At 37.6% G+C, this 72,089-nt stretch overlaps 1 protein-coding gene across 1 annotated transcript; it reads left to right on the plus strand.

The window, feature by feature from the left end:
• Positions 1 to 16,203: 16,203 nt before the first annotated feature.
• LOC131536139 (NXPE family member 3-like) lies at positions 16,204 to 35,993 on the plus strand. Its single transcript, XM_058768863.1, has 8 exons — positions 16,204 to 16,519; positions 16,605 to 16,666; positions 19,588 to 19,944; positions 21,907 to 22,322; positions 22,406 to 22,476; positions 32,460 to 32,663; positions 33,020 to 33,360; positions 33,915 to 35,993. Exons 1-8 carry the CDS (start codon positions 16,483 to 16,485, stop codon positions 34,110 to 34,112), a joined length of 1,686 nt encoding a protein of 561 aa, XP_058624846.1. The 5' UTR covers positions 16,204 to 16,482; the 3' UTR covers positions 34,113 to 35,993.
• The last annotated feature ends 36,096 nt before the right edge of the window (positions 35,994 to 72,089 follow it).

Here is a 72,089-nt window from a genome sequence, read left to right on the forward strand (position 1 = left end):
AAGTCTCGCAGCTGTTGAATGGACATAGTCCGTGGGCAAGCCAGAACCCCCAAATGGTGACTCATTGTTGGGTGCAGGTTCCGGAGGAACAGAGTCTTGAAATTGAATTCCTCTTCCATTCCTGGCTCATTCCGTGCTCCGAAGTATGCTTGTCTGAGCCTGTTGTAGAACGCCTGCGTGGTTTCCTGTCTGCCCTGTTTAAGGTCCATGGCTGTAATCAGTCCTTGCTCTGATTCTGGGTCAGAGAATTCTTTAATCAAAGCCTGCTGCAGTTGCTGGAAATCTACTTTGACCGTTTCTGGCTGACGGTCTAGAAAGCTCCGGACTTCACGGCTGGCGGTGATTCTGAGCAGGTAGAGTCTGTCTCGTGTGGTAACATTGGCAACAGTTTGCAAGTGAAAATCAATGTCTTTTAAATAATCGTGCACATCGTGGCCTCCAGCAGGGTTTGGAGTGAAAGTGGGAATGTTTCTAGCCAGCTTATCCAATTCTTTAGGTGACACGCCGTGACTGGAAGACTGGAAAGGCTCCCACCCCTTTCTGCTGCTGGGGTTCTGGGATGCTGGCAGGTGATGTCTTGAGCAGTGGGCTCTCACCTCCCTTTCGAACTGGGAGTTCTTGACTAGGAGGTATCAGTCTACTGGTTAGGGGAAATTCTGTGGTGTGCATTTCCCTTTCAGAGTCACTTTGCAGTCTATATGAATGTTTAAGCTCTCGGTGAACTGTGTCAAGTTCTTCTTTCAAATAGTCTCTTTGTTGGGCCAGGGCACTGACTTCAGCCCGGGCACTTTGCAGGTGGCCCTCACAGGCCTTGGCCCTGGCTTCTCTTTCTTTAAGTTCAGTCTCTGCTCTCATCAGGAGAGCCTCAGCTTGCTGGAGTTTTTTACTCAGCTCCTCTCTGGTGTCCTTTTCCTGCTGCTCTCGGCGTGCTGTATCTACACGGAGATCTTTCAAGGCATTCTGGAGTCTCTCTACTTCCTCCTGCAGCTCTGGGTCCTTTTCGTCCGATGTCCTGTGCTGGTGCTGAGTCTCCGACGTTAGCTGGTCCAGTTGACTTTGGGCGTTCACCAAGTTTCTCTGAGCTTCCTCAGCCTGGAGCTTCAGCGCTGCTGCTTCTTGTTCCCGGCGGGAGATGCTTGCTTCACTCAGCTTTGCCTGGCTGAGGAGGTTATGGGCCAGTAACCCGACGATCTTGGCCAGCTCTTTGTGGCTGTAGTCCTGTGTTGGATCGTGGGCCATCAAGGCGCTCAGGTTGTCGTCGAGCTGTTCCCGGCTCATGTTCTGCAGGTCCCCGGCAGCTTCAGGAAGAAGGGTGCTAGTCAGGACACTCAGCCAGGTCTCTAGTCGATCCCAGTGGGCATCAGGGCTGGATGATCGAGACATGTTGGCTCACTGGTGAGAGAGACGGAGAGAGAGAGAGGGAGAGAGAGGGAGAGAGAGAGGGACAGCACACAGGCCAATGCAAGTCCTTATAGCGTTAGCAGGCTGTAATTATAGTAATTTTTATGTTCTATGCTCGGTCTGTTTGATGGGTACAAACATTTAACGGAGGGTAGACTTGGCACCTGTTATCTCAGCCGTGAATGGCAAGGTGAGTCTAATTGTTGTGGGGCACCGGAAAGGATCTAACAAAAGATTGTTGACGGCGTGATCATCTAAAGATTTTAGCAGCTTGGGTCGTCAATCTATTACTCGGCTTTCTCTGATGATTCTCAAAGGTTCGGTTTCTAGGCAAGCAAAACAAAACAAGATGAAAAACAAGCAAACAAATAAATCAGAACACAGAGAGGATAGGGTAAAGAGTAGGTTTAAGCCTTTCACTGCTGTTAGAGGTTATGACATGGTCTACAGAGTAGAGGGCGCTGCTGGGTCAGAACATCTAGTGTGTTAGCTTTGCTGGGATAGCAGGAGCAGGCCAATTACCTTAAAGGTTGAGGAGAAACCTGATTTTGGGGTTTCGCTAGTTGGAAGGGTCAGTACTCTATGGGCTAGGCTTAGTGATGGATCGAGGTGATCCAGTCGGGATCCCGTGGCAGCTCACTGTGATCCGTCGTGGAGGCAACCGTCGTTTCACCAACTAAGCGCTAGAGGGGGTGCTACCTATAGGTGCACACAAATGGCTAGAACACAGAGATTAATTTTAAATTTAAATTCAAACACTGTTTGAACTAAATTTAAAAGTGAGTGGCTAAGGCAAGAGAGAAAGAGGCCCGAATAATAACAAAAAAATAAAAAATAAATAATAAAAAAAAAAATAATATAAATAAAATAAGAAAATAAAAGGAGAAGAATAAAAGTTATGATAATAAAATAAAATAAAAAAAAATAAAATAAAACAAACCAAGGAAGAATTGGAATAAGTTTTTCGAATGCAATGACAGGGTTAACCAAGGAAAACCAACCTACTGAGAATGGCCACAAGGTGGCGTGGGTGAGCCACCCAAGGTTCAGAAGAGAAAAGGGTAGAGGTGAAATTTGAGAAGTGCTAGACACTTAATTAAACTGCCCTCTAGTGTTAATCAAAGGTACTGTGATTAAATCTGAGCACGTCTATTGTGATTGCTCTCGCTCTAGCGGCTGATTTACTGCAACGATCACAAGTACAATGCAATTTGATCCGAACCGAATTTTAGTTTGTGCAATTTTACTGCACAAAGGTGTGTGTCAGGTTTTCTTCGCTGCCTGTTACACAATAACAATTATAAACAACAGGGTTTTTTTTTCGCTGTTGCTACACAAATTATGAATTATAAACAACAGGATTTCTTCGCTGATGCTACACAAATTATAAATTATAAACAACAGGCTTTCTTCGCTGTTGTTGCACAAATTATAAATTATAAACAACAGGCTTTCTTCGCTGTTGTTACACAAATCATGAATTATAAACAACAGGCTTTCTTCGCTGTTGTTGCACAAATTATCACTTGATCAAGGTTTTTTAAAACTCTCATTTACATATCAATTAGATATAATTCGATTTGAATTAGGCACCCATTCGTACGTTAATGGTTAACCCAAGAGAGTAACGATCATCTAGTCGAATGAAATTTGCAACACAAATAGCTTCAATCTAGCGATACAATCACTTAAGGCCTTTAAAAGATGATAAGAGGAACATCGCTCAAATCCATCTTTATCGCAATGAAGGAAGTTTTCTTCGTTCCAACAGGCGATTTTGATAATATTAAAATGTACTGTAAAGAGGTTTCTTCGTCTTTACAGAACGGTTTTAATATTATGAACTGCAGTTTACTTTTACAATTACACTTAGCAGTGACTAAATGTTAAGACAAATAGAGGTTGTTAAAAAGTACAGTACTGGAGGTGGCTTTAACCATCCAATCAAAAGAGTGAGTCCGCGTTGCGGCTTGTCTCACTCTGAGCGCGCATAATACAAAAACACAAAGGAATTGATACTGAGTTCTCTCACAAACAAAGTTTGAACGTGCCCGCGGTATTCTCCACCAATAAATATGTAGCGAATTAGCTCAAAAAGGGAATTATTTATAATTAATTATAACTGGTTATAATTAATAATAAATATTTAGAATAGATCTTAGAATTAACTGTAGCAGAATCAATATTACAATTACTTGATCTGTCCGTCCACCGAGCAGACAATATAATTATTTATCAATTCTAGGAAGATTACTTTTCTGGCCAAGAAACAATAGCCTTCCTACTTACAGTGCTAGCAGTAGTTTAGCATGTAGCAAAGAGCAATCGTTCATTGACTTTGAAATGTGAGCGGGACACAGAGACAATCAATTGTGAATATAAGGGATTTAATAAACGAAACTATAACTAACATACAAACAAACTAAGCAAAACATATATTTATAGAATGAAGGAAAGTAAGGAAAAGAGAGAGAAGAGCAAAGAATGGCAGTATTTCACATCAATTAACCACAACCCAAAATGAGAATCATCAAAGACACAATCCACCTTAAAAAGGGGTTCAAACTTAAACACGCATCTAATCAGTTGTAAATGGTTACTTGCATTGGTTCGTTGCTGAATAAGAGTCGTGATGCGGTAGACGAGGTTCTCGATGATTTCTTTAGGAGGGAGTTGAAGAAGTCCTCAGCAAATCCACAAAGTTGAAGGTAAACACTGCCGGAAGGTTAAACTCAAGAAGAGAGTTTTGGAGTGTGTTTGTCTCAAGAAGAAGAGTTTTTGAGCGAAGATTAGTCTGGGTTCGGCACTTTTAATGGTTCATGGCCGCGCCTATTTGGTGGGTGGAGTGGCCAATCAGAGGCATGCATTTTGAGCGGGAGAGATACCCTTTGTCTCCGTTTTATGGCCCATTCGCATTTTATTGCTGATCTGGAACGCTAGTGCAGTTTTTAATTCAAAACATAGTAAGAATTGTTCGATGCATTTCACGATCACATAGTGTACATCATTGTGTGAGAAATAAAGAGAAGATCATTTTGATACCAAGAAGGTAATCTCCAAATGATATTAAAGAAGAGATACACTCATACACTGGAATATAGGCATTTAACGTCTAACTAATACAAGAAAAGGGTTTTACCCAAGTTAATATAACAGGGGAATATACATACAACACATGCATATAGCAGATACATTTATAACTGTTTAATTATGGCCTAAATAGAGAAAATGTCTTTAGGTGTGTGTGTGTGACGTGTATTGGGAATTGTGAAGACAGACGAAAGGGTCTGCTCCCTGGCATTCTGTGGAATGTGTTTGAAGCTTGGTACAGACGATCTGTTTAGCATCCTTTTGATAGTGATAAGGACCATCTGCAATTTAGTACCCGTATAAATGTAAACGCTGAGGCCAGGTCAGTAATTTACATGCAAATGTCAAAAGGCTAAAAGGGTTTTTTTTTTTAAACAAAGTGTAATCAGCCATCACTGATCCTAGACAGACGTTACATCACCTAGATTCCATATGCAGTCTTGGGAAGTTGTGGCCTAATGGTTAGAGAGTCAGGCTCATAATCCAAAGGTTGTGGGTTTGAGTCTTGGACAGGTTGTAAGCGGGGAGAGAGAATGTACAGCACTCTCAATAACATGACTGAGGTGCCCTTGAGCAACCCCCAACTGCTCCCCGGGCACTGCGACATAAATGGCTGCCCGCTGCTCTGGGTGTGTGCACTTTGGATGGGTTAATTGCAGAGCACAAATTCTGAGTCACGTCACTTTCATAATCATTTATGGAGAATTATAAAAGCATAAGACACAAACATTATTAACTACTCTGATTCTTGATGTTTCTCTTTGTGTTTAAATGACAGTGTATGAATCTCAATAATGGTGACAATCAAAAGCTTCATGCTGCAATGCATGCTGGGTACCTAGTCTCTGTGCAGTGAGTGCACTTTGACCTCACATTAGTATGAGCACACAGTGAGGGCGCTGTGAGGTTACACTTTTAGCTCACTGTTACCTCACATCACGAGTATCCTGTGAGATCATGGTGACATCGCTGTGAGATCAAATTGTTGACTGGGTGGGCTACAACAATATGTGAGTGTTGACTCATATAAACACTGAGCTGTGTTAATTTAACACTCTGGGGATTTTACTGTGACACACAAATACAATTACAGCTGTGCTTCTGAATGCCTGAAGAAAATATATGCTGTCAGTTTAATGCACTTTTGAAAACCCAGCCAGTAAAATCACAGTGAATGCAATGCATCTAAACTACAACATTTAACATTTACACACTGGGCACTTTAAACAATGTGACTATTTGCATATTTTGAACACTTAGGTCAGGCATCACTACCCAAACCTCACAGCTTTTGAACTGCCACAGCGTTTAACCTGGTTATTCACATGAAGTCGAGCATTGCTCAACCTTTTTGACCAGTGGAAGTGTTTCACAAAACACAGAGGGTATTGCATAATCTCCATTCTGTGGTCATACAACAGCCAAAATGTACAAAAATCCACTATACTAAAAATTGCTCAAAAGTCCTCAGACATGCAGAGACTTACAGATAACGCATCACAAAAGCAAAAAAGTCAGGAAAAAATACTTTTCAAAGCTGAAATTTCTGCCAAAGTCCAACTAAAATTAGATAGTTTATCAAAGCTGATTATATCAACACACTTCACAAAACTATCCGCCATACTGTGACAGGAAGTCCAAACCCACTGCCAGCTGTCATGACAAACATTTTATTTAATTATTTTTTTAATGGTTTGATAGCTCATAGAGTTGAGACTATGAACCTAAAATATAGACTAAAATATTAGACTGCACATGCATTATTAACTAAAAACAATTTTAAACAAAATTAAGTTGCCATTTGTATACAGTGGCACTCATCAGAAACCTCCCACTACTACCATGAATTGTCCTTATTACCTTATTAGGAACCTACCGATGTTCAGATTCGTTCTTCTAACACCATATGGATTATCATTTACGAGCATCGTCATAAACTGTCATAAGTAAATGCCAGCCCTGTTTTTGATGCTCTTGGCAGCTCTTACATGAGCCTGATGCTCATTTTCCATAGGGATGAATTGAAAACGCTCAATCAAGTCCTGATTCCTATTGAAATTTCGCCCACCAAATTTCACTGAGCAATGGTAAGCATTGCTAAACGTTTGTGTTGTTGTGGTATGCAACAAAGTTGTAAAGTTTTATACACAGTAAAACCTCCAGTGTTAAATCAACACTCCCAGTGTATATATAATCCATACTCATAGTGTTAAAAAAGTAACACTGAAGCAGTGTTAAAGTTAATGAGATAATTAGTTTAGTAATTGAGTGATGATTGAGCATTAATGAAGAACACCTGCTGTTAACAAACTGAACCATTGAAAAAAAGAGACGAAACGAGCAGAAAAACAAGATCTACAACTGACTTCAACCACGGCCTTAGATGAAATCAACACAAGATAAAAGAAGACATTAAATCTCTCAAGATCTCAGCAGAGGATGATTAAACAACTCCACAAACAGTATCACCTGCTTCACACGTTACTAACCAGATTGACTTTAGATGTTGATGTTTTAGTTTTGTTTGAATTACCATTATCGAGGTCAGTGTTTGCTTTAGTTGGGCTCTTGACCCTTGACTTAAAACATTACAGTTCCTTTGGCTGCCATAACAGCGTGTTTGTTTAGACATGTTAGTCATGGCAATCAGGTGTCGTTGGTTTGACTTCTATAAAGGAATCACCAGCATTTAGTGATGCACATAACTGGTTTCATGTGGAGCATTGTCACTGAGTGGTTAAAATTTATTTTGTTCACATGAAATATAAAGCTTGATCCATCAGTTTTAAGATTAATCTGAAAGACTTTTGAAAGTAAATCAGCACTGAAAGGTTAAAACTGCATTATCATACAGACATCAAGACTCAGCATATGAATCTCAACAATGGTGACAATCAACATATTCAGATAAACAGATACTCTGTGAACATTACAAAACAAGCTACTAAAAGTCACAACAAAATAGCAAAACAAAAGGAAATGGTAAGAATAAAAGAAAATACTAAGACAACTGCATAATTTATTCATGTCGCATTGCATGCTGGGAGCCATGGATTAGTTTTGATTGGTGCTCCCAGAATGCACTGCAAAATGGAGCTTTATGTTGATTGTCACCATTATTGAGATTCATATGCTGATTCTTGAAGTCTGTGTGATGAAGAAAAGTACATTTTCAGTGCAGAATAAGTTTCAAAAGTCTTTCAGATTAAACTTTCAGGTCGTTATGTACAGAATCTCAATAACAAAGTTAACAAATAAATCTATCAGTGACTATACTCCAAATTAATTCAGTTACTCAAGCCACTATACCCTGATTACATCTTTATAAACGTAACCAACTACTGATCACATTTTCGCTTGGCTTTTTTTCTTTTCACCATAACTAACATGTCTAAACAAACACGCAGTTATGGCAGCCAAAGTAACTGTAATGCTTTAAGTCAAGGGTCAAGAGCCCAACTAAAGCAAACACTGACCTCGATAATGGTAATTCAAACAAAACTAAAACATCAACATCCAAAGTCAGTCTGGTTAGTAACGTGTGAAGCTGGTGATGATGTTTGTGGAGTTGTTTATTAATCATCCTCTGCTGAGATCTTGAGAGATTTAATGTCTTCTTTCTTGTGTTGATTTCATCTAAGGCTGTGACTGAAGTCAGTTGTAGTTCTTGTATTTCTGCTCGTCTTGTCTCTTTTTTTCTCTTTCTTTCAGTGATTCAGTTTGTTAACAGTAGGTGTTCTTCATTAATGCTCAATCATCACTGAATTACTAAACTAATTATCTCATTAACTTTAACACTGCTTCAGTGTTACTTTTTTAACACTCTGAGTGTGGATTATATATACACTGGGAGTGTTGATTTAACACTGGAGGTTTTACTGTGTGCTGCCTCAGTCCTCAGATTTATATGTACAAAAAGATGTGTTATATACAGATGTACAAATTTCACCTTTCTTTATCAGAATTAAACTTTCATACCTAAATAAATAACAAGGAAATAATTGTCTTGGCATGTTATTCATATACAAACAATGCTGCTATTTTTACCATAAGCTTTTAATTGTCAAGTAAATCCAAACATTATTAATTTGTTATCAATATGGTTCATTAGTTAACATGAACTAATAATGAACTGCACTTATACAGCATTTATTAATCTTTGTTAATCTCAACATTTACTAATACATTATTAATCTTGCTAACATTAATTAATGCTCTGTTAACTAACATGAACAAACAATAAACAACTGTATTTTCAATAACTAACGTAAACGAAGATCAGTAAATGCAATAGCAAATGTATTGCTCATGGTTAGTTCATGTTAGTTAATACATTAATGTTTAATGAACCTTATTGTAAAGTGTGACCATTAATTTTAATAACATCTTAAGATATGACACTTTCTGAGAATATTTAACTTTTATTTAAATGTTAATAATACATGTAACAGTAAAGTATACTGAAATTAAAAAAAAAAACGACCATAAATAACTTATAAGTGGTAAATGACCAATGCACATGAATATAAATAACTTAAACGTTGTAAATAAACTATATTCGTTGACATTGCGATTGCAATGTGACAAGTCAAAAGCAGTACTTGGATTCTTGCTTGGAAATGTACATAATGAAACGTTTTCCAAAAATTAACAAATTTACAGTGTATTGTTTAACCTCTTAACTGTCACCGTCCACCCTGTGGGACGCCTACCTTTACTTCACTATTTTACAATTAAATCCTAATCTAATCATGACAAACTATATATCGTTGGAAAGGTCTAAGACTCCTAAATAGGTATTTTACCACTTTTTCTGTTAAAAAATTATGTAGGAAAAGTAATAGATTAATTTATGACCAGAGGTGTCAAATCCAGGGTCAGAAAGTAAAAGTCCTGCCATGTGTTTATTCCACCCATGAACTCAGCAGCTGATTTCACCAGAGGAGGAACCAAGTCATTCCTTTTAAGTCACAAGCAAGTTTCGAGTCAAATCCCAAGACCTCAACAAGTTGAGGTAATTAAGAAATAATTGAGAGACTAATTAAATGTTGATTGTGCATTAGTGATGAACACCTGCTGTTATTGAGAATTACAGAGGATCAGATGTTGATGTTTTATTGGTTAAAATGATGCCACCATCATGGAGATCAGTGTTTGCTTTAGTTGGGCTCTTGACCCTTTTAGTAACTGAGAATGGATTGCTTTTAAGCAATTGCAATATTGCTTCACAACAAACATTTGCACATTGCTGAATTAAAAGCTTGCGAAAGCAGATGAACTTACACTTTTGGCTTTTATGTCACTTGAATGAACATCATGAAGGTGTCTCTCTTTGGTTTATTTACTGACGTCCAGCTGTTACAGAACTGCAGGAATTTTCTATTAAACAAGTGCCATCGTAATATTAAATATTGGAAAAAATTAAGAATTATATTGCTCAAGCTTTTAGACATGAACACTTATCATACGATCCTCAACAGTGGTGACAATAATTATTCATACTGTGGTGTTACCCAGCATGCATTGCAGCATGAAGCATTTTGTTGATTGTCACCATTGTTGAGATGCATACGCTGGTTCTTGATGTCTGTGTGTGTCTGAGTAGGACTGGAGTTTAAATATTTAAATGCATTAGATTTAAAATTCTTTCTCTATAACTACTACAGCAGTAAATTCATTGCGCACTGTGGTTTCACAGAGTTGTTTATTCAAAAGCAGAACATAAATTTAAAAAATGAAAAATGTTGTATGTGTATATATATATATACACACAGTATATTGGATGCAAACAGGTAAGCACCTACCTCATCGTATGAAAACAACTAACAGTTGCTCACTGCACAGCACTGATCTCTCCGCTTTACAACAGCACATGCATTGCTACAGAGAGATCTAACACAGGAATCAAGGGTCAAGAGCCCAACTAAAGCAAACACTGATCTACATGATGGTGATATCATTTTAACCAATAAAACATCAACATCTGATCCTCTGTGATTCACAGTAACAGCAGGTGTTCATCACTAATGCACAATCATCATTTAATTGGTCTCTCAATTATCTCTTAATTACCTCAACTCGTTGAGGTCTTGGGATTTGACTCGAAACTTGCTTGTGACTTGAAAGGAATGAGTTGGTTCCTCCTCTGGTGAAATCATCTGCTGAGTTCATGGGTGGAATAAACACATGGCAGGACTTTTACTTTCTGACCCTGGATTTGACACCTCTGTTTATGACAAGAGTGCACCTGAAAAAAATCTACATCATGACATGAATTCTGACCTTTGTCACAGAAAGTCTTCTTAGTTGCCTTTTTCTCTATCACGAATTAGAAATCATAAGAAATTATTTATCAGTAGAAAACTTAAAATTTCAAAATTCATCTTTTGAAACCCATTTTAAAATCAGACATTGCATTACCATGTAAATGGTACATTAAAATCATGTTACAAAATATTTTCATTCATGAATTTGGATAGTGCACTATAATGTCTCTGTTCAAAACTGTGGGTGACAGTTAAGGGGTTAATACTATATATTTTTACCAGTTATAAGTAATTAACAGGTTCACAGTTTTGTTTTATATAATTAAGTATTAATACCATGTAGGTCTATTGATTTAACCGCATTTCCTATTTACCGCGGCATCGACGTCATCGTGGCGTCGACGTCATTACTTTGCCACTAACCAATGATAAGTTTTGTGGTGCAGCCCCGCCTCGATCTGCAGGCTGCAGCCGGGTGTACTTGTAAATTAACCCTTTTGTGAACCAAGCTTAATGCTTCATGAAGCTTCATTTCACCATCACTAGCTTAACCCCTTAACTGTCACCCACAGTTTTGAACAGAGACATTATAGTGCACTATCCAAACTTAATTTTTTATAATTCATGAATGAAAATATTTTGTAACATGATTTTAATGTACCATTTACATGGTAATGCAATGTCTGATTTTAAAATAGGTTTCAAAGGATGAATTTTGAAATTTTAAGTTTTCTACTGATAAATAATTTCTTATGATTTCTAATTCGTGATAGAGAAAAAGGCAACTAAGAAGACTTTCTGTGACAAAGGTCAGAATTCATGTCATGATGTAGATTTTTTTCAGGTGCACTCTTGTCATAAACAGAGGTGTCAAATCCAGGGTCAGAAAGTAAAGTCCTGCCATGTGTTTATTCCACCCATGAACTCAGCAGCTGATTTCACCAGAGGAGGAACCAACTCATTCCTTTCAAGTCACAAGCAAGTTTCGAGTCATCTCAAGACCTCAACGAGTTGAGGTAATTAAGAGATAATTGAGAGACTAATTAAATGATGATTGTATATTAGTGATGAACACCTGCTGTTACTGTGAATCACAGAGGATCAGATGTTGATGTTTTATTGGTTAAAATGATACCACCATCATGTAGATCAGTGTTTGCTTTAGTTGGGCTCTTGACCCTTGACTCCTGTGTTAGATTTCTCTGTAGCAATGCATGTGCTGTTGTAAAGCGGAGAGATCAGTGCTGTGCAGTGAGCAATTGTTAGTTGTTTTCATATGATGAGGTAATCATCAGGTGCTTATCTGTTTGCATCCAATATACTGTGTGTATATATATACACATACAACATTTTTCATTTTTTTTATTTATGTTCTGCTTTTGAATAAACAACTCTGTGAAACCACAGTACGCAATGAATTTACTGCTGTAGCAGTTATAGAGAAAGAATTTTAAATCTAATGCATTTAAATATTTAATCTCCAGTCCTACTCAGACACACACAGACATCAAGAACCAGCATATGAATCTCAACAATGGTGACAATCAACAAAATGCTTCATGCTGCAATGCATGCTGGGTAACACCACAGTATGAATAATTATTGTCACCACTGATGAGGATCGTATGATAAGTGTTCATGTCTAAAAGCCTGAGCAATATAATTCTTAATTTTTTCCAATATTTAATATTACGATGGCATTTGTTTAATAGTAAATTCCTGCAGTTCTGTAACAGCTGAACGTCAGTAAATAAACCAAAGAGAGACACCTTCATGATGTTCATTCAAGTGACATAAAAGCCAAAAGTGTAAGCTCATCTGCTTTCTCAAGCTTTTAATTCAGCAATGTGCAAATGTTTGTTGTGAAGCAATATTGCAATTGCTTAAAAGCAATCCATTCTCAGTTACTAAAAGGGTCAAGAGCCCAACTAAAGCAAACACTGATCTCCATGATGGTGGCATCATTTTAACCAATAAAACATCAACATCTGATCCTCTGTAATTCTCAATAACAGCAGGTGTTCATCACTAATGCACAATCAACATTTAATTAGTCTCTCAATTATCTCTTAATTACCTCAACTCGTTGAGGTCTTGGGATTTGACTCGAAACTTGCTTGTGACTTGAAAGGAATGACTTGGTTCCTCCTCTGGTGAAATCAGCTGCTGAGTTCATGGGTGGAATAAACACATGGCAGGACTTTTACTTTCTGACCCTGGATTTGACACCTCTGGTCATAAATTAATCTATTACTTTTCCTACATAATTTTTTAACAGAAAAAGTGGTAAAATACCTATTTAGGAGTCTTAGACCTTTCCAACGATATATAGTTTGTCATGATTAGATTAGGATTTAATTGTAAAATAGTGAAGTAAAGGTAGGCGTCCCACAGGGTGGACGGTGACAGTTAAGAGGTTAAAGCTTCAATGAGGCTTCATCTGCCCATGACTAATCAGCGGTGTAAAATCCAGAGGTCAGAAAGTAAAAGTCCTGCCAAATATTTATTCCACCCATGAATTCAGCCAGCTGATTTGACTAGTTAGTTCTACCTCCTTGAGAGGTGGGACCAAGTCGTTTCTTTCAAGTCACAAGTAAGTCTCAATTCAAATCCCAAGTCCTCAAAGAATTGAAGGTAATATGATAAGTAAGTGACTAATTTAATGATGATTTTGCGTTAGTGATGAACAGAGCTCGTATTGAGAATTACAGAGGATCAGATGTTGATGCTTCATTGTTTAAAATGATGCCACCATCATGGAGGTCAGTGTTTGCTTTAGTTGGGCTCTTGACCCTTGACTTTTGTGCTAGATCTCTTTCTGTAGCAGTGCATGTGGTGTTGTATTTGGGGTTACACATTGAGGTGGGGTGAAATGTGTCACTCTGCCCAGCCCTAGTTCCTTTGGTTTATAACGCGGCAAGTCTTATTGGTGTAGACCTGAGCATGCGCATACCTTTGTGTATGATTTTGTAATTGATTTGGCCATATTATTATGTGCTAGCTCTGGAATCATATAGGCCTATATTAATTATTATCTGTTTAGTATCCATGGTAATTTTAGTCAGATGAAGTCATTGTTTACAGATAAACTCTTGATGACGGCACTAAGTTGGGATTTTATATGCAAATGATGATAATTTACTGTATTTTAGAGATGGACAAACAAGAACATAAGTGGTGATTTTACGTTTTAATGCACAACCGTTTTTTGTTGTTGTTTGAAGAGATGAGTTATAGCCTACGTTGCTCAATGCGTCACAAACTTGCAGGTTATAAAGTGCTAATAAAATGTTTTCATGGCAAGCTCAATATTTCCTTGTTTATATCTTAATAAAATATTTGAGCCTATATTGATTCTCTTACAGTTTTTAAAGGTTCCTATCTTATAGTAAATAAGTGTCTGTGACAGCAGATATTAAAAATACAATTTCTGTATCTACACCCTCATTGTATGTGCGTGTTCTAGTCTGTGTACGGGATGAATTTAGATTTGAGCACAAATTTGCATATAGTTGTGTTAATAGTGTCCTGTGTGAACATGTTCTGCATGTATTTTCCCCATGTTTTTTTTTTTTTTTTTCTTCTTGAAAATCATATCTGAATGTGCGGTAACTATGGTTGCCGGTGGGCAAATATGTTGTATGCACCCCTTCAATGTCAAATTTGAATAGGAAGAGATAGATAACGTTTGGCTTCTAACTTAAAATAACTGCTTTCAACAGATCAATCTTTATTCATGAACAAAATTAAAAGTCGAAGAACATTCAATGCAAACCCAAAAAAGCTGCATCTAGCTTATAATCTCTTGAATATGAATATACAACAAACAACACATCCATTTGTCTTAAATTGGTGGAACATAGTGCAGAACAAATTGCAGCCATTAAGTTTCCCCAACAGGGCATTGTGTATCAAAAATTTTAATGAAAATAAATATATAAAAATACATAAATATGTACAGTGGTCTCCAATAATATTGGCACCCTTGGTAAATAAAAGCAAAGGCGGCTATGAAAATAAATCTACATTGTTTATCCTTTTGACTCTACATGCTCTTATCTGAATCATTTCTTCAAAATGACTAACAAACTTTCAAAATATCAAAGCAGGCCCACATTTTCAAGCAGTAAAATTGTAAGAGTACAACAAAGTGAAATTAATAAATTGAACATGTTCAGACATTTCTGTTGAGATTACTGAGATAGGCCTCTATACGATGACAACATCATCAGAATGTAAAACACTTTAGGTTTTAAAACTTGCAGGTTTTGCAGCCAGAGAGAAAAAAATTTGTTAAAAAGTGAAGGGTCAGAAGCCCAAATAAAGCAAACACTTATCTTCACAACGATGACTTCAAACTTGATTAATTTCAATAAAACATCAACATCTAAACATCTGTTCATTCTTAATAAGAAGTTTTGTAAGAAATAAATAAAGTTAGACTGGTTTGTAATAAGTGACGATTCTGAGATATAGAGAGATTTGTTTTTTGTAACTATAGTTGCCGGTGGGCAAATGACTTGTAAGTACATATAACATATATCATGGGGAAATGGGGATATACTGTTGCTAGTATCATGCTACTCATCTTACCTTCTTGTTAAAAACAGCTTTTTACCATCATGCTAGCAACATGCTAATCATGTTAATTTAATGCTAACATTTTATTCATGTTAGTATGTTGCTAGCATCATGCTAATCACATTAACAACTTGTTTAAAACATAACACCATACTAGCAAAATGTTAATCATGCTAATTTTGTTTTAAAATGTACTTGTGTTAACATGTTGAATTTTATTATTTATTTATTTTTTCTCCAATGCATGTTGGCCACAATTATTGGCACCCCTAGAAATCCTTATGAGTAAAATATCTCTGAAGTATATTCCCATTCATATTTAAATTTTTTAGCACACCCGGGTGACTGGGAGCATGAAATTGCACAGCCATGACTTCCTGTTCCACAGGATTATAGATGTCTACTGATAAAAAAATAAATAAAAAATTCTAAACCTGTCTGCCTCTGTTAGAAATCTTATAATGGGTCATGGCTGAGTCTTCCATCAGGACAATAATCCAAAACAAACATCAAAATCAACACAACAATGTGTCACTAAGCACAAAATGAAGCTTTTGCCATGGCTGTCCCAGTACTCTGACCTGAACGCTATAGAAAATGAGCGGGGTGAACTGAAGAGAAGCACCACCAACATGGAGCTATGAATCTGAAGGATCTGGAGAGAATGGTCTCTGATCTCTTCTCAGGTGTTCTCCAAACTCTTCAGGCATTATAGGAGAAAACTCAGAGCTATTATCTTGCACTCTCAGAAATAAAGATACAAAAGCTGTCACTGGGGTGGTACCTTTTCAAAAGGTACACTTTTGTACCTATTAGGTACAAACATGTACCTTTTGAAAAGGTACCGCCCCAGTGACAGCTTTGTCAGTGTTCTTTGTGCTTTGTTTGTCTTGTAATAAAACTACAACTATGTCGATAGTCTTGTTATAATTATGTTGTTGTTTTCCTGCTTTATGACACTTGTTGAATTACATTCAACTAGAAATCAAACAAAGCCAAGCTAAAAAGCTGTTACTGAGAACAGCTGTTTTCTTTCAACCTGTTTCAACATGTCATATGCTTTGTGGGAACAACTTGTTTTCAGAGCTGTACGGCCAGGTTCTTCACTCACAAGCTGACGTAAAATAGAATTACAGACTTAGCCATGGTCAAGCCATCAACAGAGAAATCAAAAACACAAGGTAATCAGGAGTTTATGCACATGATTACAAAATGGTTTCATGTCTTAAAAGATTTGAAAGTTGATTTATTTCCATGTATTATCAGTCTGCAGGTTAAGACACTATGCATTACTACTGGCTTGTTTTCTTTGGACATCATTCTGTTTGGTAAGTTTGTAAGACATTTTAAAGCAGATGTTAAGATAATGGTCAAATAAATAAGCATTTTATTTCTGCCTAATATAACGACCAAATAAATAAGCATTTAATAAATTGAGTTGAATGCCACACAGCCTTGTCTTGTTTGGCTTGAGAATGCATTTCAATGTATTATCAATTCCTAAATCTAAATTTGCATTTGAATGCAAGTACAAATTTTAGTAACTGCTGTAATGAGTGAATTTGTATGTTTGATATTTACGCTTGCACTGTTTGAATCATTTAAGACTTTTTTTTTTCTGTAGCTCTTAATTACATTTCACAGTTGGGTTGTTATTAGTAGGCTAAATATTATAAAACTGCACAGTTATTTCTGTTTAGCAAATAGGCTAGTCCTGACCACTCACAGTCTCCGTAAATGACTTTGCCAAACAGATGGAGCACAAGAGAATAGGAGTGCAATAATTTTGACTAAATACATTTCTGTTTCTTGTTAGACATTATCGTGAGTTTAAAATTACACATGTAAAACATGTAAAGGCTTTTTATGAGAGCAGTAACAGTAGAGACTTATGCCGAGTTCACACTGCACAATTTTAGCCTTGAATTTTACTCGCCAAGAGGTTTTGCGATTCCAACAAATACGTGAAATCGGAGGCAAAACAATGCTTATTCACACAAGTGACAATCACGCAGTGTGAATTATCAAAGTCCATACAGCAAAAAAAAAAAATAATAATAAAAAAAAAAAATTCAAATATATTTTATATTGATATATATAAATATATATCAAAATATATATAAAAATGGCCAAACTATATATTTGTTAAAATATATTTCAACATATATGTTCTGCTAATGCTTGTTGGCCATTTTTTGTATTTACATTTACATTTAGTCATTTTGCAGACGCTTTTATACAAAGCGACTTACAATTGGGGAATACATAAAGCGATTCATCTTGAAGAGGCAATCCAACAAACAAAGTGCTTGTAACACCAAGTCTCAGGTCAGCAATGTTTAAATAAGTACAAGGTTGTATACATTAAAAAAAAAAAAAAGAAAATGGTCAATGGCTGCCAAACAAAAATGCAACATATCCTTATTTGAATAATATGCCAAAAAACAAAAAAAAAAAAAAACAAACAACAACAAAAAAAAAAAAACATAAAATTAAAGTTAACAATCCTAGTTTAAATAAATTGCAAAAAAAGTGAGAATTTGCATTACACACTTTAACAGATAAACAATGGTATTTTACAGGTTTTTTTTTTTTTTCTGAATTGCTTCATTATAAAACGCAACAACACAAATGCATATAATAAACAACTCCACAAACAGCTTATCAACTTAAGGTATCACTAACCAAACTGACTTGATTTCTTTCATACAAGAGGTTTCGATATTGCATTTATAATGAAAATAGTAAAGATTGATGTTTGCACTTGACCCTTGACTTTCTAACATTAACTTTTTCTTTGGCTGTTTTAAATCTGTTTGTCTGAAACACATTTGTTATGGTAAAAAACAAACAAACAGGAGCAACTCTGATTGGATGAAGACAGAGTCTGAGCTAAGTTCTCAGCATTATTAATTTTTTTTTTTTTTTTACACAACAGTACTGTAATGTATTATAAGATTCTAGAAAAAAATACTCCAGCAGGCTCATTAAGGCACACATCAAGAATCAGCGTATGAATCTCAACAGTGGTGACAAAATATTCAGATAAACAGATGAACTCTGAACATCACAAAACAACCTTCTAGATTCAAAAAACAAACAAACAAAAAAAAGATTTTGCTTGATTGTCACTACTGTTGAGATTCATGTGCTGATTCTTGATGTCTCTGTGCGTTTTATATGCACAATTTTCTTTATATTGACTTTTAAAAAATCTGAGCGTCTTATTGGCACAATACTGATGACAAAACAACACAAAACTGCAAATTATTTAAAATTAGTAGTTAACATGTTTGAGAAACACTAAGTTAAAGCAGCCAAAGAAAATATAATACTTAAATGGGTGGTTTACTGCTTTTTTTCTTTGCTTGATTGTGTTTATGGGGTGAAATATAACATGTCTTTGTGTTTCGTTTGTTAAAAAAACGCCTTATTTTTCATATATTTCACCTTTCTTGTAAGCTGCTTTCTCCTCTGTCATTTGAACAACCGGTTGACTTCCTGATTCTATGAAACCACTCCCTCAGAAACAGGCGATGGGCTCAGATTGGTTAGTTGGGCCGGTGTGTTGTGATTGGCTAAACTGCATACTGCACATTGTCCGGAAACTTCATGCCCATTGCCCTTTATTAATATTCCCAAACACTATGACAGTGCAATCTCTGTGTGAGATATGTGATTGTTGTCATATTTTCTATAAAAATCTAAAATACATGTTTGAAATAAAATAAAAATGGAGAATAAATACGCCTTTCGTCTGGAATTAAATAGCAAGCACTTTGAGTGTCTTTTTCATCATATTTATATTCATATAAAAGCAACTTATATCATGTTTATCAGCAGCACAGCATATGAGTGAGAATAACGCGATATCTGCCTTTGATCTCGTTGGTATCTGTTCCACTTCGAGAGCTCAGAACTGTCCATCCTGACTGCGCTTAATTCATGGGTGGAATAAACACATGGCAGGTCTTTTACTTTCTGACCCCTGGACTATCCACCTCTGTCTGTAATATATCTGCTTGTTTTACACTCTTTGGCCACCAGGTGGTATTGTGTACAAATGAAGGCTCCAGAAATTAACCCTTTTGTGAACCAATTGGCTGAAAAGCTTAAAGCTTCATCTGGCCATTACTACCCAGCAGTGCTACTTTTAACACTCTGTCAACACACTTTTATGTTCAAACATGTAAAAGTTAATTTTGCATAATAGGTGCCCTTTGTGAATAATATCTTCGTCCTCTCTCAGGCTCTATGGGCAGTGAATGGTGGGATCCACATTAAACAATTTCAGCCCCCCAGACCAAAACCAGTTCCTCAAAATAACAGTTATTCCATAACATCTGCCTTTGACATGGGAATCGGTGATGAGGAGTGGGAAAGACTACAGAAAGCTATTGACTGGTCTATTCCAGATCAAGAAATCACTCGTCTGGATCAGAGCACAAGTCCAGTCCACTCAACTTTCTCTATTGTGGGACTCAAAGAGAGTTACAAAGTGGGAGAAAAGATCTCTGTTACTATCACAGCCAGAGACCACAACAAGAACCTGAAAAGATATGGAGGCGATTTTTTCAAAGCAAAACTTTTCAACACACAGCTAAAAGTGTGTCATTTTATATATATATATTTTTATTTTATTTAAATTTTTAAAAAAATACATTGTATATAGATTATACCTGTATATATATATTGATTATATATATATATATATATGTGTGTGTGTGTGTGTGTGTGTGTGTAAGGATCCACCCGCTAGTCCAAACAATGAAATCCAGCGGCCTGGTCGAAGGTTTAATGCATGTTCGGTCTTTTACTTGCGCTTCTGAATTTATCAGGATTTAGTTTCAATTTTGATCTAGCTCCAATTCTGATCTGACTCCAATTTCAAGTGATCATTAAATTTAGACTAATCAAAAACTGGTCACAAATATCACTTATATATTAATTTAGATATTTGATTATCCTCGACATCCCATATTTTCAATTATCCGTTCACTGGGGACTTAATGTCTCTTGAGCCTATAGCGTCAGCCGAAGGCGCCGGTCTCACGATCACAAATTCGCCAGTCCGATGTTAGTCAGAGAGTGTAGGTAGACTAATACCTAATTGTCTGCCGCCAACTGCTTGCTTATGACAAAAAGTGTAGTTTACTTAGTCTTTTCCCGTACAACTTGCTAGCACCAGTGACAGACAGAAATCTGAGGTCTCAGATGACGTGCCTACCCAGTCAACACATGAGGTCACGCGATGATCACAGTGACATCACACCATTCTCATACGGTGATACTCACAGTGTGAGTAATATATGAGCTCATTTTGAATTCAAAATGATGAGCAGGTTGAGAGGAAGCAACTCAAATATCAGTCACCGGGGAGACATTCTACTTCCTGTTTCTCAACACTATCACAGAGATATTACAGTGCTCTCATGATGAGCTCATGAGTGCACGCCCAGCTAACAGATTTCTGTTATAAGATACAACTGAAATATACGTCACCATCATGGTGAGTAGTGTTTGCTTTAGTTGGGCTCTTGACCCTTGACATTATAACAACAAATATTTTTGGGGCTGCTGTAACTGTGTTTGTAAAGCACATTTGTTATGGCAAGAAAAACCAAAAAGAGACTGCGACCAGGTGATATTGGTTTGTTGTTGATACACTCAAAAAAATGATTTGGTCTAATTTGCGCCAGTGTTCATCAGACTGACCAGATTGACTTTATTTCTGTCAGACTTCTAGAGAAGCTGTTATTAATTCTCAATAAGAGCTTCTCTAGAAGTCTGACAGAAATAAAGTCAATCTGGTCAGTCTGATGCTGTTTAATCAGATCTTGAGAGATTTAATGTCTTCTTTTTTTTCAGTTGATTTCATCTTCAGCTGTGGCTGAAGTCAGTTGTAGTTCTTGTGTTTCTCTTTCCTTCGGTGATTCTTCTTGATAACAGCAGGTGTTCATCATTAATGATCAATCATCACATAATTATCTCCTTAACTCCAGCACTGCTTCAATTCTACTTGAACACTCTGTAGTGTGGAAACACATGAACACTGGCGCAAATTAGACCAAATCATTTTTTTGAGTGTACTTGAACACTCTGTAGTGTGGAAACACATGAACACTGGAACAATTTAGACCAAATCATTTTTTTGAGTGTAACAACACAGTCATCATCTACACTCAATATGCAGTCTTGATGGGTTTTAAAAAAAAAAAACTAGGGTACCTAGTCTCCGTGCAGTTAGTGCACTTTGACCTCACATTAGTATGAGCGCACAGTGAGGGTGCTGTGAGGTTACACTTTTAGCTCACTGTTACCTCACATTGTGACCTCATCATGAATATCCTGGGAGATCATGGTGACATCACTGTGAGATCAAATTGTTGACTGGGAAGGAAATAAATTTGATCCCTATATATATATATATATATATATATATATATATACTTGTGTTAATTGATTTATTTGCAAAATATTATGTTTAGGGTTTAAAAGCTTTAAAATGTATTTGCCAACAGACAGTGGTTTTCTGCATTACACTTGTTCTTTTCTGTTCTTCTTCAAGGCGAGTGTGTACGGGGAGGTTGTGGATCATCGTAATGGGACTTACTCTGTTCCTCTTCTTCTGCCCTGGGAGGGTCAGGCACAGGTTTTTGTGCGTCTTGAGCACTCCAGTGAGGTTGTGCAGATTCTTAAGAAATACAGGGACTCTTCATTCCCACGATCCCACTATAATGGCTACTTTGAAGGATCAGGACCCGATAAAACCAGGATCAGTGAAGTAGTAGAATGTAATATTAAGTGGGGTGCAGATGGAGGTTGGAGGAAAGGCGACTGCTGCTGTGAGTACAAGGATATAAGAACAGGGACGGTGTGGCTGTGTGAGAGACCGAAGAAACTTTCCTGTGACAAACTAGTTCATCACTCACACGGAGTTTTGGAAAACCCATTAAATAGTTTTGAGAAGCAACTTTTTGCAATGTGAGTAATTATTCAAAATTTAATTTCAGAATAATTGCAGAAGTGAAAATTTTTTAGAAAATGTATTATTTTATTCTCCACAGGAAATTAACAGATGTTGCTATCAGTGGAGACAAAAAAATCCTGAATGGCCTTTCCAACACTGTAGCCAATGGTATGTTTACCATCTCTTTACCATTTCCTGTTTGGAAAGAAGTTTAAATTAAACTACAGAAAACTAGAATTAGGTTTAAGTTCTCATTTTATGTTTATTGTTTACAAATTGGTTTATTGCATGAATATTTGATTTGCTCATATGAGCAACACTGAATCGGCTCTATCTACTTTTTTTTTTAATCAAACTGCCCCGTCTTCTGGAAGCCCGTTTCTGACACTTAAAAAATAAATAAATAAAAAAATAATTACCTTCTTTATTTTTTATTCAGTCTCACAATTCTGACTTTTCTTCTCACAATTGCATGATATAGAATTATATTAAGAAATGCGTGACATAAACTCTTCTTTTTTCGCCGCCCGCGGTTCACCGGCGTTTTGCTCATCGTTATTCCAGCGGACCACCAGCGGCAGCCACCGCTTTTCCGACAGCGCTCCGCTGACGATCCACTGGTTTATAATTATTGTTTGCCGGCTGTCCAATTTTTTAAAATCATGTAGCTGAATAAATTCATGTGACTGACTCGCAACAGCTGCGAAACGCAGGCTGAGTGAAGAAGCTTGGCGCAAGTGCAGCCTCCGCTCCGCCATGTTGAAAGATCTAGTTATTATAAGTGTCACTGGCCTTGTTTTAATATTTAATGTATTAATAAACTGGGAAGATGAAGGTTGAGGTTAGAGATTATGTATCCTATTTGCAACATACAAGATTTAAACTTATTTTGGTGCATTTTTCAGGGGATTGGTTGTGTTCGTTTTTTGTAGCAATATCTGGCAACAGTGCTTCGCCGGCAATGACAGGCAGCAATCAAAAAAGGAGCGCGCGGATAGTTTATTGCTGAGGAGACCACATTCGTTAGACAAACACAATGATCACCATGATATATCTGTACGAAACTGTGTCAAACGCTATCAAAGCAGTACTAGCCATTATTATTGCACAAATCTTAACAATCGCAGACCTCACTAATGTAGTGCTGTTCCAGCAAACATGTGATTGTGTCTGCTGAATATTTTTTGTGTTATTCGGATAAATTCGTTATTCGTTTTGAAGCCATTATCCGTGCCTTTCTGAATAAGGTATTCGGCTTCGGGCACGTCCCTAATCTCCGTAATGGTTTGGCGTAATGAGACCAAACTTGGTGTGTGTTATAACAAGCATGACCTGAGACTACATGCAGTGTTTTAGCGCTGTGCCACCTAGTGGTCAGAAATTTGGCCAAAAATCACAAAACTGGTCTCTTTAGATTCTGTGAATCATGCCAAGTCGAACCATATCCAATTTTCCCATGTCAGCCATTTTGGGTGTCAACCATTTTTATTTTTGTAGTAAAATGCTATATTTTACAAAAGCTTCGTTACGAAACTTGGAATGGTTCATCGGCATGATGCCCTGAAGGAGGCTGATAAGTGTAGAGCAATCAAATATTCACATGCTTATAACTTTGGGTGTCGTCAACTTATTTTCATGGGAGTCACCTTTTAAGACTCCTGAATCCTTGCCAAGTCCAGCGATACCAAACATGCCGGTTTTTGCCTTATGAATTTGACCTTACAAAACATGAAATTGCCATAGAGTGTTATGATAAAATGCTATATTTTACATTACAAAACGTTGTATGCACCATTGAGACCATGACCTGAAAGTACTCAAAAGGTTTTGAGACAGTGCCACCTTGTGGTCAAAAGTTATAATGAAATTTCAGATAAATGCTAATAATTTTATGTGAATTTTGCCTATTGTAATGTGACTGGTATTAATAGATTCCTTAGGTCACGCTGAGAGCAGTGATACCAATATTGCCATAGTCAGCCAAACTTCCTGTGTGCCATTTTGATTTATGTTGAAAACCTACTTTTCCGAACTCCTCCTCAACTGTTTGTCTGATTTTCACCAAAATCGAGTCAGATCATCTTCAGACTGTGCTGACAAAAAGTTATGGATTTCGTGTCGATGGATCAAGCTGTTTTCGTACAGCGCCGCTACAAATCTTAGGCATGATGCAAAAATGACTCTGAGGCTATATCTCTGCAAAGCTTTGACATAATGACAACAAACTTTGTGTGTGCCATTGTCACCTCACACAGAACACACCAAAATGATTTGACTATAGCACCACCTGTTGGTCAAAAGTAATAAGCCATTTAATCATATTACTAAAGATTGTATTCATGATTTTTCAGCCATTTCAACTACAATCATCCTAAAACTGATTGTATTACTCATTGTTGCATTTGGTCTGGTGCTCCCTGCCATGCTTAGCTCCTCATTTTGCATTTGAAGTGTTTGGCCCCGTAATTGCAGCTATATTTTTACTCTATTATAAATAAAGCCCTCTTTTTTGTTGCAACTGAGTCCTCACTCTCATCCCTGCACCCTCTCACCCTGACAGAAATGAACCAATAATCAGGTAACAAGAGGGGTTGGGTCAAGACAATAGACATGAGAGCACATGGCACATAGAACTAAGACAACCCAGTCAACGTGTGAGATCATGCGATGATCACAGTGACATCACACCATTCTCTTCCGGTGATCCTCACAGTGTGAGTAATATGTGAACTCATTGTGAACCCAAAATGTTGAGCAGGTTTAGAGGAGGCAGCTCATATCGGTCACTGGGGGGGCATTTTACTTCCTGTATCTAAACACTATCACAGTGATATCACAGTGCTCTCACATGATCATCTCATGAGTGCACGCCCAGCTAACAGCTTTCTATTATAAGAACCTTCTCCAAACATACAACCGACTTCCAGACACAGCCTTCGATGAAATCAACTGAAATAAAAGAATACATTAAATATCTCATGATCTCAGCAGAGAAAGATTAAACAACTCCACAAACAGCATCACCTGCTCCACTCATTACTAACCAGACTGACTTTTTTTCTGACATCTAGAAAACTGCTTATTGAGAATTAGATGCGTTATTGTTTTGTTTCATGTAACCATCAAAGTGATTACTGTTTGCTTTAGTTGGGCTCTTGACCCTTGACTTTATAATGTTTTATTTTTTAGGGGCTGCTGTAACTGTGTTTGTAAAGCACATTTGTTATTGCAAGGAATACCAAAAAAAGATTGCAACCAGGTGTAACTGGTTTGTTGTTAAAATAAAATCATCACCTACTTTCAGTATGCAGACTTTGTGAGATGTTATTAATCTATTTTTTATTTTTTAAGTTATGACAGCTTTTTGTTTATACAGTATAGGATCAAGCAGTGTAATAATTTATGAAGGATTTTAACAGCATAAGTCACAAACATTTTGAACTATGGCGTCATTTAAAAACAAAGAGAGATGTCAAGAATTGGTGTATGAATCTCAATAAAAGTGACAATCAAAAGCTTCATGCTGCAATGCATGCTGGGTATCTAGTCTCTGTGCAGTGAGTACACTTTGACCTTACATTTTGACCATAGTATGAGTTTACATTGAGGGTGCTGTGAGGTCACACTTTTAGCTCACTGTTACCTCACATTGTGACCACATCACGAGTATCCTGGGAGATCATGGTGAGATCACTGTGAGATCAAATTGTTGACTGGGAAGCCATTTGCTCACACAAAGCAAAAACACAAGCACATGGCCAGCAAAACAAATCACTAGCCATCACTTGCTTAACAAAACACAACACAAGGGAACTGGAGACCGTACATTCCCACAGCAAGACAGAACATGAAGCGTGAGCATCTGAACCCTGACACGACACCTAAACTAAGCCTGAACAAGACATGAGTGCCGGGATCCGAACACTACGCTCCAACATGAAACAAAGCACGTAGACGAGAGAGTGCGTAGCTCGAGCACACTCATAAGAAAACAAGACAAGAAGGGCTATGTCACAAAACTACGAATAAACTAGACCGAAGTGACAGATCACTGACAGTATGGGTTTCCTTCTTTTTTTATTCATTTTATTGGTTACACTTTATTTCGATAATCCACTTTAGACATTCTACTAGCTATAAGTAACTTTGTAACTACGTGTGTCACGAACTCGGCCTCTGTGGCCCTCCCCGAACACCACCGGAGGGCACCATCACCAGAGTATTAGTTCTGAACTGCATCTCCCACAATGCCTTGTACCTGAGACTGATTGCTGCACAGGTGTTTCCCATCTCTGTGCCCTTTATAAGCTGCAAACTAATGCTCACTCATTGCGAAGTCTTGTTTTTGCCCTGGCTAACACTTCTGAGCGTATCTCTTGTCTTTTGTGATCTCCTGTTTATGACCTTGGACTGTTTACCTGACTCTGTGATTCTCTGCCACCTGCCCTTGTGATCTGATCTCTGGATTGTTAGTTACTTCTCCTGTCTGCCGACTGCCTCGACTTAAGCCTGGTAATCGTTTACGTGTTTGGATCTGTCTCTGTCTCCCCTGTCATTGGTGTCTGATCTTCGCCTGTTTGATTCTGCCTTTGAATAAAAGCTGCAAATGGATCCCCATGCTTCAGACCCTTCATTACATAAGACTTCGCCACCCCCGGATCCAGCGGCTGTTTCCCAGCTCACCACCGAGGTCTCCGCCCAAGCCTCTATGCTAGCTGCACATCATCAGCAACTGCAGCGTCTCACTTCACTCACGGAGGAGCTAAGCAAGACACTCCAGGCTTTGTGCAACGTTGCACCATCGGCTGCTCCGGTTCCACCAACACCCCCACCGGTCGCTCAAAGCTCCAGTCAACCCATGACCAGCCCACGCCTGTCGTTTCCCGAGAAATACGATGGCGCTCCCAACAAGTGTAAGGGTTTTCTCCTCCAATGCACCTTGTTCATGGACCAACAACCTCTGCTCTACCCCACGGAGGACAGTCGCGTCTCTTTTGTATGTTCATTGCTGACGGGGAGAGCGTTAGACTGGGCTACGGCGGTGTGGGATGGCGGTAACATGGCTTTTCCCTCCTTCAGAATCTTTATGCGACAATTTCGAGAAGTGTTTGAACATTCTGTTGATGGTAAGGAGGTTGGGGAACAACTTCTGGCCCTACGCCAGGGAGGCAGTACGGCGGCTGATTACGCACTCACCTTTCGCACTCTCGCTGCACAAACAGGCTGGGACAATGATCCACTCAAGCTGTTGTTCCGCAAGGGCCTCACGACTGAACTCCAATCAGAATTGGCTTGCCGCGACGAGGGGAAAACACTGGAACAATTTATCGAGCTCACCATTCGTATTGACAACCTGATGCGCTCAAGAGGCTCCTCACGTCGCTTCACTACACTGCCCTCTGCTGTCACGGTGAGAACCACTCCAGAGTCTGAGCCTATGCAGGTGGGCATGACACACCTCACATCCGAGGAGAGAGAGAGCGTCGGCGCCGTCAGAATCTATGCCTATACTGCGGTCTGCCAGGCCATATGAGAATCTCCTGTCCTACAAGACCAACCTTCAGGGGGTCATCCGTGGTGAGTTCTAATCCATCTACCTTGTCTACACTTGAAGTTCCAGTAACCATAATGTTTGATAACTCACAGTTTGATACTCTGGCATTGATCGACTCGGGGGCTGCAGGTAACTTCATTGATGTTAACTTCGCTAAGACCCACTCTCTTCCTCTCATTACATGTGAATCCGGTGTTGCAGTAGCAGTGCTAGACGGCCGCCCCCTGGGCACGGGGCAAGTCAAATTCATCACCAAGGATATTACACTGAGAACAGGTTCTCTTCACACGGAAAGCATTCGCCTTTTCGCCATTAAATCACCCCAGAAACCCATAATCCTCGGCTTGCCTTGGCTGGAGAGACACAATCCCTGTATCTCATGGTCCACACGTCAGATCGTTCAGTGGTCTGAGACATGTCACAAGCACTGTCTGTTACCTCAGAGTCACTCACCCAAGTCATCTAAACCCCCTCTCAAGGAAAGTTCAGCCATTCAGGGGTTGCCAGCCGAATACCATGATTTATTTGAAGCCTTCAGTAGATCTAAAGCCTCACAACTTCCCCCTCACCGCTCCAGTGATTGCGCTATTGATCTCCTCCCAGGGGCAGTACCCACCAGAGGCAGAATTTTCCCTTTAACACAACAGGAATCGGAGGCCATGAAGGCTTACATAGAGGAGGAGCTGTCTAAGGGCTTCATCAGACCATCCACATCACCAGCGTCAGCAGGCTTCTTCTTTGTCAAGAAAAGGATGGAGGATTACGCCCTGTATTGATTATCGTCATCTCAATGAAATCACAGTTAAATTCCGCTATCCTCTGCCGCTAGTTCCAGCCGCCCTTGAGATGCTCCGTTCTGCCAGGTACTTTACCAAGCTTGATCTTCGCAATGCATACAATCTTATCCGTATCAGAGAGGGTGATGAGTGGAAAACCGCCTTTTCTACTACCACTGGGCACTACGAATATCTGGTTATGCCGTTCGGGCTTGTCAACAGTCCATCAGTCTTTCAGTCATTCATCAATGATGTGTTCCGGGACATGTTAGGCAAGTGGGTGATTGTCTACATTGATGATATATTAATCTACTCTGACACGTTTGAATCCCATGTGCAACAGGTTAGGGCAGTACTCCAACGCCTCATCGACCATCAGTTGTATGCCAAAATGGAGAAATGTGAGTTCCATCAGACCTTAACTTCATTTCTGGGATACATCATCAGTGCGGATGGGGTGGCGATGGATGAGAAGAAGGTCAACTCAGTGTTAAACTGGCCCACACCTAAAACCACAAAAGATCTGCAACGTTTCCTGGGGTTTGCCAACTTCTATAGACGCTTCATACGCAACTTCAGCACCATAGCCGCACCACTAACGTCGTTGCTTAGGGGAGGCAAGCGCCATCTCGCCTGGTCCACAGCGGCCTCAGAGGCTTTTCAGCAACTCAAGGAGCGTTTCACCTCCACACCGATACTTCATCACCCTGATCCTGAACTCGAATTCACAGTTGAAGTGGATGCCTCTAACACAGGCATCGGAGCCATCTTGTCTCAACGTCAGGGTAACCCCGCTAAGCTCTATCCTTGTGCCTATTACTCCAGAAAACTCAATGCTGCCGAAGGGAACTATGATGTTGGGGATCGAGAACTGCTAGCCATGAAAGCGGCCTTTGAGGAGTGGAGACATTGGCTAGAGGGTGCCAAGAGACCTTTCATTGTACTCACGGATCACAGAAACTTGGAATACATCAGGTCAGCCAAACGTCTCAACCCCCGTCAAGCAAGATAGTCACTGTTCTTCTCCCGATTCAACTTTCATATCACTTACCGCCCTGGCTCAAAGAATGGGAAAGCTGATGCCCTCTCAAGGCAATTTGACTCCACAACATCCTCAAATGCTCCCAACGAACCAGTCATACCCACATCTCTCATCCTCGCCCGGTACAATGGGACATCATGCCCGAGATTACCGATTCACTAGCCAATGATCCCACGCCACCTGACTGCCCACGAACTTAACTTATGTTCCTGCTAATCTTCGACAACGAATCCTACAGATGATTCACGACTCTCCCAGTTCTGGTCATCCCGGCATCACGGCTACGGTTCATCTCGTTTCCAACCGGTTCTGGTGGCCATCATTACAAAAGGACGTTATCACTTTCATCCAGCACTGTGCTACCTGCAATATTACCAAATCTTCTCATCAATGCCCAGCTGGTTTACTTCAACCCCTACCCATACCTCAACGCCCTGGTCTCACATCGCCATCGACTTTGTAACTGATCTCCCTCGTTCCAGGAATCATACCACCATACTTACAGTTATCGACCGCTTCTCCAAAGCATGCCGTCTCATTCCTCTCAACAAGCTCCCCACGGCCTTCGAAACAGCAGAGGCTTTGATGGAACAGGTATTCAGATTCTACGGACTACCCGAGGATATTGTCTCAGACCGTGGACCACAGTTCACCTCCAGAGTCTGGTCTGCTTTCTGTCAGCAGCTTAACATAAACGTCAGTCTAACCTCCGGCTATCACCCAGAATCCAATGGCCAAGTGGAACGACTCAATCAGGAATTAACTCGATTTCTAAGATCTTACTGCCACAGCAACCAGAACGACTGGAGTCGTTATCTGCTTTGGGCTGAATATGCGCAGAACTCATTACGCAAGCCTTCGACTGGTCTTACACCTTTCCAGTGTGTTCTTGGTTTCCAACCTCCACTATTCCCCTGGTCAGGGGAGCCCTCTGATCTGCCTGCTGTCAATGATTGGCTACACCGGAGTGAGGAGACCTGGAATACCGCACACGTTCATCTCCAACATGCTGTACGCCGGGTCAGAGAACAGGCTAATCGTCATCGGAGACCAGGTCCTCTCTACGCTCTGGGTCAGTGGGTGTGGTTGTCCACCAGAAATCTTCGTCTTCGTCTCCCGTGCAAGAAGCTCAGTCCCAGGTACGTGGGTCCTTTTAAAATCATTCGTCAAATCACACCAGTTTCTTATCGTTTAGCACTTCCTGCCAATTACCGTATCTCTTTGCTCAAGCCCGCCGGTGGTCCGAGAGGGGAGGGGGACCAGGAGGAGGCCACTGAGGAGAGCACCCCTCCCATCGTGGTGGATGGCGAGGAGGCTTATCGAGTCAGGGAGATCTTGGATTCCCGACGCCGAGGCAGGGTCTTGCAATACCTCATAGACTGGGAGGGTACGGCCCTGAGGAGAGGTCCTGGGTCAACGCCCAGGACATCCTGGACCCCACGCCACGGATGATTTCCATCGCGCTCATCCCAATAGACCCGCCTCGACCCGTGGAAGGCCTCGGCGAGAACCGCCCCTCGCTTCAGGAGCCGCTCGCAGGGAGGGGGCTCTGTCACGAACTCGGCCTCTGTGGCCCTCCCCGAACACCACCGGAGGGCACCATCACCAGAGTATTAGTTCTGAACTGCATCTCCCACAATGCCTTGTACCTGAGACTGATTGCTGCACAGGTGTTTCCCATCTCTGTGCCCTTTATAAGCTGCAAACTAATGCTCACTCATTGCGAAGTCTTGTTTTGCCCTGGCTAACACTTCTGAGCGTATCTCTTGTCTTTTGTGATCTCCTGTTTATGACCTTGGACTGTTTACCTGACTCTGTGATTCTCTGCCACCTGCCCTTGTGATCTGATCTCTGGATTGTTAGTTACTTCTCCTGTCTGCCGCCTGCCTCGACTTAAGCCTGGTAATCGTTTACGTGTTTGGATCTGTCTCTGTCTCCCCTGTCATTGGTGTCTGATCTTCGCCTGTTTGATTCTGCCTTTGAATAAAAGCTGCAAATGGATCCCCATGCTTCAGACCCTTCATTACAACGTGTCAGCTACATGTCAACTAATTCTCATTGATTTACAGCTACATGTCTACTAACTCTCAGTAGGGTAGGTTTAGGGTTAGTAGAATAAGTTGACATATACTTGCAAAGTTTCTCATAGTCAGCATGTTGTATGTTGTGGACCCATCAAAATAAAGTCTTAGAAGATATTAAGCAGACAGTCTACTAATACTCTAATGACTGCTAGTTGACATGTAGTTACAAAGTTACTTACTGTTAGTAGAATGTCTAAAGTGGACTATCAAAATAAAGTGTTACCATTTTATTTTTTTTATTTTTTTTCATAATTTCATAATTAAATTCGTTAAATAACACAAATAAGTTTTACATATTTAATCCCATTTTTTAACCAGTGTCTTTTCTGCTGACCTTCGATGATCAAATTCAACCATACTTAGCAAAAACTAAACAACAAAAAATTCAACTGAAAATGAAATTGTAAAAAATTACAATGAAACTGTGTTTGTAGTTTTGAACTTTATTTTCTTGCGTGAGGAAAAAATAACACAAAATTAATGTAACACATTACTTTCCTTTAAATATAATAAGTAACGCAATACGTTTTTTCAATGCAATATTTTTATTTTTAAAAATAACTTTCCCCAACACTGGTCAAAACATACACAGACCACATATTAGAAGACAGATATCATCTGAAATCAAATGTAGTTACAAGAAAATGTACATAGCTACAACATAGCCTTTTCATGTGAATGTTTCTTTGTTTTAGGCGCAGTGGAGAAATGTAGGACTGGCATGACGACACCAGTTCCTGCAGGATTTTATTTGAAAGATGTCTGGAAGTCTTTTGTATGCAACACTCGACAGTTCAGTCCTGCACAAATGGCAAACTGTCTTAAAAACAAGATTGTCTATTTGATGGGAGACTCCACCACAAGGCAGTGGTTTGAGTACTTAGAAAGAACAGTGCCGGGCAAGTATGACTGTGTTGAAATTGTCATTTAATTTGAAATGCAATATCATGAAAATATGATGCTAATTAAATGAGGAATTGACATACAGCAGCCACACAATGTATATGGGTATCTAATACAAAAATGGAAATGACATTAGATGAAAATATCCAACCAAGCGGCACACTTTTCAGGCAAAACACCAACACGTTCAAGTTTTCAACTTAAAAACTGTCATTACAAAAATGGCTTATAAAGGTGAAGTTAGCTCTGTTTGCAGATGCTACTTGGCCATCGTTTACTCACTCTCTTGTCCTTCTTGTCTTGACTTTGTCAAGCTACGATTCTAATGTTAGTTTCATGTATCTTTTATTAGGCATAACAAGATTGGACCTCCACACTCATCATGAACTTGGACCCCTGATGGCTGTGGAGTTGAAAAATAACATCATTATTCACTGGAGGCTACACGGTGTTCCTTTGCAATCTGGTAAAATGCCTATTACTGACCTGCCTTATATCAACAATTACATTGACACAATAGCTGGTGGGCGTCATGCAGTCATTGTCTTCACATACTGCGCTCACCTGGTTTTTCACCCGATAACATTTTACGTGCATGAAGTGGCCAAAATCCGCCAGTCTGTTGTTTCACTGCTGAGCCGCGCTCCAGAGACCACCGTCATCATCAAGTCTGGAAACACTCAAGGACTAAAGGTACACTTGCTCTTTTTTTTTTAATGAGAGTGGAAACACTGGGGCTCAAATAGGCATCTCAGTATGTTAAAAAAAAAAAACACACACTGTACTTTTTCCAACTGATGTAAAATTACTGATATCAGTTGGAATAGTTCACCCCAAATTGAAACATCTGTCATCATGTGCAAAACCAGACTGTCATCTGTGCAACACTGAAGAAGAGCTTCTATACAATGAAACTGAATTAATTTGAACATTCAACTAGAGTATCCAAACTTTGTAGGCATGTTCATGACCCTAAATGAAAAATTGTGCCAGAAAAAAAAAAAATATATATATATATATATTATGTGGGAGAATCTGAGAAACATAAATAGTGTTTTGTGAAAAATCGTAGCTATTTGCTTTCTTGAACATCTTGCTATAAATGATTGGATGAATAAAACAATTTTGGCCAAACTGCTCCTTTAATTCTGCTAAATAAAAAGAGTGGGTTTGTTGTCATGTCTTTCCATGTTTGTTTGTATAAACGCTCTTGGCAATAAAGCTCTTTCTGATCTGTGTTTTTCCAGAATATTTTTCAAAGTGATTGGAACGTGTTGCAGTTGGACACAGTGATGCGGGAGATGTTCAAAGATATTGATGGAGTCATCTTCTTAGATGTCTGGCAGATGACTTCCTGTCACTATCTACGTGAAAACATTCACCCAGAACCTGTTATTATTGCTAATGAAGTCGACATGTTGCTGTCATATGTCTGTCCTGCCTGAGGCCTGTTCAAATTGATTTGGTTCCATAAAGCAAATGGGAAACTTATCTGGTTGGGGAAAGACTAATCAAGTTGTTGCTTAACCATAATTCCTCCAACACTGACCCAGTGGTAGTGTGATGATATTACCAGACTCTCTGGCAGTGGTGTAGGCAGATTTTTAGTTTTCATTTCATCATTCTACAGTAAATGTGGACTATTCAATTTACGGCTATTTATTTTATTTTATTTATTTATTTTTATTATTATTTTATTTTTTTTATTTTTTTTGGCAATACATTATTTAAATTAATAGACATGCATAGTCATACTTATACATATGTGACCCTGGACCAGTCATAAGTAGCACAGGTATATTTGTAGCAATAGCCAACAATACATTGTATGGGTCAATATATATATATATATATATTTTTATTTTATGCCAAAATTCATTAGGATATTAAGTAAAGATCATGCTCCATGAAGATATTTTGTAAATTTCCTACCATAAATATATGAAAACTTCATTTTTTATTAGTTAGATGCATTGCTAAGAACTTCATTTGGACAACTTTAAAGGCAATTTTTTCAATACTTTTTTTTTTTGCACCCTCAGATTCCAGACTTTGAGTATTTGTAACTGTATTTGACAAACCATACATCAATGGCAAACTTATTTATTCAGCTTTTAGGTGATGTCTGAATCTCAATTTCAAAGAATGACTGGTTTTGTGGTCCAGGGACACATATATGTGGCATCAGTCACAAAATGTATGAAAAATAATATTTGTGAGGATGACTGTCAACAGCTGGTCTTAAAATAGAAACCACCAGGGCTGGGGAGTAACAAAATACATGTAATGGCGTTACGTATTTAAAATACAAAATATGAGTAACTGTATTTTGTTATAATTACATTTTAAATAGGTGGTAATCAAATTACAGTTACATTGAAAAGTACTGTAGATTACCAAAGTGATTACTTTGAATTTTAATGTAATTTATTAATTTAATATTCATGTAAACAGTTTGGGGATTTTAACCAATAAGGCAACTGATTCTCCGTTGGAAAAAAAAAAAAAAAAGAACTGCATGCAGCAGCCTGTTCATTTAGCAACTGGTAGTGAGAGTGCATACGCTCATCACGACACATAAATGGAAGACACAACAGAAAGCCATTCACATAATGAATTTCTCTCGTGGAAATACAGAATTATTATATAATTCTGTATTTCCACGAGAATTATATAATTTTGAATTATTATATAATTCTGAAAAAGATAACGTAACATCTATGCCTACCGTAACGTAACATATATGCAATGCCTACCTGCAACAAAACTTATATCAGCATCAGAGGATACAACATCTTATCTGAAAAAGCATCTTGAGGGAAGTTGTTCTTGATCTTTGAAAAATTTTGTCCAGTAACTCGTTTTTCTGTTTTCTCATATTTTGAGTGTTGAATCATTACGTTTAATATTTATAAGAATTTAATTGAAAAATGACACCGAATTCTCCTAGATGTCATACTTTGAATTCAGTTAACAGATCCATACGAATCATGCATGAAATAAAAGTTTATAAAGTCAAACGATAGCTTTGTGTGTCTTTATTCATTCAAAAATCTAAAACAGATCATCTTTGGCGCGGTAATGCAAGAAGTTCATGATTCGATTCATGCACAGATGATTCTTTTGAGTCAATCTTTTAAATAAATCATTTTATTGAAATTTAATGACATTACTTGCGACTGTAGTCGCTTTGGGAAATGAGCCCTGTCAATTTTGACTCAGCGATCGCTTCTCCATAGAGAGGATTATGAAGTAATCACTTAAAGTGCCCCTATTATGCCATTTTTAAGGTTGCTAATATTGTTTTATGAGTCTCCTAAAACAGGTTTAAATGCATGCAAGATCAAAAAACACTTTAGTTTTCTCAAAAAATAGATTTAATTTTATCAAATTTCTAAATGATTTGTAAACGACTCGTGCGAAGGAGTTCAAAGAATCAGTCTCTCTAAACCCCTCCTTTCCGTGATCCCTCACTGGAGCAGGACTTTCTCAGTAAGTGTAAAGTGTTAACAAGTTTGTGGTAATTGACCTATCGGTAAGCCCCTCCCCTCGAACGCAGACTAGCCAATGGCAGTCAAGTATCAGTTGCACGGGGAGCGGAACTCGGACATCTTTAGGTTTCAGCGCCATAGAGAATCATGGAAGATCCGAAGCTCGCATCGGTTTTATGGGGTTTATGCTTCAAAAATGGAAAAACAATGTGCCTGGGATACTTGTAACACTGATTCCAGATATCCTGAAATATAATTTGTTTTATTACATTTCCTGAATCCAAACAAAACAGAGCAAAATGTCCCTAAGTATTCAACCCCAATACAAATGAAGACAAAAACGTTCATTTTCTGCTTGTCATACACTCATTAAGTTACAATTTTCATCTGCTCAAGCAGAACATTAATGTTATCTTGTACTTTAGAAAGGTATCTCTGGCTAAAACTAGCTAACGTTAAAGTTAGTGAGTCCATCCCAGTCAACAATTTGATCTCACAGTGATGTCACCATGAGCTCACAGGATACTCGTGATGAGGTCACAATGTGAGGTAATAGTGAGCTAAAAGTGTAACCTCACAGCGCCCTCACTGTAACCTCACTGTGAGCTCCTACACTCAAAAAAATGATTTGGTCTAATTTGCGCCAGTGTTCACGTGTTTCCACACTACAGAGTGTTCAAGTAGAATTGAAGTAGTGCTGGAGTTAAGGAGATAATTATGTGATGATTGATCATTAATGATGAACACCTGCTGTTATCAAGAAGAATCACCGAAGGAAAGAGAAACACAAGAACTACAACTGACTTCAGCCACAGCTGAAGATAAAATCAACTGAAAAAAAAGAAGACATTAAATCTCTCAATATCTGATTAAACAGCATCAGACTGACCAGATTGACTTTATTTCTGTCAGACTTCTAGAGAAGCTCTTATTGAGAATTAACAGAGGTTTAGATGCTTTATTGTTTTGTTTGAAATCACCATCAAAGAGACCAGTGTTTCCTTTTGTTGGGCTCTTGACCCTTGACATTTTGGTGTTAATATTACGCTGGTTGCTTTAATTGTGTGGTCATTTAAAACACACTTAGCTTAACCAGCGAAGCCAAGTGAAAAAGAGTTGTGGATAGATCTTGTCACTGGTCCCTGACCTCATTTCAAGTCCAATTTCTGATTATGTAGACATTATACTGTTTTAGATTTTTTCATAGCTTCATATCTTGCAGTATTGTAAATATCAGATAATTTGAATAATTTACAAATCACCTTGTGCACATAAAGTTTTCATCTGTATCAATACAAAGACCACAGACATCAAGAATCAGTGTATGAATTTCAACAATGGTGACAGTCAAGAAAATATTCAGGTAAAACTCTGAACATCACAAAACAAGCTACTAAAAGTCACAACTATAACAGCATATGTAAAATAAAATAGTAAGAATAAAAGAAAATAATCACAATTCAGCTGCGTTGTTTATTCATGCTGCAATGCATGCTGGGATACATGGGAGAGTCTTGTACTATGCTGGTACCCAGCATGCATTGCAACATGAAGCATTTTGTTGACTGTAACCATTGTTGAGATTCATACGCTGATTCTTGATGTCTGTGATCTTTGCATTGCTACAGATGAAAACTTTTTGAGCACAAAGTGATTTGTAAATTATTTAAATTATCTGATTTTACAAGACTACTACATCTGAAGCTATATAAAAAATCTAAAGCAGTACTACATCCATACAATCAGATGTTGGACTTGAAATGAGATCGGTGGGTCATTTGCCCACAACTTTTTTTTTTCTCTTAGCTTTGCTGGCTAAACGAAGTGTGTTCTATATAAACACACAATTAAAGCAACCAGTGTAATATTAACACCAACATGTCAAGGGTCAAGAGCCCAGAGCCCAACAAAAGGAAACACTGGTCTCTTTGATGGTGATTTCAAACAAAACAATAAAGCATCTAAACCTCTGTTAATTCTCAATAAGAGCTTCTCTAGAAGTCTGACAGAAATAAAGTCAATCTGGTCAGTCTGATGCTGTTTAATCAGATCTTGAGAGATATAATGTCTTCTTTTTTTTCAGTTGATTTCATCTTCAGCTGTGGCTGAAGTCAGTTGTAGTTCTTGTGTTTCTCTTTCCTTCGGTGATTCTTCTTGATAACAGCAGGTGTTCATCATTAATGATCAATCATCACATAATTATCTCCTTAACTCCAGCACTGCTTCAATTCTACTTGAACACTCTGTAGTGTGGAAACACATGAACACTGGCGCAAATTAGACCAAATAATTTTTTTGAGTGTACTAATGTGAGGTCAAAGTGCACTCACTGCACGGAGACTAGGTACCCAGCATGCATTGCAGCATGAACCTTTTGATTGTCACCATTGTTGAGATTCGTACAATGATTCTTGATGTCTCTCTTTGTGTTTAAATGACTCGGTATTTCAAAAGATTTGTGTTTTATCATGCTTTTAAAATCCTTCATAAAAGATTATGATACTGCTGGGTCCTATACTGTGTAATCACAGAGCTATTATAAAAACCTTAAATTATTAACTCGTCATAAAGACAGCATACTGAATCAAGGTGATGGTTGCGCTGTTGTCATCAGTAACAAACCAATATCACCTGGTTGCAGTCTCTTTTTTGGTTTTCCTCGCCGTTACAAATGTGTTTTACAAACACAGTTATAGCAGCACCAAAAAATATAATGTTATAAAATCAAGGGTCAAGAGCCCAACTAAAGCAAACACTACTCACATTGATGGTAATGTCAAACAAAACAATAAAACATCATCATCTATATCTGTTAATTCTCAATAAGCGCTTTTGTAGATGTCTGACAGAAATAAGAAACCCGCTCATCATTTTGGGTTCACAATGAGCTCATATATTACTCACACTGTGAGGATCACCGTATGAGAATGGTGTGATGTCACTGTGATCATCGCGTGACCTCATGTGTTGACTGGGATGCTAATGTACCCTGATAGCACACGTACATCTAGGGGACGTCTATTTGACGTCTGCATTTACATCTGCAAGAAATATTTTTTAGTGTTTGCTCATCTGCAATACGTCTATTGGACGTCTCCTTTTAAATGTCAAATAGATGTCTATTAGATGTCTTTAAGATGTTTATGATTCAGAATGTATGTAAAACTGACATCTGAAAGACGTCTGTCAGACGTTCGTAGACAGCAGATGCTTTCCAGATCAAGTAATCTTTAACAGACATCTTGCAGACGTACGTGTGCTATGTGGGTACAACCTAAACAGCGCACTGTTCTCACATCTTGTACAGTGTAGGTCAAAAACACATAAACAAAGGTCTACATTTCAGTGCTTTTCCATATTAAACTGGTTAAATGTACATTAATTTAATCGTAGCCTGCGATACATGAACAGTGTTGATCCTGCATGTTGTCATCCTCGATCGTGATGACCGACCGTAATATGAGACTTCTCCCGCTTACATTATGATCTGCAGAGGCGGACAATCCAGGGGTCAGAAAGTAAAAGTCCTGCCATATTTTTGTTCTACCCATGAACTCAGCAGCTGATTTCACCTAGGCTGCGTCCGAAACCACCTACTCAATGAGTAGGTACTTAATTTAAAGAAGTACTTACTTAACGAGCGCTAAAAGAGTACGTACTCTACAGCCAAATCTCGTTGAGTATGAATGCGATCTGCCATGTTTACGTTATCATGTGATTTATGACGTTATAACAAACGCAAACACAAACTTAAAAGATATTAGCTACAGGCTTAATTCATCTATCTGTAAATTTTGATGTTGATAAAATTTGCTCATTTTTGGTCTTGTTGAAGAAACAGCTGCCCTTATGATTGTAGTAGGCTATAACCAATAAATTTGGGGTTGATTTAAGTTTTTATATTTTTAACTACTAATATAGCCTAACCCACAGTTTATTCCTTAACCTCTTAACTGTCACCGTCCACCCTGTGGGACGCCTACCTTTACTTCACTATTTTACAATTAAATCCTAATCTAATCATGACAAACTATATATCGTTGGAAAGGTCTAAGACTCCTAAATAGGTATTTTACCACTTTTTCTGTTAAAAAATTATGTAGGAAAAGTAATAGATTAATTTATGACCAGAGGTGTCAAATCCAGGGTCAGAAAGTAAAAGTCCTGCCATGTGTTTATTCCACCCATGAACTCAGCAGCTGATTTCACCAGAGGAGGAACCAACTCATTCCTTTCAAGTCACAAGCAAGTTTCGAGTCAAATCCCAAGACCTCAACGAGTTGAGGTAATTAAGAGATAATTGACAGACTAATTAAATGTTGATTGTGCATTAGTGATGAACACCTGCTGTTATTGAGAATTACAGAGGATCAGATGTTGATGTTTTATTGGTTAAAATGATGCCACCATCATGGAGATCAGTGTTTGCTTTAGTTGGGCTCTTGACCCTTTCAGTAACTGAGAATGGATTGCTTTTAAGCAATTGCAATATTGCTTCACAACAAACATTTGCACATTGCTGAATTAAAAGCTTGAGGAAGCAGATGAGCTTACACTTTTGGCTTTTATGTCACTTGAATGAACATCATGAAGGTGTTTCTCTTTGGTTTATTTACTGACGTTCAGCTGTTACAGAACTGCAGGAATTTACTATTAAACAAATGCCATCGTAATATTAAATATTGGAAAAAATTAAGAATTATATTGCTCAGGTTTTTAGACATGAACACTTATCATACGATCCTCAACAGTGGTAACAATAATTATTCATACTGTAGTGTTACCCAGCATGCATTGCAGCATGAAGCATTTTGTTGATTGTCACCATTGTTGAGATTCATACGCTGGTTCTTGATGTCTGTGTGTGTCTGAGTAGGACTGGAGTTTAAATATTTAAATGCATTAGACTTAAAATTCTTTCTCTATAACTGCTACAGCAGTAACTTCATGGCGTACTGTGGTTTCACAGTTGTTTATTCAAAACATAAACTAAAAAATGAAAATGTATGTGTATATATATATATATATATATACACAGTATATTGATGCAAACAGGTAAGCACCTGATGATTACCTCATCATATGAAAACAACTAACAGTTGCTCATTGCACAGCACTGATCTCTCCGCTTTACAACAGCACATGCATCGCTACAGAGATCTAACACAGAAGTCAAGGGTCAAGAGCCCAACTAAAGCAAACACTGATCTACATGATGGTGGTATCATTTTAACCAATAAAACATCAACATCTGATCCTCTGTGATTCACAGTAACAGCAGGTGTTCATCACTAATGCACAATCATCATTTAATTAGTCTCTCAATTATCTCTTAATTACCTCAACTCGTTGAGGTCTTGGGATTTGACTCGAAACTTGCTTGTGACTTGAAAGGAATGAGTTGGTTCCTCCTCTGGTGAAATCAGCTGCTGAGTTCATGGGTGGAATAAACACATGGCAGGACTTTTACTTTCTGACCCTGGATTTGACACCTCTGTTTATGACAAGAGTGCACCTGAAAAAAATCTACATCATGACATGAATTCTGACCTTTGTCACAGAAAGTCTTCTTAGTTGCCTTTTTCTCTATCACGAATTAGAAATCATAAGAAATTATTTATCAGTAGAAAACTTAAAATTTCAAAATTCATCCTTTGAAACCCATTTTAAAATCAGACATTGCATTACCATGTAAATGGTACATTAAAATCATGTTACAAAATATTTTCATTCATGAATTATAAAAAATTAAGTTTGGATAGTGCACTATAATGTCTCTGTTCAAAACTGTGGGTGACAGTTAAGGGGTTAAAGATATTATTTTTTATTAAAAATAAATTATAAATCGTTATCTCTTGAATATGTTAATAATTTCTTAATTTCATGTGCAAAATTGTTCACCCACACGTAAAACTGGCTTAAATCTCCTTGTTTTCCTCTTTTTCTTGTTGAATGTCTCTCTCCTTTCATCCCTGAGGCTTATAAAAAACATAAACAAATGCAATTTTAATGCATTATATGATTATATGAATTTTATGATTATTCAAAGATATTCAATCTTTTTTCCCTGTGTATATAATATCATACTATGATATGATGTACGCAAACCCATTATAGTTATGTTTTCTTTTCTTTTTTTTTTTTTTTGGTCATTATGATTGTTCATTGTTAAAGATACTACCATATTTCCCTGAGCTTGTATGTTCTTCAGTAATAATAATAAAAGGAAAATAAGAGCGACAGGCGCACAAACACCTCATAGCATCTATAAATCCACAACCCTACACAGTTTTCCTCCATGTTTGCAATGTTTTTAATATCTGCACAAATGAGACGTCAATCAGCTCAGAAGATCTCATCTCTGGAGAAGACTGTTGATTTTACAATCAAAAAATGTGAGTATTACTACTTAGAAATTAAGATTATCTCAGAAAGCAGTGGTAGCCCAACTCTTATGAACAATAATAATGATAAATGCTGACCAATAATTATATTTTTTTTTAGTAAAACAAGCAAAATGTAATTTGCTTTTTCATATGCCATAGCAATGCATGACTGCACACTAGACAAATGCAGCCAAAGTGAATACATCTCAATTTTCACACAAGCAATGAATTAATGCATGTGTTAATGAAACAATTATATTTTATTTACTGACAACAACAGGAAACATGAATAAATGAGTAAAATGTAAATAAAAGTAACCATGACAATAAATAAACAAGTCAACAACACATGAAACAAAGCTTTATTCAAACATATTGCTCTAACAATCATGTATTTAGAGACGGTGAGCCCACATCAACATCATCTCAACACAGCTGAGCCAGTTCTACAGCTTTATTCTAATGAAGCAGCTGACCACCGCGTCCACCTTCACCTGTCTCTGCTGTCCATCCCTCACTGCTGCAGTCACACTGAATCTGATCATGGATGAGAAAGGGACATCGAGGCTATCATCGAGTGCACAGAGAGGATGAGGCTCCCTGAAACACACAATCTTGAACAAGAGCAGAACGCGTGCAGGACAATCTGGCTGCTGCTGTGTGTGCTCCAAACATCTGTGTGCTGCTCTCTATGAGAGCAACTACCTGTAACACATTTAGAGAGTTAAACACTTCACATCTCATGTTGTCAGCATTCCATTTCTTGACAAATTTAAATTTCATATGTTTACAATTACACTGTAAAAAATAAAAGTTGAGTTAACCCCTTAACTGTCACCCACAGTTTTGAACAGAGACATTATAGTGCACTATCCAAACTTAATTTTTTATAATTCATGAATGAAAATATTTTGTAACATGATTTTAATGTACCATTTACATGGTAATGCAATGTCTGATTTTAAAATGGGTTTCAAAGGATGAATTTTGAAATTTTAAGTTTTCTACTGATAAATAATTTCTTATGATTTCTAATTCGTGATAGAGAAAAAGGCAACTAAGAAGACTTTCTGTGACAAAGGTCAGAATTCATGTCATGATGTAGATTTTTTTCAGGTGCACTCTTGTCATAAACAGAGGTGTCAAATCCAGGGTCAGAAAGTAAAAGTCCTGCCATGTGTTTATTCCACCCATGAACTCAGCAGCTGATTTCACCAGAGGAGGAACCAACTCATTCCTTTCAAGTCACAAGCAAGTTTCGAGTCAAATCCCAAGACCTCAATGAGTTGAGGTAATTAAGAGATAATTGAGAGACTAATTAAATGATGATTGTGCATTAGTGATGAACACCTGCTGTTACTGTGAATCACAGAGGATCAGATGTTGATGTTTTATTGGTTAAAATGATACCACCATCATGTAGATCAGTGTTTGCTTTAGTTGGGCTCTTGACCCTTGACTCCTGTGTTAGATCTCTCTGTAGCAATGCATGTGCTGTTGTAAAGCGGAGAGATCAGTGCTGTGCAGTGAGCAACTGTTAGTTGTTTTCATATGATGAGGTAATCATCAGGTGCTTACCTGTTTGCATCAATATACTGTGTATATATATATACACATACAACATTTTCATTTTTTAATTTATGTTCTGCTTTTGAATAAACAACTCTGTGAAACCACAGTGCGCAATGAATTTACTGCTGTAGCAGTTATAGAGAAAGAATTTTAAATCTAATGCATTTAAATATTTAAACTCCAGTCCTACTCAGACACACACAGACATCAAGAACCAGCGTATGAATCTCAACAATGGTGACAATCAACAAAATGCTTCATGCTGCAATGCATGCTGGGTAACACCACAGTATGAATAATTATTGTCACCACTGTTGAGGATCGTATGATAAGTGTTCATGTCTAAAAGCCTGAGCAATATAATTCTTAATTTTTTCCAATATTTAATATTATGATGGCATTTGTTTAATAGTAAATTCCTGCAGTTCTGTAACGGCTGAACGTCAGTAAATAAACCAAAGAGAGACACCTTCATGATGTTCATTCAAGTGACATAAAAGCCAAAAGTGTAAGCTCATCTGCTTCCTCAAGCTTTTAATTCAGCAATGTGCAAATGTTTGTTGTGAAGCAATATTTCAATTGCTTAAAAGCAATCCATTCTCAGTTACTAAAAGGGTCAAGAGCCCAACTAAAGCAAACACTGATCTCCATGATGGTGGCATCATTTTAACCAATAAAACATCAACATCTGATCCTCTGTAATTCTCAATAACAGCAGGTGTTCATCACTAATGCACAATCAACATTTAATTAGTCTCTCAATTATCTCTTAATTACCTCAACTCGTTGAGGTCTTGGGATTTGACTCGAAACTTGCTTGTGACTTGAAAGGAATGAGTTGGTTCCTCCTCTGGTGAAATCAGCTGCTGAGTTCATGGGTGGAATAAACACATGGCAGGACTTTTACTTTCTGACCCTGGATTTGACACCTCTGGTCATAAATTAATCTATTACTTTTCCTACATAATTTTTTAACAGAAAAAGTGGTAAAATACCTATTTAGGAGTCTTAGACCTTTCCAACGATATATAGTTTGTCATGATTAGATTAGGATTTAATTGTAAAATAGTGAAGTAAAGGTAGGCGTCCCACAGGGTGGACGGTGACAGTTAAGAGGTTAACTTAAAAAAATAAAGCAACCAGCTGCAAAGCTTTTTTGAGTTTACTGAACTTCAGGCCTATAGGCTTACAGTGCTGTAAAAAAAAAAAAGAAGTTGAGCCAACTTAAAATTTTAAGGCAACAAACTTCAGCAGATTTTTGAGTTTTCTCAACTTGTTGTTTTAAGTTCATACAACAGAAATGTGAGAATCTCCCACAAAAAACAAGTTGAGCAAACTCAAAAATCTGCTGAAGCTGGTAAAAAATGTTTTTGTAAGTTCGCTCAACACTGTAAAAAAAATGTGTTGTTGTTTCAACTTAAAAAAGTAAGTGTTCGTGCTGCCTTAAAATGTCAAGTTTTGTGAACTTAAATTGTGAAGTTGTCTTAACTAAGAATAAAGCTGAATAGACTAAAATGCAATGAACAATATCACTTTAAAAATTTAAAATGACAAGTTCACTGTAAAACCCGACTAGTCACGTTAACTCAAACCGTTTGAGTAAACCAATTCCCTTTGGCTTAAACCATGTAAGTTTTAAAACTTGCAGTTAAGTAATTAAGTGATTAATTAAGTGCTGATTGAGCATTAGTGATGAACACCTGCTGTTAACAAACAGAATCACTGACAGAAAGAGAAACACAAGAACATCTGACTTTAGACACATGCTTAGATGAAATCAACTGAAATAAAATACATGAAATCTCTCAAGATCTGATTAAACAACCCCACAAACAGCATTACCAGCTCCAATTATTAATAACCAGACTGACTTTATTTCTGTCAGACATCTACAGAAGATCTTATTGAGAATTAACTAAGGTTTAGATGTTGATTTATTGTTTCATTTGAAGTAACCATGTTAGAGATCAGTGTCTGCTTTAGTTGGGCTCTTGACCCTTGACTTCTGTCTTAACTGTTTTTTTTTTTCCCCTGGCTGTTGTAACCATGTGTTTTTCCGACATATTAGTTACAAATCAAAAGCCTAGAGAAAATAATCAGTAGTTGGTTCTTATTTGTTTATAATGACGATCATTTGTTAGTGATCTGATCTCATCTTAAGCGTAAACATGGACATGTTGTGTGTCTAATCTCTGACTTAATGGATGTTGTATTGATTATAGTAAAAGTGATTCTAAGAGCCACTGGTTCTGCGACAGTCAGTTAATATAAAGGACTTTCCAAGCAGTTTTCCACAAAAAGTTTTAATCTATAGAACAATTAGACTCACACAGACATCAAGAATCAGCTTATGAACCTCAACAATGGTGACTATTACATTTTTTACATTTTAAATCATGCTGCAATGCATGCTGGGTAACACCACAGTATGAATAATTATTGTCACCACTGTTGAGGATCGTATGATAAGTGTTCATGTCTAAAAGCCTGAGCAATATAATTCTTAATTTTTTCCAATATTTAATATTACGATGGCATTTGTTTAATAGTAAATTCCTGCAGTTCTGTAACAGCTGAACGTCAGTAAATAAACCAAAGAGAGACACCTTCATGATGTTCATTCAAGTGACATAAAAGCCAAAAGTATAAGCTCATCTGCTTCCTCAAGCTTTTAATTCAGCAATGTGCAAATGTTTGTTGTGAAGCAATATTGCAATTGCTTAAAAGCAATCCATTCTCAGTTACTAAAAGGGTCAAGAGCCCAACTAAAGCAAACACTGATCTCCATGATGGTGGCATCATTTTAACCAATAAAACATCAACATCTGATCCTCTGTAATTCTCAATAACAGCAGGTGTTCATCACTAATGCTCAATCAGCACTTAATTAATCACTTAATTACTTAACTGCAAGTTTTAAAACTTGCAGTTAAGTAATTAAGTGATTAATTAAGTGCTGATTGAGCATTAGTGATGAACACCTGCTGTTACTGTGAATCACAGAGGATCAGATGTTGATGTTTTATTGGTTAAAATGATACCACCATCATGTAGATCAGTGTTTGCTTTAGTTGGGCTCTTGACCCTTGACTCCTGTGTTAGATCTCTCTGTAGCAATGCATGTGCTGTTGTAAAGCGGAGAGATCAGTGCTGTGCAGTGAGCAACTGTTAGTTGTTTTCATATGATGAGGTAATCATCAGGTGCTTACCTGTTTGCATCCAATATACTGTGTGTATATATATATATATATATATATATATATATATATACACATACAACATTTTTCATTTTTTTAATTTATGTTCTGCTTTTGAATAAACAACTCTGTGAAACCACAGTACGCAATGAATTTACTGCTGTAGTAGTTATAGAGAAAGAATTTTAAATCTAATGCATTTAAATATTTAAACTCCAGTCCTACTCAGACACACACAGACATCAAGAATCAGCTTATGAACCTCAACAATGGTGACTATTACATTTTTTACATTTTAAATCATGCTGCAATGCATGCTGGGTAACACCACAGTATGAATAATTATTGTCACCACTGTTGAGGATCGTATGATAAGTGTTCATGTCTAAAAGCCTGAGCAATATAATTCTTAATTTTTTCCAATATTTAATATTACGATGGCATTTGTTTAATAGTAAATTCCTGCAGTTCTGTAACAGCTGAACGTCAGTAAATAAACCAAAGAGAGACACCTTCATGATGTTCATTCAAGTGACATAAAAGCCAAAAGTGTAAGCTCATCTGCTTCCTCAAGCTTTTAATTCAGCAATGTGCAAATGTTTGTTGTGAAGCAATATTGCAATTGCTTAAAAGCAATCCATTCTCAGTTACTAAAAGGGTCAAGAGCCCAACTAAAGCAAACACTGATCTCCATGATGGTGGCATCATTTTAACCAATAAAACATCAACATCTGATCCTCTGTAATTCTCAATAACAGCAGGTGTTCATCACTAATGCTCAATCAGCACTTAATTAATCACTTAATTACTTAACTGCAAGTTTTAAAACTTGCAGTTAAGTAATTAAGTGATTAATTAAGTGCTGATTGAGCATTAGTGATGAACACCTGCTGTTACTGTGAATCACAGAGGATCAGATGTTGATGTTTTATTGGTTAAAATGATACCACCATCATGTAGATCAGTGTTTGCTTTAGTTGGGCTCTTGACCCTTGACTCCTGTGTTAGATCTCTCTGTAGCAATGCATGTGCTGTTGTAAAGCGGAGAGATCAGTGCTGTGCAGTGAGCAACTGTTAGTTGTTTTCATATGATGAGGTAATCATCAGGTGCTTACCTGTTTGCATCAATATACTGTGTATATATATATATATATATATATATATATATATATATATATATATATATATATATATATATATATATATATACACATACAACATTTTCATTTTTTAAATTTATGTTCTGCTTTTGAATAAACAACTCTGTGAAACCACAGTACGCAATGAATTTACTGCTGTAGTAGTTATAGAGAAAGAATTTTAAATCTAATGCATTTAAATATTTAAACTCCAGTCCTACTCAGACACACACAGACATCAAGAACCAGCGTATGAATCTCAACAATGGTGACAATCAACAAAATGCTTCATGCTGCAATGCATGCTGGGTAACACCACAGTATGAATAATTATTGTCACCACTGTTGAGGATCGTATGATAAGTGTTCATGTCTAAAAGCCTGAGCAATATAATTCTTAATTTTTTCCAATATTTAATATTACGATGGCATTTGTTTAATAGTAAATTCCTGCAGTTCTGTAACAGCTGAACGTCAGTAAATAAACCAAAAGAGAGACACCTTCATGATGTTCATTCAAGTGACATAAAAGCCAAAAGTATAAGCTCATCTGCTTCCTCAAGCTTTTAATTCAGCAATGTGCAAATGTTTGTTGTGAAGCAATATTGCAATTGCTTAAAAGCAATCCATTCTCAGTTACTAAAAGGGTCAAGAGCCCAACTAAAGCAAACACTGATCTCCATGATGGTGGCATCATTTTAACCAATAAAACATCAACATCTGATCCTCTGTAATTCTCAATAACAGCAGGTGTTCATCACTAATACACAATCAACATTTAATTAGTCTCTCAATTATCTCTTAATTACCTCAACTCGTTGAGGTCTTGGGATTTGACTCGAAACTTGCTTGTGACTTGAAAGGAATGAGTTGGTTCCTCCTCTGGTGAAATCAGCTGCTGAGTTCATGGGTGGAATAAACACATGGCAGGACTTTTACTTTCTGACCCTGGATTTGACACCTCTGGTCATAAATTAATCTATTACTTTTCCTACATAATTTTTTAACAGAAAAGTGGTAAAATACCTATTTAGGAGTCTTAGACCTTTCCAACGATATATAGTTTGTCATGATTAGATTAGGATTTAATTGTAAAATAGTGAAGTAAAGGTAGGCGTCCCACAGGGTGGACGGTGACAGTTAAGAGGTTAACTTAAAAATAAAGCAACCAGCTGCAAAGCTTTTTGAGTTTACTGAACTTCAGGCCTATAGGCTTACAGTGCTGTAAAAAAAAAAAAAATTAAATGTTAACCCCTTAACTGTCACCCACAGTTTTGAACAGAGACATTATAGTGCACTATCCAAACTTAATTTTTTATAATTCATGAATGAAAATATTTTGTAACATGATTTTAATGTACCATTTACATGGTAATGCAATGTCTGATTTTAAAATGGGTTTCAAAGGATGAATTTTGAAATTTTAAGTTTTCTACTGATAAATAATTTCTTATGATTTCTAATTCGTGATAGAGAAAAAGGCAACTAAGAAGACTTTCTGTGACAAAGGTCAGAATTCATGTCATGATGTAGATTTTTTTCAGGTGCACTCTTGTCATAAACAGAGGTGTCAAATCCAGGGTCAGAAAGTAAAAGTCCTGCCATGTGTTTATTCCACCCATGAACTCAGCAGCTGATTTCACCAGAGGAGGAACCAACTCATTCCTTTCAAGTCACAAGCAAGTTTCGAGTCAAATCCCAAGACCTCAACGAGTTGAGGTAATTAAGAGATAATTGAGAGACTAATTAAATGATGATTGTGCATTAGTGATGAACACCTGCTGTTACTGTGAATCACAGAGGATCAGATGTTGATGTTTTATTGGTTAAAATGATGCCACCATCATGTAGATCAGTGTTTGCTTTAGTTGGGCTCTTGACCCTTGACTCCTGTGTTAGATCTCTGTAGCAATGCATGTGCTGTTGTAAAGCGGAGAGATCAGTGCTGTGCAGTGAGCAACTGTTAGTTGTTTTCATATGATGAGGTAATCATCAGGTGCTTACCTGTTTGCATCCAATATACTGTGTATATATATATACACATACAACATTTTCATTTTTTAATTTATGTTCTGCTTTTGAATAAACAACTCTGTGAAACCACAGTACGCAATGAATTTACTGCTGTAGTAGTTATAGAGAAAGAATTTTAAATCTAATGCATTTAAATATTTAAACTCCAGTCCTACTCAGACACACACAGACATCAAGAACCAGCGTATGAATCTCAACAATGGTGACAATCAACAAAATGCTTCATGCTGCAATGCATGCTGGGTAACACCACAGTATGAATAATTATTGTCACCACTGTTGAGGATCGTATGATAAGTGTTCATGTCTAAAAGCCTGAGCAATATAATTCTTAATTTTTTCCAATATTTAATATTACGATGGCATTTGTTTAATAGTAAATTCCTGCAGTTCTGTAACAGCTGAACGTCAGTAAATAAACCAAAAGAGACACCTTCATGATGTTCATTCAAGTGACATAAAAGCCAAAAGTGTAAGCTCATCTGCTTCCTCAAGCTTTTAATTCAGCAATGTGCAAATGTTTGTTGTGAAGCAATATTGCAATTGCTTAAAAGCAATCCATTCTCAGTTACTAAAAGGGTCAAGAGCCCAACTAAAGCAAACACTGATCTCCATGATGGTGGCATCATTTTAACCAATAAAACATCAACATCTGATCCTCTGTAATTCTCAATAAGATATTCTGTAGATGTCTGACAGAAATAAAGTCAGTCTGGTTATTAATAATTGAGCTGGTGATGCTGTTTGTGGGTTGTTTAATCAGATCTTGAGAGATTGAATGTATTTTATTTCAGTTGATTTCATCTAAGCATGTGTCTAAAGTCAGTTGTTGTGTTTCTTCTGTCAGTGATCGTGTTTTAACAGCAGGTGTTCATCACTAATGCTCAATCAGCACTTAATTAATCACTTAATTACTTAACTGCAAGTTTTAAAACTTACATGGTTTAAGCCAAAGGAATTGGTTTACCCAAACGGTTTGAGTTAACGTGACTAGTCGGGTTTTACAGTGAACTTGTCATTTTAAATTTTTAAAGTGATATTGTTCATTGCACTTTAGTCTATTCAGCTTTATTCTTAGTTAAGACAACTCCACAATTTAAGTTCACAAAACGTAAATGATGTTTTATTGCAATTGTTTTTGTAAGTCCTGTCAACTTTATTGTCAGTTAAGACAACTCCACAATTTAAGTTCACAAAACGTAAATGATGTTTTATTGCAATTGTTTTTGTAAGTCCTGTCAACTTTATTGTCAGTTAAGACAACTCCACAATTTAAGTTCACAAAACGTAAATGATGTTTTATTGCAATTGTTTTTGTAAGTCCTGTCAACTTTATTGTCAGTTAAGACAACTCCACAATTTAAGTTCACAAAACGTAAATGATGTTTTATTGCAATTGTTTTTGTAAGTCCTGTCAACTTTATTGTCAGTTAAGACAACTCCACAATTTAAGTTCACAAAACGTAAATGATGTTTTATTGCAATTGTTTTTGTAAGTCCTGTCAACTTTATTGTCAGTTAAGACAACTCCACAATTTAAGTTCACAAAACGTAAATGATGTTTTATTGCAATTGTTTTTGTAAGTCCTGTCAACTTTATTGTCAGTTAAGACAACTCCACAATTTAAGTTCACAAAACGTAAATGATGTTTTATTGCAATTGTTTTTGTAAGTCCTGTCAACTTTATTGTCAGTTAAGACAACTCCACAATTTAAGTTCACAAAACGTAAATGATGTTTTATTGCAATTGTTTTTGTAAGTCCTGTCAACTTTATTGTCAGTTAAGACAACTCCACAATTTAAGTTCACAAAACGTAAATGATGTTTTATTGCAATTGTTTTTGTAAGTCCTGTCAACTTTATTGTCAGTTAAGACAACTCCACAATTTAAGTTCACAAAACGTAAATGATGTTTTATTGCAATTGTTTTTGTAAGTCCTGTCAACTTTATTGTCAGTTAAGACAACTCCACAATTTAAGTTCACAAAACGTAAATGATGTTTTATTGCAATTGTTTTTGTAAGTCCTGTCAACTTTATTGTCAGTTAAGACAACTCCACAATTTAAGTTCACAAAACGTAAATGATGTTTTATTGCAATTGTTTTTGTAAGTCCTGTCAACTTTATTGTCAGTTAAGACAACTCCACAATTTAAGTTCACAAAACGTAAATGATGTTTTATTGCAATTGTTTTTGTAAGTCCTGTCAACTTTATTGTCAGTTAAGACAACTCCACAATTTAAGTTCACAAAACGTAAATGATGTTTTATTGCAATTGTTTTTGTAAGTCCTGTCAACTTTATTGTCAGTTAAGACAACTTCACAATTTAAGTCCACATAACTTGACATTTTAAGGCATTTTAAGTTTGTTGCCTTAAAAATTTAAGTTGGCTCAACTTTCTTTTTTTTTTTAACAGTGTAGGCCTGAAGTTCAGTAAACTCAAAAAAGCTTTGCAGCTGGTTGATTCATTTTTTTAAGTTAACTCAACTTTTTATTTTTTACAGTGTACGTGTTAATTTTTTATATAGCTTCATTACTTTTGTGGTGTAATGAATTGGTCTGCAGAAGGTTGCTGGTTTGATCTCTGCATTCGTCACCACCGGGGTCTTTACTCCGAGCTGCTGCAGGGGGATTGGGGTCCCTGTAATAAGAGCATTGTAAGTCACTTCAGATAAAAGTGTCTGCCAAATGCATAATTGTAAATGTAAAAAAAAAAAAAAAAATTAAATGTTAACCCCTTAACTGTCACCCACAGTTTTGAACAGAGACATTATAGTGCACTATCCAAACTTAATTTTTTATAATTCATGAATGAAAATATTTTGTAACATGATTTTAATGTACCATTTACATGGTAATGCAATGTCTGATTTTAAAATGGGTTTCAAAGGATGAATTTTGAAATTTTAAGTTTTCTACTGATAAATAATTTCTTATGATTTCTAATTCGTGATAGAGAAAAAGGCAACTAAGAAGACTTTCTGTGACAAAGGTCAGAATTCATGTCATGATGTAGATTTTTTTCAGGTGCACTCTTGTCATAAACAGAGGTGTCAAATCCAGGGTCAGAAAGTAAAAGTCCTGCCATGTGTTTATTCCACCCATGAACTCAGCAGCTGATTTCACCAGAGGAGGAACCAACTCATTCCTTTCAAGTCACAAGCAAGTTTCGAGTCAAATCTCAAGACCTCAACGAGTTGAGGTAATTAAGAGATAATTGAGAGACTAATTAAATGATGATTGTGCATTAGTGATGAACACCTGCTGTTACTGTGAATCACAGAGGATCAGATGTTGATGTTTTATTGGTTAAAATGATACCACCATCATGTAGATCAGTGTTTGCTTTAGTTGGGCTCTTGACCCTTGACTCCTGTGTTAGATCTCTCTGTAGCAATGCATGCGCTGTTGTAAAGCGGAGAGATCAGTGCTGTGCAGTGAGCAACTGTTAGCTGTTTTCATATGATGAGGTAATCATCAGGTGCTTACCTGTTTGCATCAATATACTGTGTGTATATATATATATATATACACATACAACATTTTCATTTTTAATTTATGTTCTGCTTTTGAATAAACAACTCTGTGAAACCACAGTACGCAATGAATTTACTGCTGTAGCAGTTATAGAGAAAGAATTTTAAATCTAATGCATTTAAATATTTAAACTCCAGTCTTACTCAGACACACACAGACATCAAGAACCAGCGTATGTATCTCAACAATGGTGACAATCAACAAAATGCTTCATGCTGCAATGCATGCTGGGTAACACCACAGTATGAATAATTATTGTCACCACTGTTGAGGATCGTATGATAAGTGTTCATGTCTAAAAGCCTGAGCAATGTAATTCTTAACTTTTTCCAATATTTAATATTACGATGGCATTTGTTTAATAGTAAATTCCTGCAGTTCTGTAACAGCTGAACGTCAGTAAATAAACCAAAGAGAGACACCTTCATGATGTTCATTCAAGTGACATAAAAGCCAAAAGTGTAAGCTCATCTGCTTTCTCAAGCTTTTAATTCAGCAATGTGCAAATGTTTGTTGTGAAGCAATATTGCAATTGCTTAAAAGCAATCCATTCTCAGTTACTAAAAGGGTCAAGAGCCCAACTAAAGCAAACACTGATCTCCATGATGGTGGCATCATTTTAACCAATAAAACATCAACATCTGATCCTCTGTAATTCTCAATAAGATATTCTGTAGATGTCTGACAGAAATAAAGTCAGTCTGGTTATTAATAATTGAGCTGGTGATGCTGTTTGTGGGTTGTTTAATCAGATCTTGAGAGATTGAATGTATTTTATTTCAGTTGATTTCATCTAAGCATGTGTCTAAAGTCAGTTGTTGTGTTTCTTCTGTCAGTGATCGTGTTTTTAACAGCAGGTGTTCATCACTAATACACAATCAACATTTAATTAGTCTCTCAATTATCTCTTAATTACCTCAACTCGTTGAGGTAATTAAGAGATAATTGAGAGACTAATTAAATGATGATTGTGCATTAGTGATGAACACCTGCTGTTACTGTGAATCACAGAGGATCAGATGTTGATGTTTTATTGGTTAAAATGATACCACCATCATGTAGATCAGTGTTTGCTTTAGTTGGGCTCTTGACCCTTGACTCCTGTGTTAGATCTCTCTGTAGCAATGCATGCGCTGTTGTAAAGCGGAGAGATCAGTGCTGTGCAGTGAGCAACTGTTAGCTGTTTTCATATGATGAGGTAATCATCAGGTGCTTACCTGTTTGCATCAATATACTGTGTGTATATATATATATACACATACAACATTTTCATTTTTAATTTATGTTCTGCTTTTGAATAAACAACTCTGTGAAACCACAGTACGCAATGAATTTACTGCTGTAGTAGTTATAGAGAAAGAATTTTAAATCTAATGCATTTAAATATTTAAACTCCAGTCCTACTCAGACACACACAGACATCAAGAACCAGCGTATGAATCTCAACAATGGTGACAATCAACAAAATGCTTCATGCTGCAATGCATGCTGGGTAACACCACAGTATGAATAATTATTGTCACCACTGTTGAGGATCGTATGATAAGTGTTCATGTCTAAAAGCCTGAGCAATATAATTCTTAATTTTTTCCAATATTTAATATTACGATGGCATTTGTTTAATAGTAAATTCCTGCAGTTCTGTAACAGCTGAACGTCAGTAAATAAACCAAAGAGAGACACCTTCATGATGTTCATTCAAGTGACATAAAAGCCAAAAGTATAAGCTCATCTGCTTCCTCAAGCTTTTAATTCAGCAATGTGCAAATGTTTGTTGTGAAGCAATATTGCAATTGCTTAAAAGCAATCCATTCTCAGTTACTAAAAGGGTCAAGAGCCCAACTAAAGCAAACACTGATCTCCATGATGGTGGCATCATTTTAACCAATAAAACATCAACATCTGATCCTCTGTAATTCTCAATAACAGCAGGTGTTCATCACTAATGCACAATCAACATTTAATTAGTCTCTCAATTATCTCTTAATTACCTCAACTCGTTGAGGTCTTGGGATTTGACTCGAAACTTGCTTGTGACTTGAAAGGAATGAGTTGGTTCCTCCTCTGGTGAAATCAGCTGCTGAGTTCATGGGTGGAATAAACACATGGCAGGACTTTTACTTTCTGACCCTGGATTTGACACCTCTGGTCATAAATTAATCTATTACTTTTCCTACATAATTTTTTAACAGAAAAAGTGGTAAAATACCTATTTAGGAGTCTTAGACCTTTCCAACGATATATAGTTTGTCATGATTAGATTAGGATTTAATTGTAAAATAGTGAAGTAAAGGTAGGCGTCCCACAGGGTGGACGGTGACAGTTAAGAGGTAAAAAAAAAAAATGTAAATGTAAAGGCTTTTTGTGCCTTGGCACAAACGCTCAATAAAGCTGCTTATTTCTTAGTTTATTTCTTCAAACATATATATATATATATACACATACAACATTTTCATTTTTAATTTATGTTCTGCTTTTGAATAAACAACTCTGTGAAACCACAGTACGCAATGAATTTACTGCTGTAGTAGTTATAGAGAAAGAATTTTAAATCTAATGCATTTAAATATTTAAACTCCAGTCTTACTCAGACACACACAGACATCAAGAACCAGCGTATGTATCTCAACAATGGTGACAATCAACAAAATGCTTCATGCTGCAATGCATGCTGGGTAACACCACAGTATGAATAATTATTGTCACCACTGTTGAGGATCGTATGATAAGTGTTCATGTCTAAAAGCCTGAGCAATGTAATTCTTAACTTTTTCCAATATTTAATATTACGATGGCATTTGTTTAATAGTAAATTCCTGCAGTTCTGTAACAGCTGAACGTCAGTAAATAAACCAAAGAGAGACACCTTCATGATGTTCATTCAAGTGACATAAAAGCCAAAAGTGTAAGCTCATCTGCTTCCTCAAGCTTTTAATTCAGCAATGTGCAAATGTTTGTTGTGAAGCAATATTGCAATTGTTTTGTAAGTCCTGTCAACTTTATTGTCAGTTAAGACAACTTCACAATTTAAGTCCACATAACTTGACATTTTAAGGCATTTTAAGTTTGTTGCCTTAAAAATTTAAGTTGGCTCAACTTTCTTTTTTTTTTAACAGTGTAGGCCTGAAGTTCAGTAAACTCAAAAAGCTTTGCAGCTGGTTGATTCATTTTTTAAGTTAACTCAACTTTTATTTTTACAGTGTACGTGTTAATTTTTATATAGCTTCATTACTTTTGTGGTGTAATGAATTGGTCTGCAGAAGGTTGCTGGTTTGATCTCTGCATTCGTCACCACCGGGTCTTTACTCCGAGCTGCTGCAGGGGATTGGGGTCCCTGTAATAAGAGCATTGTAAGTCACTTCAGATAAAAGTGTCTGCCAAATGCATAATTGTAAATGTAAAAAAAAAAAATAAATTAAATGTTAACCCCTTAACTGTCACCCACAGTTTTGAACAGAGACATTATAGTGCACTATCCAAACTTAATTTTTTATAATTCATGAATGAAAATATTTTGTAACATGATTTTAATGTACCATTTACATGGTAATGCAATGTCTGATTTTAAAATGGGTTTCAAAGGATGAATTTTGAAATTTTAAGTTTTCTACTGATAAATAATTTCTTATGATTTCTAATTCGTGATAGAGAAAAAGGCAACTAAGAAGACTTTCTGTGACAAAGGTCAGAATTCATGTCATGATGTAGATTTTTTTCAGGTGCACTCTTGTCATAAACAGAGGTGTCAAATCCAGGGTCAGAAAGTAAAAGTCCTGCCATGTGTTTATTCCACCCATGAACTCAGCAGCTGATTTCACCAGAGGAGGAACCAACTCATTCCTTTCAAGTCACAAGCAAGTTTCGAGTCAAATCCCAAGACCTCAACGAGTTGAGGTAATTAAGAGATAATTGAGAGACTAATTAAATGATGATTGTGCATTAGTGATGAACACCTGCTGTTACTGTGAATCACAGAGGATCAGATGTTGATGTTTTATTGGTTAAAATGATGCCACCATCATGTAGATCAGTGTTTGCTTTAGTTGGGCTCTTGACCCTTGACTCCTGTGTTAGATCTCTCTGTAGCAATGCATGTGCTGTTGTGAAGCGGAGAGATCAGTGCTGTGCAGTGAGCAACTGTTAGTTGTTTTCATACGATGAGGTAATCATCAGGTGCTTACCTGTTTGCATCCAATATACTGTGTGTATATATATATATACACATACAACATTTTCATTTTTAATTTATGTTCTGCTTTTGAATAAACAACTCTGTGAAACCACAGTACGCAATGAATTTACTGCTGTAGTAGTTATAGAGAAAGAATTTTAAATCTAATGCATTTAAATATTTAAACTCCAGTCTTACTCAGACACACACAGACATCAAGAACCAGCGTATGTATCTCAACAATGGTGACAATCAACAAAATGCTTCATGCTGCAATGCATGCTGGGTAACACCACAGTATGAATAATTATTGTCACCACTGTTGAGGATCGTATGATAAGTGTTCATGTCTAAAAGCCTGAGCAATGTAATTCTTAACTTTTTCCAATATTTAATATTACGATGGCATTTGTTTAATAGTAAATTCCTGCAGTTCTGTAACAGCTGAACGTCAGTAAATAAACCAAAGACAGACACCTTCATGATGTTCATTCAAGTGACATAAAAGCCAAAAGTGTAAGCTCATCTGCTTTCTCAAGCTTTTAATTCAGCAATGTGCAAATGTTTGTTGTGAAGCAATATTGCAATTGCTTAAAAGCAATCCATTCTCAGTTACTAAAAGGCTCAAGAGCCCAACTAAAGCAAACACTGATCTCCATGATGGTGGCATCATTTTAACCAATAAAACATCAACATCTGATCCTCTGTAATTCTCAATAACAGCAGGTGTTCATCACTAATGCACAATCAACATTTAATTAGTCTCTCAATTATCTCTTAATTACCTCAACTCGTTGAGGTCTTGGGATTTGACTCGAAACTTGCTTGTGACTTGAAAGGAATGAGTTGGTTCCTCCTCTGGTGAAATCAGCTGCTGAGTTCATGGGTGGAATAAACACATGGCAGGACTTTTACTTTCTGACCCTGGATTTGACACCTCTGGTCATAAATTAATCTATTACTTTTCCTACATAATTTTTTAACAGAGAAAGTGGTAAAATACCTATTTAGGAGTCTTAGACCTTTCCAACGATATATAGTTTGTCATGATTAGATTAGGATTTAATTGTAAAATAGTGAAGTAAAGGTAGGCGTCCCACAGGGTGGACGGTGACAGTTAAGAGGTAAAAAAAAAAAATGTAAATGTAAAGGCTTTTTTGTGCCTTGGCACAAACGCTCAATAAAGCTGCTTATTTCTTAGTTTATTTCTTCAAACATATATATATATATATATATATATATTCAGTCATTATTTACTTGCCTCAATGCTGTTCAATCCTTCTGTGTGTGTGTGTGTGTGTGTGTGCGCGTTCCCCCCAAACCAAAATAAACTACACCTTAAGATTTAAAAGATGTTTTATTAAGTTCTATAGTGCACTCACTCAAAGCCTTTGATGGCAGCATTCCTCCATCAGTCACTCTTCAGCGGATAAACACTTGTGTGTCTCTGTAACATCAGACAAGAGTCAGTCAGCTGTGATTTATCTGATCAATACTGCATTCACATGTTGAGGCAGTTGCTGATGCGCTAACTCACTTTGTATTCAACACAAATGTTCCTCAGTTTATCTACAATACTAATGGACAAATAAAACATATAAGTTATGTTTAGTTACTCCATGTAGATTTGTATATTTACATTACATTCATCTAAAGCAGTGTTGACAACAGTGAATTCTACATAATAACACATACATCACTCACTCAGATGTGTGTTCATGTTGTGATGCGCTCATCTGTAATTCTTTTAGTACATTTTCCTGTCTCATGTTAAATAGACATTTAGTAATCGTCTTTAAGATGTATATGGTTTATGTAAATGCACTCTGGAGAGGTGCGTGTGTTTACTGGAGCTCCGCTCTTCGCTATACATAACGTGTTTTTACAGCAAAATCACAAATATACTGTAACATTACTTTCTAGCGTCTTTACACCTTCCGCAAATCAACAGTTTACTCTACAGAAGCTCAACAAATGTTATTTTAACACAGGAAACCGTGTTTTTGGTTTGTAATACTCACATTTGTAAACACCCGCGTCGCTGTTCTCCATCACGTTTGATGATGACGTATTGATCTCCCGTGGGCTTCTGGGTTTGAAAAGTATCCATCGGATGTCTCTGCAGTGCAAAAGTGGGCATTTCTGATTTTTTGGGTGTTTTCAAACTGCTGGGTGTTTCTAAACCATGCAATCAAATTGATCCCCCTTACCTAACCCCACCCCTAAACCTACCGTCACTATGACATCAGCCAATCAGGTAACATGGTCTAAAAACGCCCTGACCTGGTAACTCCCATTACTTTCCTGCAGAGACCTATACTAGATCGGATGAGCACTCAAGAATCTGGGCTAAAGCAGTAGGACATCCGGGAACTTCTCGACTACTCTTTTATGAATACTGAGGTTTTTGACATACTTCATCGCTACCCTACTGCTTTTCCCCTACTATATAGTAGTTAAGTAGGCATATTCGGACGCACTTTAAGTAGACGCACGTCCGAATCTCGTGAGAATTAGTATGTCACCCAGGTAATTCTCGCCTACTCTAATATGAATACTGAGGTTTCGGACATACTTATTCGCTCGCCTACTGCTTTTCGCCTACTATATAGTAGAGAAGTAGGCAGTTTCGGATGCAGCCCTAGGGATGGGCAGATGAAGCTTCATGAAGCCTCATTAAGTTTTTCAGATTATCAGCCAAGTGGTCCACAAAAGGGTTAATTTCTGGAGCCTTCATTTGCTCACAATACCATCTGGTGGCCAAAGAGTGTAAAACAAACAGATATTTCAGGGGTCAAAAAGTAAAAAAAAAAAAGTTTATTCCACCCACTGATTTCACCAGAGGAGGAACCAAGTCATTCCTTTCAAGTCACAAACGAGTCTCAAGTCAAATCCCAATTCCTCAAAGAGTTAAAGTTAATGAGATAATTAAAAGACTAATTAAATGACGATTGTACATTAGTGATGAACACCTGCTGTTATTGAGAATTACAGAGGATCAGATGTTGTTTTATTGGTTAAAATGATGCCACCATCATGGAGATTAGCATTTGCTTTAGTTTGGTTCTTGGCCCTTTTAATAACTGGAAGTGCTTTGCTTTTAAACGACTGCAATGTTGTTTCACAATAAAAGTTTGTGTATTTGCACATTTAGTTTAAGAATGCAGATGAGCTTATGTTTTCTGCTTTTAAGTCACTTGAAAGAGCATCATAAAGATGTCTCCCTTTTGTGTATTGACTGACGTTCAGCAATTACAGATCTTCAAAAAAGTCATATTAAATGTCGTTGTGATGTTTAAATATCGGAAACAAGAAAAACTATATCACACTTATCATACAATCCTCAACAACGGTGACAATAATTATTCATGCTGCAGTGCATGATGGGAGTTTTTACTATGGTGTTACCCAGCATGCATTGCAGCATGAATCATTTTGTTGATTGTCACCATTGTTGAGATTCATATGCTGGTTCTTGATGTCTGTGTGTGTCTAAATAGCACTGGAGTTTAAATATTTATATGCATTACATAGATTTAAAAATTAATTTGATATAACTAATCTAGTTTCCCCTGCATAAACTCTCTCTTTTATAGATTTGTTGTTTATCTGTTACATCTATTAAATTCCCAAGATGGCGGCGCGAGTACATCGCGTGGCTCTGGGTCTCTCCAGATTTTGCGGTATTTTTCTTACTCATCTCGGGCCTGTTCGTGCAGAGCGGTTGTGCCTTTACATCGTACACCTGTTGTGAGCTTTTGGATATCAGTTTGCGAATTTCCGACATTTTTATGGACAATCTTCGACTCCTTCCTGAGATCGCTAGGACACCCGAGGCTATGCACCCTACCCGGCCGGGCAGAAGTGCTCGCAGACGGCGTCGAGATCGTAAACAAAGGTGGGTGAAGCGCGGAGGACTAAGAGCTAAGCTAAGGCTAACACCACACCGGCTCTCTTTACCCAGCATTTTCCTTGCCAATGTACGGTCGCTAGTGAACAAAATGGAGGAGATTCGACTCAGCATCACACACAGCAAGAAACTTTTGAACTGTAACGTCTTAATCTTCACGGAAACCTGGTTAAACAGCGGAATACCGGACACCGCTATTGAGCTAGCGGGACGCCACACAATCCGGGCGGATAGAACATTAGATGGCTCCGGTAAGACCAGAGGTGGTGGATTGTGCATTTACATTAACAAAGCTTGGTACACAAACTCTGCTATTGTTGGGAGTCATTGTTCAGCTAACCTTGAGTTTCTCATGGTTAAATGTAGACCGTTTATCTACCGCGGAGTTCACTTCCACCATTATAACTGCAGCCTATATTCCCCCGGATGCTGATGCCAAGCTTGCTATGAAAGAACTTCACGCAGCCATCAGTAAACAACAGACTGATCACCCGGAAGCGGCTTTTATTGTTGCAGGTGAATTTAATCACTCAAACTTAAAGTCAGTGCTACCCAAGTTTCACCAGCATGTTTCCTGTCACACCAGAGGAAACAAAACCTTAGACCATGTTTACACAAACATGGCTGGAGCTTACGTTGCGACACCCCTCCCCCACCTGGGACAGTCAGATCACCTTTCTTTGTTCCTCACCCCCAAATATGCACCCCTCATCAACCGTGTGAAGCCATCAGTGAAGACCATCAAGGTGTGGCCTGCGGAGGCAGATTCCACACTCCAGGAAAGGTTTCTACACACAGACTGGAGTATATTTGCTTCCCAAGCCACCAGTGGCGCTCACATAGACATTGACTCCTACTCCTCCTCTGTATTGGATCATATCAATATCACCATTGACAGTGTTACAACCCAGAAACAGATCACCACATATCCAAATCAGAAGCATTGGATGAACAAGGAAGTGCGACTCCTGTTGAAGTCACGCAACACTGCCTTCAGATCAGGAGATGCACAAGCCTACAGCACATCCAGAGCAAACCTGAAGAGGGGCATCAAAAAGGCCAAGCACTGCTACAAGCTAAAGATAGAGGGACACTTTTCCAACTCTGACCCTCGACGCATGTGGCAGGGCATTCAGGCCATCAGTGACTACAAACCCACCCACTCCACCCCCGCAGCCACTGATGTCAACTTCCTGAACGAGCTAAATTACTTTTATGCTCGCTTTGAAAAAGACAACAGAGAAACTGCCACCAAGCTCAATCCCTCAGCTGACCACCCACCAATCATACTCTCCTCCACAGATGTCTGCAAGGCACTGAGCCGGATCAGCGCGCACAAGGCTGCTGGACCAGACAACATCCCTGGTCGTGTTCTCAGGGCATGTGCGGAGCAGCTCGCTGGGGTTTTTACAGATATTTTCAATCTGTCTCTTGCCCAAGCAGCCGTACCAACATGCTTTAACCCTTTAAAACCGGCTGTGTCGGCACCGACACATCAGACCAAGCTGTATTCATGTTACCATAACTCTTCTACCGTTTGCACTATCAAAATAATTCAAATTGCTCCTGATAGCAGACAACATGCGCTTTTCGGCAATATATGGCTTATTACGGTAATTTCTTGCACTCCGTCAACAAATGACAGCAGATTTCCGGGAGAGCGGGAAGGGAGAATTTGAATGGAGAGATAGGGAGCGCGGAGTTTGTTATTGCATGAAATAATAAACAAAATGAACAAAAACATGGTCAAGGAGGAGTAAACAGCATAAGAGTCGATTAGGATGATTTTTGATGAGACTTTGGGAGCAGGCTGAGTGAGACTTTTTCACATGTGGTGTGTGCGTCGCTATAATGAGTCCGTGCATGTAAATGAATGGGTGCACGCATGTACATGCATGTGTACATGTGTGCGTGTATGAACAAAAAAGCCTCCTGAATGAAAACTGTGCAACCCAGTGTCCCAAAAATACTTGTATATATGTATTATAGTTGAATTTTGAAGTAAGAAGTGTTGGATTATTTCGATCATGATTTTTCTCTTTTTTTTCTAAATAACAATAAAAAAAAATATTCCGTTTTTTTTTATTTTTGTCTATTTAAATTCTCTTCACAAACTCAAAACACAAGATTAATGGTCAAAAACTGTACTTTTTGGAAAGCCATTTGTTTTCTGGAAAAAAAAGACACCTTGCACTTGAAAATGGCACATTCTGTTAGAATTTTACTGTCAAATAAACAAAATGTGTGAAAATGACCTATTTTACCCTTAGGTTTTAAAGGGTTAAATGCACTTCCATTGTGCCAGAGCCAAAACACTCTAGCCCGAGATGCCTTAATGACTACCGCCCTGTAGCACTCACACCCATCGTTATGAAGTGCTTTGAGCGGCTGGTCCTGGAACACCTAAAAGACTCTCTACCATCCACATTGGACTCACACCAGTTTGCCTACCGTAGCAATAGGAGCACAGAGGATGCATTTTCCATGGCACTGCACTCTGTGCTCACTCACCTGGACAATAAGAACACTTATGCACGTATGCTGTTTGTTGACTTCAGCTCAGCATTCAACACTGTCATCCCAACCAAGTTAATAGCCAAACTTGGAGACCTGGGCATCGATACCTCAATGTGCAACTGGATTTTGGACTTCCTGACCAACAGACCCCAGAATGTTTGATCAGGATTCACCTGCTCCACATCCATCACACTTAACACTGGCGTACCACAGGGCTGTGTGCTAAGCCCGTTTCTCTACTCCCTCTTCACCTCCGACTGCAAGCCTGTGTATGGATCTAATTCCATCGTCAAGTTTGCAGACGACACCACGGTGATTGGCCTCATCAGTAACAACGATGAGACTGCCTATAGGGAGGAGATCCAGCACCTGGCCACATGGTGCACTGAAAATAACCTGCTCCTCAACACCACCAAAACGAAGGAGCTCATCGTGGACTTCAGGAAGGAGTCAAGAGGCACACACGACACCATCCACATCAATGGAATGGCTGTTGAGCGTGTCTCCAGTTTCAAGTTCCTGGGGATCCACATCTCGGCGGACATGTTGTGGAAAACCAACACCTCCAGCCTGGTCAAGAAGGCTCACCAGCGCCTCTTCTTTCTGAGGACACTGAGGAAGAATCAGCTCTCCTCGGCTATCCTGGTGAACTTCTATCGCTGCGCAATAGAAAGCAACTGTGTCACAGTATGGTATGGGAGCTGCTCTGTTGCGGAGCGCAAGGCACTGCAGCGGGTGGTGAAAACTGCCCAGCGCATCACAGGGACTCCACTACCTGCCATCGAACACATCCAGAGGAAACACTGTCTGCATCGAGCTCACAGCATCCTTAAGGACTCCTCTCACCCAGCCCACATACTGTTTTCTCTCCTGCCCTCCGGCAGGCGTTTCAGGTGCCTCCGGACCAGGACCAGCAGATTAAAGAACAGTTTCTTCCCCAGAGCTGTCTCTTTACTGAACTCTAACCCCCGTTGATCCACTTCCTCATATACTGTTAAACTCTTCTCTCCTACCTCACATCTGCCTTATTTGCACTACTGAATGTAAATTTTTATTACAGTAACAACTGTTTACTTTTGTATCTTGCACTACCATACCTAAATTGGATTATGCTCATTTGCACTACCATACCTAAATTGGATTATGCTCATTTGCACTGCCGACTGTTATTTACATTATTAAATGTTTACATTAGCATTTTGTACCGTACATCTAATTGTAATATGCAATCACTTCCACTGCACTTTCACACTTTGTTTATAGTAATTGCCATCTGTATATATATTATATTGATAGTACATATCACCTGTAAATTCTGTTTATAGTAATAGCCATCTGTATATTTATTCACTATACATATTCACCTGTAAATTCTGTTTATAGTAATAACCATCTTTCTATATATATTTATACATATATTCAGTACATATCCTTGTCCTGCACTTATTCAACCATTGTATATCCTGCACTTGCTGCTATTGCACTTCTGGTTAGACCTAAACTGCATTTCGTTGCCCTGTACCTGTACTTGTGTAATGACAATAAAGTTGAATCTAATCTAATCTAATCTAATCTAATCTAATCTAATCTAATTAATACTACAGGTTTAGTTGATTTAGTGAAATGTTCTTCTCTGTTTTCTTTTTTACATAGTGAGGGTCATGACATCGCCCTCCTTCAAGAATGTAACATTCCTCATAGGTCTAATTATAGACCCTTTCAAGATAGATGGAAATATGGCCACTCAATATGGTCAGGTGATAATAAGAATAAGTCATCTGGGGTAGTCATTCTCTTCAGAGGTCGGCATTTTGAGATTCAACAGGTTCAGGAAGTTGTTAATGGGAGACTTTTGTATGTGGACGTAGAATTAAATGGTATAGATTTTCGTATAATTAACATATATTGCCCTCCAGATTTACAAGAGCGGAAGGAAATTTTGAAAGAAATAGCTTCAATATTAATTTGTGGGCGGGAAGTAATTATGGGGGGCGATTTTAATTGTATAATAGCTAAAGAAGATCGGAAATCAATAACAACAATAAAACTTGATTCTAGTTCAATAGACCTTATGAATATTATTAAGGACTTTAAGCTTACAGATATTTTTAGATCACAGAACCCCAATATTCCAGGTTTTACTTGGTCTAATGGTTCCTCTTTCTCTCGTATTGATTTTGTATTCTCCTCACCTACAATTGAAGTAATCCGGTGTTCTTTTCCGATCATGCCAAAGTAGATTGTGTAGTAAAGATGAACGGAAGTAGTACGAGGGGATCTGGATTATGGAAACTGAATATAAATTTGTTAAAAGATCCTAAAGTGGTATCAAGATTAAGAGGAAAACTTAATCAGTGGAAATCTCTGCAAGAATTGTATAGTTCTGTAGGAGATTGGTGGGAAGATCTTAAAACTAGAATAAGGATGTTTTCTATACAGGAAAGTAAGAAAGCTATGTCGAAAAGTAATTTCCATTTTAAAAAGTGTCAGAGAGATTTGCAAATCTTATATTCTATGTCTCATTTTGGATTTGATGTAGTTGAAGATATTGCAAAACTTAAGAAAGAAATGGCTAAAATAATGGCTTATAAGAGTAAGAGCTATATTATAAGGAGTAGAGTCCAGTATATGGAATCTAATGAAAAATGCACTAGATATTTATTTAGGAAACTTCTTGGTTCCTCAAGTTTAGATTCTTTAAAAATTCAAGACTATCAAATAATAACAGGAACCCATAATATAGTATCCCATGTTCGTTCGTTTTTTTACGAGAATTTATATAGATAAAAAAACAGAGAAGAAGAGGATATGATGACTTTCTTCTCTGAGGTTGGAAATAACATTCAAGAAGATTATAGAATGGAAGAGATTAACTTCTGCGTAGACGACTTAACTAAAGCAGTAAAGAGCATGCCCAGTCAACACGTGAGATCACGCGATGATCACAGTGACATCACACCATTCTCATACGGTGATCCTCACAGTGTGAGTAATATATGAGCTCATTGTGAACTCAAAAAGATGAGCGGAGTTCTTATTTCTGTCAGACATCTACAAAAGTGCTTATTGAGAATTAACAGATTTAGATGATTATGTTTTATTGTTTTCTTTGATGTTACCATCGTGGTGAGTAGTGTTTGCTTTAGTTGGGCTCTTGACCCTTGACTTTATAACATTATATTTTTTGGGGGCTGCTGTAACTGTGTTTGAAGAGCAGTATCTGTTATGGCAAGGAAAACCAAAAAAGAACCTACAACCAGGTGATATTGGTTAGTTACTGATAATAACAGTGCGACCATCATCTAGGTTCAGTATGCAGTCTTTGTGAGGAGTTGTTAATCTAAAGCTTTTAATAATAGCTCTGTGATTATACAGTATAGGACCCAGTAGTGTCTCAATTGTTTATGACGGCTTTTAAAAGCATGATAAGACACAAATATTTTGAACTACTGTGTCGTTTGAACACAAAGAGAGACAACAAGAATCAGTGTATGAATCTCAACAATGGTGACAATCAAAAGCTTCATGCTGCAATGCATGCTGGGTACCTAGTCTCTGTGCAGTGAGTGCACTTTGACCTCACATTAGTATGAGCACACAGTGAGGGCGCTGTGAGGTTACACTTTTAGCTCACTGTTACCTCACATTGTGACCTCATCACGAGTATCCTGTGAGCTCATGGTGACATCACTGTGAGATCAAATTGTTGACTGGGTGAGTAATAATAAATGCCCAGGAGCGGATGGTTTACCTAAGGAATTTTATATAACCTTTTGGGAAGATTTAAAAGATCATCTGCTAATGATGTTCATGGAGAGTCTACGTATAGGAAAACTCCCATCTTCCTTAAGAGAAGGAGTCATCTCATTGATGTTTAAAAAAGGAGACAAACAAGATTTAAAAAATTGGCGCCCCTTGACTTTGATGCTAAAATATTGTCTAAAGCCCTTTTTTTAAGATTCAGCCTATTAAGCCCAAGTTTATTGGTAGCGATCAAACATGTGGCATTAAGGGGCGATCCTTACAAGACAATTTGGCATTGGCCAGAGATAGTTATTTGTTTGCACAAGACCGTAAACTGCCTTTGGCGGTTTTGGGACTAGATCTGGAAAAAGCCTTTGACAGTATAGATCAGGGGTGCCCAAACTCGGTCCTGGAGGGCCGGTGTCCTGCAGAGTTTAGCTCCAACCCCAATTAGGCACACCTGAACCAGCTAATCAAGCTCTTACTAGTAGTGATGGTGAAATTAAGCTTCATGAAGCATTAAGCTTGGTTCACAAAAGGGTTAATTTCTGGAGGCTTCATTTGCTCACAATACCATCTGGTGGCCAAAGAGTGTAAAACAAGCAGATATATTACAGACAGAGGTGTAAAGTCCAGGGGTCAGAAAGTAAAAGTCCTGCCATGTGTTTGTTCCACCCATGAACTCAGCAGCTGATTTCACCAGAGGAGGAACCAATACATTCCTTTCAAGTCACAAACGAGTCTCGAGTCAAATCCCAAGTCCTCAAAGAGTTAAAGTTAATGAGATAATTAAGTGTCTAATTAAATGATGATTGTGCTGAACACCTGCTGTTATTGAGAATCACAGAGGATCAGATGTTGTCGTTTTATTGGTTAAAATGATGCCACCACCATGGAGATCAGTGTTTGCTTTAGTTGGGCTCTTGACCCTTTTAGTGAAAACAAAAATTTCAAGCAATTGCAATATTGCTTCACAGCAAACATTTGAACATTACTGAATTAAAAGCTTGAAGAAGCAGATGAGCTTACACTTTCTGCTTTTGAATGAACATCATGAATGTGTTTCTCTACGGCTTATTGAGTGGCATCCAGCTATCACAGAACTGTAAAAAAGTCCTGTTAAACAAATGTCACCATAATGCTTAAAAATTGGAAGAAAGGAAGACTCTATCACTCCGGCTTTTAGACATGAACACTTATCATACGATCCTCAACAATGGTGACAATAATTATTCATGCTGCAGTGCATGAAGGGAGTTTTTACTATGGTGTTACCCAGTATGCATTGCAGCATAACATATTTTGTTGATTGTCAACATTGTTGAGATTCATATGCTGGTTCTTGATATCTGTGTGTGTCTAAATAGCACTAGACGTTTATAAACAGATTTAAAATTCAATCAATATAGCTATTGGAACAACACTTTCATTCAACCTGATTTCACAGAATTCCGTGTAATGTTCATTTAATTAAATCCGAATCTGTGGTGGTATCACAGAATCGCTGAAACTTCCGTGAAAGGCTCACAAAAGGCATCAGCCGTGGTCCACGCACGGATTCACTGGTTCAACACCAGCGCTGCATCGGACAATGTAAAAAAGAGTGACTCCGATGCAGTTATCCTTTCACTGGAGTACCTGACCCCACCCCTACCCTAAACCTACCCCAAACCTACCCCTACCCTAAACCTACCCCAAACCTACCCCTACCCTAAACCTACCCTTACCCTAAACCTACCCAGTTCTGAACAATAATGATGACGATAAATTTCCCAGTATCGCGTCTGCATATTGATGCTTAGGGTTTCTGTGCGTGGAGCTTACATTGGTATCACTTCTGTGAGCCCATCACGGAATGTTCGGCGATTCCGTGATGCCACCACAGATTCGGAGGTTAATTAAGTCCGTGAACATTACACAGAATTCTGTGAGATCACGTTGCTTTCATTGCATGCTGTAGTTTTACAGGGTTGGTTATTGAAAACCTGAACAATTATAATATAATAAGATATTAGCTGCTCACTGCAGAGTAATCATTTTTCTGCTTTATAAAAGCAATGCATTGCTACACAAAAATAGATCTGAAAGAAGAAGTCAAGGGTCAAGAGCCCAACTAAAGCAAACACTGATCTCCATGATGGTGGTATCATTTTAACCAATAAAACATCAACATCTGATCCTCTGTAATTCTCAATAACAGCAGGTGTTCATCACTAATACACAATCATCATTTAATTAGTCACTTAATTATCTCATTAACTTTAACTCTTTGAGGACTTGGGATTTGACTCGTGTGGGATTACAAATTTATTTAAATGTTTAATTTAGGTTCCAATGTAATAGTGTACAAACTGAAGAAGTTATATACATTGTATTTAGCATTTATGGTGAAGATGATGACATCAGATGAACGATTCAAGAGGTCCCTGCCAGTTCCTGTTCTCTTATTGTAAGTCTAATGAGCCAGACGACGGAGACTCTTGCCTTTTGTTTGTAATTGCTCTTGATGCCCCTGCCCCAATCTTTGGGCAGTTAGGCTGATTAGATTAGGAGTGGTTAAATGGGGCAGGATTCTATACCTGAATACCTCATTTGCATGCTTAAAGGTCGTCACCCAGGTGCTTTGTTTTCACTCCTAAGCACTGCCCCCTAAATGTATTTAAAACTACAATGTATCACTGCTTTTAGTTAGATTTTCGATGACTACAGCTACCGACAGCTTGTGTTCTCAATAAAAGAATCCTGCTGAAGATACAACCCGAAGTCTCCTGGTCTTCACTTCTGTTGTACAGGCTGATTAGATTAGGAGTGGTTAAATGGGGCAGGATTCTATACCTGAATACCTCATTTGCATGCTTAAAGGTCGTCACCCAGGTGCTTTGTTTTCACTCCTAAGCACTGCCCCCTAAATGTATTTAAAACTACAATGTATCACTGCTTTTAGTTAGATTTTCGATGACTACAGCTACCGACAGCTTGTGTTCTCAATAAAAGAATCCTGCTGAAGATACAACCCGAAGTCTCCTGGTCTTCACTTCTGAGTTACCTAAACTTTAGAAGATATAGGTTTACAACACTCGAGACTCATTTGTGACTTGAAAGGAATGACTTGGTTCCTCCTCTGGTGAAATCAGCTGCTGAGTTCATGGGTGGAATAAACATATGGCAGGACTTTTACTTTCTGACCCCTGGACTAGCCAACTCTATCTGTAATATATCTGCTTGTTTTACACTCTTTGGCCACCAGGTGGTACTGTGAGCAAATGAAGCCTCCAGAAATTAACCCTTTTGTGAATCAAGCTTAATGCTTCATGAAGCTTCATTTCACCATCACTACTAGTAAGAGCTTGATTAGCTGGTTCAGGTGTGCCTAATGGGTTTGGAGCTAAACTCTGCAGGACACCGGCCCTCCAGGACCGAGTTTGGGCACCCCTGGTATAGATCATCGCTATTTACATAGATTATGTGAGCGTTTAGGCCTTGGCCCCTCTATATGCTCATGGATTAAACTTCTTTATACAGATTGTCAAAGAAAAGTATTGGTAAATAACTATTTGTCAGACTCTTTTGAGATTTGCTCGGGTGTACGACAAGGTGGTAGCTTGTCCCAATTGCTATTTATTTTAGCGGTCGAGCCACTAGCTTCTGATAATAACTCCATTAAGGAAACTTTGCAAATCTGTGAAAAATTTACTCTAGCTACCAATGCGAAAATTAATAGA

This window comes from Onychostoma macrolepis, chromosome 01 (genome assembly GCF_012432095.1).
Source record: "Onychostoma macrolepis isolate SWU-2019 chromosome 01, ASM1243209v1, whole genome shotgun sequence".
NCBI classification, from domain to species: domain Eukaryota; kingdom Metazoa; phylum Chordata; class Actinopteri; order Cypriniformes; family Cyprinidae; genus Onychostoma; species Onychostoma macrolepis.

Coding starts and splice junctions, on each gene's coding strand:
- LOC131536139 (XM_058768863.1), top strand. CDS start 16,483: ATGGTCAAGCCATCAACAGAGAAATCAAAAACACAAG. Junction 16,667..19,587: donor TTTGGACATCATTCTGTTTG/GTAAGTTTGTAA, acceptor GTCCTCTCTCAG/GCTCTATGGGCAGTGAATGG. Junction 19,945..21,906: donor TTTTCAACACACAGCTAAAA/GTGTGTCATTTT, acceptor TTCTTCTTCAAG/GCGAGTGTGTACGGGGAGGT.